The 71,518-nt window shown below is 38.2% G+C and overlaps 1 protein-coding gene across 1 annotated transcript; it reads right to left on the reverse strand.

Annotated features, from left to right (window-relative positions):
* Positions 1–4,202: 4,202 nt before the first annotated feature.
* LOC127813238 (uncharacterized) lies at positions 4,203–40,136 on the reverse strand. Its single transcript, XM_052354113.1, has 4 exons — positions 39,778–40,136; positions 25,673–25,774; positions 22,769–22,920; positions 4,203–4,386 (listed from the first exon to the last, which is right to left on the reverse strand). Exons 1-4 carry the CDS (start codon positions 39,961–39,963, stop codon positions 4,380–4,382), a joined length of 447 nt encoding a protein of 148 aa, XP_052210073.1. The 5' UTR covers positions 39,964–40,136; the 3' UTR covers positions 4,203–4,379.
* Positions 40,137–71,518: the final 31,382 nt, after the last annotated feature.

The following is a 71,518-nucleotide window of genomic DNA, read 5'->3' on the forward strand; positions in this document are numbered from 1 at the left end:
AAAAAAAAAATAGAGGATTGCAGTAAGCAGGCAGCAACCGCGCGTGCAGCCCCAGGCGCCCCAGTAGGCCCCGCCAGCCAAATTTTTTCAAAAATTTAGAATTTTTTGGGTATTTGGGGCATTGCCTAATTAATTTTGGGCCCCGGAGGAATTTTCAAAATAAAGGGATTTTTTGGGCATTTTTTGATATAAATGCCGAATTTTGAAAAAATGTAATTTTTGAGTTTTCCTCAAAATATTTGAGAAATCAATGGGTTAATTGAAATTGTGAATTTTATGGAGCCTAGTGAAATTCTTGGATGGAAGAAGAATTAAATATAAATATGAGAATGGTGATTGGGCATCATAATGAGATTTCTTTTTAGCCAAGTGCAATGTGGTTATGCCCAATTTTGCTAGTGAATCCTAGGGTTGAGGGAAGGGAAGGACGAGCCTAGTTCCCACCTAAGGCATTTCGTCTTGAAACATGGTCTGCCCTTCACCAAAAGCCGGGCAGGTGGATAATTCAAGTAATTGTTCACGAGTGGCACCCGTAAGTAGGAACGGGGCATCACACAAATCGGAGTTAAAACGAGAAAGTTATGGCCAAAATACCAAAAGAATGCGAAGTTGGGATTTTCTGAAGGGTGGCGCGTCAGCCACCTTCTAGAGGTGAGTAAGGGCACGTCCAGCCTTTATTTGACCTGAAAGTTTCACCATTATTTTCCTATTTTAAGTATCTACAACCTCATATAATAATATTTGAGGTTTGGTTCATTTGAATGCATGATTTCTGAAGAAACAGCCCCTAGTACTCGAAATCGTGTTGTAAACAGTGCTATCAAAGGGAAAGCAATCAAGATGAGTGATTCCTACATGTTTTTTGACACTTTGAGCATTTTTGCTTCACTTGTGTGTGGATGTTGGCTTACATATCATGCCTTCGTGGCTTACATGTAATATTTTCCCTAGTTTATGCATATTCCTTCTGCTTTGTCATATATCATGTTTGTGTTGGCGACTGTGGCTAGTTGTTGGGCCATCGTGGAAGAACTCGTGCTCTTACGGTGAGCTAGGGGTGACTATGATAACCGCGGGGGTGACTGCTGTTGGAAATGTATGCCCTAAAGACACGTTTTGTTTAATTTATGGTAATGATGTTTCTTTTATTCAGTTTATGGCACATATATTATTTGCATTTAATTGTTGGAAAAGTGTCTATGCTATTAAGTAAGTGATTCATGTGATGGGTCGTTCTTCACAGTTAGGCATGAATCATGGGTACTTAATAAGCAAGAAAAATATTACTCTTGATCTTTTGATAGAACTAGGCATTCTATTATGATAAGATCATTGTGCAATAGATCCTAATGGAGGATGGCTTACCTTAGCCAGTAAACAGTCTGTTTACTCTAATTGTACAAGCGCATTTGGAATGCGTAGAGTGGACCTGTGATAGAAGCTAATGACAAAGTACTAATTATCATGGAGCTAGTCTATCACTGCTACTACGTGGACGAGTACTCTAATACTTGAGTATTAGTTGGTGGTCTAGTGAACCTAGAGCTATATTCTTAGATTCACTGTAGGTGAGGTCTATCAAAGATCAATATCCTTTTGAGTTGGGAGTATGGTTTCTAATTAGCTAAGACAGACTAATACAAGATAGTTTCTGTGATTACCCTTGTGATTGTCCAAGAATAATCAAATAATCCAGGGCCCTGGGAACGTGACTTAAGAGTGTGTGCTTCTAGGTAGCTCCCAGTGATAAGCAAGTACATTCGAGTAGTCACGGATTATTGGACTAGTGATCTAAGGATGGTAGAAATCATTTAGAGAGGTGTTAGTACATTATTCCTTTCTAAATGATGGGTGTTACACAGAGGGGTATTTTCGTCATTACACTAGTAGGTCAAAGACATGGCATATGCAAAATTATTCGTGGGGTCAGTGTTACCATATGGTGATAGTTGGAACACTTAGAATGACAAAATATAGCTACTAGGTAGCAGGGATATTTTGGTCATTTTAGTAGCCGTGAATAATTTGTCTTTTGGTCCCCGGGGTAGCTCGATATAACTCATGTATTATTTAATACATTTGGCTTGTTTGATGAATTGCATTGAGAGAGAATTATTTTATTCAGAATGGTCCATAATTAATTGGGCTAGAATAAAATAATAGTTCATTAGTTTTTAATTAATTAATTGGGCTAACCCAATTAAAAAATTAATTAAATGGACTTGGCCCATTAGGGTTTGGCCCACTAGGGTTTTAACCCTAGGGTTCTCCCTATATATACCTCTCTTTGGTTGTTTTTCATCTAAGGTCGTTTTTACTCTTCTTCACCGAAAGAGAGGCCACGAGTTCGAGTCATACTTCGGAAGATCGGAAAAGAGCCTTCAAGTTCTGATGCGAAGGAGCCGAAGGATTGCAGGACAGACGTCGTCTCCACCACGCGAAGAAGCTCCCACGCATCCTGCTCCCATCGCTCCATTCCGTCCGATAATCCGCCGAAAAAGTAAGTCTCTTAGATTCTAATCAATACGAGGAACGTTTTTTTATTAAAATGCTTCCGTTGCATGCTATGAATCCTCGTTAATGATCCTTCAACTGCAACACCCTGGCATTGCTACCACGGAGGTGGATTTCATAATGGCATTATTGCATTTGCACGCACATACCTTTCCTTTTTGGATTCACTCGCCTAAATGTAATATCTAACTTGGATTAATGTCCCTGGAACGTTCCACGTTCCAGGTATATCAGAAATATCAGGTGTTTCAGGTTCCAGTTCAAACGTGGGCAAGGAGGTGGAGCTCTGCTAGCTTTGAGTTTTTAACTTATTATGTACCCGTGTAATTATAGAACAATGATGTATTGTAATAGCAGCTAGGGTACTCAAGTTTGTAATAAAAGGGTGCCCTACAATTGTACTACAGTAATAAGTTGTGTCTTTCTGGAGTATTGAGAGTCTTTTACATTTCTTGCACTTGTAAAGAAAATATAGTGGAAACCCCCTTTATTTAGCTTTGGTTAAGCTTTCAGGTTTGATCTAATGCTTCCGTTGGTAAAGGTTTCCATAACTTCCGTAGGTGATATCTTCATATATTTCATGTTGTTTTGTATTTGGAAAAGTGGGGCATTACAGCTTATTTGTAGATTTTTTGGCGAATCAAAATTTGCCACATGTCCTCAAGATTTGTGCATAATCATGACTTTCTCCTCCTCTTGCCACTTGTGCCTAGAGATTTGAGCCTAATCATTACCTCCCCAATGACCCGTTTGTCCAATTTGGTTACTTTAATTACCCGTTTGTCCATGTATTTACTCTTTGCCCCTTACCCTCTAAGTCCTTGGACCTACGGGAATTGCTCTTTTATCCTTGAAGAAACGATTTCCTACATTAAATCCCAAAGTTTGGAGACATTACGCTTGCCCCCCTAACTTTCAAAAATTGCACTTATGCTCAAGACCCTTAATTCATGAAACGTTGAATTTTCTTTAAAACCATTGATTACAAGAATTTTGGGTATTGCACATAATGTGTTGGCCTTCTCTCTGACTTTAACAGGGCACGCCCGAACTTGGTTCAACAGTTTACCTGAGGCCTCTATCTCTTCATTTGGGTAGCTTAGAGAAAAATTCATTAAGGCCTTTGTAATTAACAGTCAAAGGAAGAAGGACGTTACATACTTACTCAATATTATGTAAGGGAATAAAGAAACTCTACATCAGTAAATGGATAGATCCCATAACGCGACTCTTGAGATCCGTGATTTACCACTTGAAATGGCAGTGTCTACTATGTTACAGGGAACACGGCTAACTTCCTTACAAGAATCATTATCTTTGGACCCACCAACATCCCTAGCATATTTGTTTGCTAAAGCAAATAAATGCATCATACAGAAGTTATGAGAGCTATAGGAGGGAATTAGGATAGAGAGTGGAAAAGGAAGGAATTCGATGTTGAAGAAGACTCCAGTTGGGTTAGGGGATCGGATGTGCCTCGGCCCCAGTTCCACCATTACACCAAACTCATCCAAACTCGGTTGGCCATACTAGCAACCATCGAGGGGTCAGGTGTAACACCCCCTCTCCTAGATCTGCCCGAGAAGAGGTGCTACGGGAAAAAATAAAATAAACTGGCTGATAAACTGAAATCTGATACCATAACTGAACATCTCAATCAACTGGAATAAAAACTCTGAGTCAATATAGACTGAAAGCCATAAACTCTGTCTGAGGGACAATCCCTCAACTGAAATATAAAATAGATTTAAATTGAGAAAACACTATAAAACTCAACAGACTCCCAGACATCTTTTATCTTGAGCGGCTCCACGTACACACACAATAAACCACTACTGCTAGGCCCCACATCTGGTACTCCCCTGCTAGAACCTGGAAGGGGGAAGAGTACAAGGTGAGCTACAAAAGCTCAGCAAAGTAATAAGCTGGAAAGAATACTGAAGCTGAATCAAAGAATATCGATACTGATAAATAACTGACTGAACTTGTACTGGATAATCACTGTCTGATTGCATTCATAAAAATGTAAGGCACATAAACTGTAAACGAAATGCAGGTATGCAACTTTGGCTCATAGGCCCACATAATCTGATAATACATACATGTCTGATCTGAAACCTGCATACATAAAAAACTGTAAGCACATACTGTGGGCAAAGCCCCTAGCCCCCTGGTTGCCACCAGGCGAGCAACTCATAAACTGAGCTGAAACTGAAACTGATGGGATCCCCGCGGACAAGCCGCCTGGCGCGCATAATGCAATGCAATGCTCACATAAATGCTAGCACACAATATGTAGTGCTCCATATAAAGTCATGCTCAATGCTCATACCAAAATGTATGCACATAATCTCACAAAATAATGCTGATCATGTTATGATAATGCTGAATATGATATGATTTTCATCTATATATTAGAATACAAAGATTCAATGAACTATGATTTAAGGTATGGGTATGATTAACTTGTCATGTTCTGCCTTATGAATTTAATGTTGGAAGGTATTGAATACATTAATTGAATTAAACTTGAATTAGGACTCACTGAAAGCTAAATTGGATTTCTGGAAAAGTCATCCAGATATCAGGAAGGATATCCGGATATGATGAAAGACATCCGGATATGAAGAAGGCTCATCCGAATACACTGACATTCAAAGCAGAAGCTATTCGAATATGCTGGGATGTATTCAGATATGAACTAGGACATCCGGATATGATTCTGGTCATTCGGATATCTCACTGATGCATACGGATATAACTGGGGACTATTCGAATGAAAAATTCAACTTTTGAGGGAGGCATCCGGATATTAGGCGAGACATCAGGATATTATCTTGACCTTTCCGGATGTATAAACAAACCATCCGGATATCATACTCGAAGAACTCTAGATACATCTGGATACGATACAAGATATCCAGATATTAGAACTTAGAGTAATAGAACTTGCAATCCAAAATGAATAAGGATTAATAGAACTTACAATCCAAAATGGATGAGGATTAATAGAACTTGCAATCCAAAATGGATGAGGATTAATAGAACTTGCAATCCAAAATGGATGAGAATTAATAGAACTTGCAATCCAAAATGGATGAGAATTAATAGAACTTGAAATCCAAAATGGATAAGGATTACTGGAACTTGCAATCCAAAATGGATAAGGATTACTGGAACTTGCAATCCAAAATGGATAAGGATTACTGGAACTTACAATCCAAAATGGATGAGGATTAATAGAACTTATAATCCAAAATGGATGAGGATTAATAGAACTTATAATCCAAAATGGATAAGGATTAATAGAACTTGCTCATAACTTCACTGTTATACGCATATATATATATATATACGTCTCTACTTACCGATATAAAATCTGAGAACTCAATGAAGAACTGGAATAATATGAAAAACTTATATGAACCTGCAATGGAAGGGATTACAGGAAGAATACTTGCCTGATAGAACTCTTTGATCGAACCCTGGAGCGATCCTAAAGACTCTAGCAAGTCTCTGCTATCTCTTGGCCTTTATGTTCTTCACACGGCGTGAAGAAAAGCTAAGCTAATGGGCTCTATATATAGACATAAAATCCTAGATCTCTTTCCTTTTATAACTTAGAATCCCTCTCCCAATTGAACTTGGAGACTCTCAAAACTTTCTCCTATTGGGACTAGGAGACTCTTAATCCAATTCCATCTTATACATGGATTCTCATTCTTCTTTAAATACATAGTCCCACTTAATTAATAATAATACAAAAATTATTATTAAAACTCTCAAATAATAATAAAACTTCAAAATTACCTTCATGCCCTTGCATTTAATCCACAAAATAAATGCCATTTAAATGCTATTTAAATACTATTATCTCAATTAAAAATCACTAATTTGTCACCTTGGCAAATTCTTTAACTCCAAAATTAAAAAGAAATAAATGCTATTCTTTTTCTTCAAAATCTCTAAATTGCCACATTAAATAATTAATTGGCAAAATCACTTAATCAAATACTTCAACAATTAATTAAATCATTCTTGAATAAATACTGGGCCCTCTAATGGGTCGTTACATCAGGTTTCATTAGACTCCCGAAAAAGGTTAACCATCCCATAAGGAAGAATATTGTAGATATCATAGGATTCGTGGTCATTCCACTAACTGTAATACCCCGTATTACATGGTATTGAAAAATAAATAAATTCTGATTATTTTAAAAGGACCTCGGGTGGTCCGAGAAGCCCAAGGGTATATTTTGAGAATTTAATTAATAAAAATTATCAAATCAACGGCAAGGAATGCCCCAGGACTTGGATGTCTAGGGTAGGACATATGGTCCGAGGACCCTAGCGATTGGGTCGAGGCGTTGAGGCTTGCAATGGTTTGAATGGTATGTTTGAATATTCCTATTCCAGGAATAGGAGAATACCATGGGTTGTGATGATATACCCGTAAGAGGTATACAGGTCGAGCAAAGAAGAACCAAAAACCCAAGTATGGGTGTTGGGGTCAATAAAACCCGAATATGGGATTTCAGGGGATATGAAGTGTTTTAAGGATGGGACCTTCTTGAGGTTAAAGTGTTGAGGCTTGTGTGGGGACACAAAGCTAAGTCATGACATGTAATACCCTAAGAGTCTAGAGAAGGGTAGTATATATTGAGGATAAGTAAGAAAGTAAAAAAACATCAGCTGGATACCTTTTGGACTGAATGTAGGCAAAGAACTCCCGGGTTAAGCGTGCTAGGGAAGCTCAAGGATGGGTGACCCCCTGGGAAGTTCGCGTAGGCCCATCAAGGTAAGTTGTTCTGGTCCTTCCTATCGCTCGATGCGAGATGTTACAAGTGATATCAGAGCCAACCCGAGCCGTGTGTTGGGAACCTGTACTAGCCAAAGGCTGGGGGTACTGGACTGGGACCGCGTACTAGCCCAAGGCTGGGGGTACTGGACCAGGGACACTAAACGGGGGAGAGCTAGGACTAGTTGTAAGGTCGCATGAAGAGGATGTCATGTGCTTAAGGGGGGGAGAATGTAATACCCCAAAAGCCAGAGAAGGGTAGTATATATCGAGAATAAGTAACAAAGGAAACAACACTGGCTGGATACGTTTTGAGCTGAATGTAAGCAAAGAACTCTCGGGTTAAGCGTGCTTGAGCTGGGAAAACTCAAGGATGGGTGACCCCCTGGAAAGTTCGCGTAAACCCATCAAGGTAAGTTGTTTCGATTCTTCCTATCACTCGATGCGAGATGTTACGTGACAAGAGTCATGATGGGGCAAAAAGAGCCTGAGGCATAACTAAATCTAGGAGGGGATTAGTGGAGCATCCCTATGTTAGGGAATTAGCTAAGCATGTTCGAGAGAATAGAGTTGTTCCCTTGGAAGTGGTGCAGTAAGGCTTGTGCCCTTGAGGTAGAGTGAGCTAAAATGGGAGTTAGCTCAAGACTCAAGGAAGTGAGTCATGTGTAATGTATGCATGTTCTATATATATATATATATATATATGGTACGAGGTGATCTTATTGTTATGGCATCCCCGGAGGGAATGTGCCTAGGGTAGGAGTGGACCCTAGTTGGTTTTGATATGAAACGAGATCTATCCTAAGGAAGGATAGGTGTGTGGCAAATGGACCTTAGCGTGCATTTGTATGAGATGGAAAATCCCTAGTGGGTCGAGCTGGGATTCAGGGGAATCTAAATTGGGAATGAAGGAGTTGGGCAAGTGTTGATATGCTTGTGAGATCCATAGGATTAGTAGTCCATGTTGTGAAGGGCCAAGAAACCGTTCATGTGATTAATGGATGAGGGGCCAATTAAACTCTCATGGTGATGCTTGGGGACAGGCGAGATGCCTAAGGTCGGGAGATGAGAGGTGAATAAACCCTCATTGTGATGCTTGGGGTAAGGGATGACGCCTAAGGTCATGAGATTGTTGTTAGGGAGACGAGGAGGCCACCCAGTGAGGGGTATGAACAGGTATGTGGGCCGACAACAATGAGGTCATCCATGGGCTATGCGCGCACAGGAAATGCCACCTCCAAATGCCCGAGTGGGCAGGGGCATGGCGAGTGATGCAAAGGCCCTGGGTTGTAATTCCCAAAGCCTGGGGAGCCTAAGTGAGGCATGTTAGAAAGCCTAGCTGGGCATAGCGATTGAATGTATACGAGGGTATGTAAGGGGAGACGTGAGATCTCAATGCACCTAGAGGGTGATAGTATGTGCTCCGGACCATGGGTGCCGGAATTTGAGCTAGACTCAACATGATGGACCTGGATCCATTGATGTGGAAAGATAGATCTTTCGGATTGTGGTTGAAAAGCTGTGAGGTTTGACCTCATGGGGTAAGATCATGAGGCTGTAAGAGTTGAATTGTTTGAGATGCTCTTAGGTTGTAAAAGATGTGAAGTCTTGAGGAATGAGGCTCATGGAGTGAACTTAAGGTTATCAAGGCAAGGACAACCTAATGAGGTTGCTTTTGTGAGATAGTGGTGGAACCATCATAGCTAGTGGAGGCTTCAACATAGCGTTAATGCTGTAACACCCCAAATTTTCAAAATCAAAAATGAGGTAATACGTGAGATTGTTAGGTTCTAATACTTGAGGAAATAGGTTCTTTCAAGGGATTATAGAAGCCTTGAGGCAAAGGTTCAATTTCTGAACCAGTGGTAAAATCGTAAATACTGAAGTTCAGGAAAAAGTGTAATTTATCTAAAATCTTGGGGTGTTAAGTGTAATTTATCCATTTTTTAGGGACTAAAAAGTGCAATTAAAAATGGCCCGGGGACCAAGTTACAAGGGTCTAAGTGCAAATTATCCGAAAAGTTTGGGCCAAGGTATAGTTCTTGAAACCTTAAAAATATCTCTTCAAGGTATCATGGATTTCAAATTCAAATCAAATAGAGCTTTGGATTCCAAACTCTATTAAATTCAATTAAGAGACGAGTGGTGCATTTGGGTTGGATGCACATAGAGAAATGATGAAGCCTTATCTTCAATGACACATGGCAATCAACCATTGGCCACTTAGAAGATAAGATAAGGTCACATGATGGCTCATAATGACCCTTTGAGGTGGCATTGCATGATTGGCTAAGGAAAAGCTTACTTAGCTTCCAAGTTTGCAAAAAAGTCTCCAAACCTTATCCCTAAGGACATGTGGCAAGCATTCATTGGCCACTTGGAGATAGGATTTGACGTGTAATGATGCGAAATGTGGAAAATGCAAGTAATCGTGTGGGATTTAGTTGTTAATTAAAGGTGTAATGATGGGAAATGTAGAAAATGAATTAACCATGTGGGATGTAATGATGGGGAATCTTGAAAATCAAATTAAACATGTGATGGCTCATATCTCAAGGGAGACTTGTCGTAAGGGCATGAAAATGCACAAATCTTTAGGGACACATGGCATATTTTAATTGGATGCTCATGGATGGAATGATGACAACATGTGGCGCGATTTGGTTCGCTGATAGAATTTTCAAGTCTTTCTCGAAGTTCGTGCCAAGCAGTAAGAAAAACTACGAGAAAACCCATTCCACTCGTTGTAAACCGTGCTTCCTAAGGTAACCGATCAAGGTGAGTGATTCTTGCATATTTTGTGACATTTTGAGCATTTGTTGCTTCACTTGTGTGTAGATGTTGGCTTACATATCATGCCTTTGTGGCTTACATGTCATATTTTTCCTTGGCTATGCATATTCCTTCTACTTTGTCATATATCATGTTTGTGTTGGTGACTGTGGCTAGTTGTTGGGCCATCATGGAAGAACTCGTGCTCTTACAGTGAGCCAAGGATGACTATGATGACCGCGAGGGTGATTGCTACCACAGGGGTGGATTTCATAATGGCATTATTGCATTTGCACGCATGTACTTTCTTTTTCTGAGTCACTCACTTAGATGTCAATATCTAACTTGGGTTGATGCCCCTGGGACATTTAATGTCCTAGGTATATTAGCATGCTAGGTACCCCGAAGACAAGCAGGAGAAAAGGCTACAATGAGACTGATGTTTAGTGTAACCCCATGTTGTTCATGTGCTATGGATCTTATGTAACATTTGGTTTTATTTGAGCATTATATACTACAGTTGTATAAACAAGGGTTATGTAAGGGTTGGTTTTACCTTTTATGCTGTTGAGGGTGTAAGTCGGGGTTACTATGTAATATGAACATGGTAAGAGTTGTTTGTTGGATTTAGGAAGTTTTCAAATGATGCATTGTGAATAGCAGCTATGATTACTCAAGGTTGTAAGAAGTGTGTGTGAGTGTCCAATTGTACCTACAGTGATGTGCTGTCATTTGGAGAATTGGAGGTCGTGAGCATTTATTGTACTTATAAAGGATATATAGTGGAAACCCCTTTTATTTAGCTTTGATTAAGCTTTTAGGTTCAATCCAACGTTTCCATTAGCAAGGGTTTCCATAACGCTCGAGGTGATGTTGGCTTATATTTTACATCATTGTGTGTTTTGAAAAGTGGGGCGTTACAAATGCTACAGGTCCAAGGCTCGCAGTGACGGATCTGATGTTATGGACCATGTGGCATAGGACTAATGAGTTAGCTCGTGGTAAGGGCAAGTGGCCCATTGACTGGAGCAACATAGTGAACTGTAGGTAACGATCAGATGCCGAAGATCTGGAGCAGCCAATAATCTTCCGTGAAGGTCAAGGTGACGGAGGGACTAAGATAGCACGGTAAGCGATAATGTCTCGTGTATCATGGTGATTAGTCGCTTAGTGTCTAAAGGCGAGCTTAATTGAGTAGCTGAGAGTTGAGAGTCGAGTAAGTGCATGGAGGCCAAGTTGGGCAAAGTGCACAAAGGCCCAAGTGGGGGTTAAGTCCTTTGAAGTAGTGAAGCGATGATGGAATGGTTTGCTAAATGTTGAGACCATGTGGTGTCTCAAGATGTCCAAAGAGACTGGAACCTAAGAAACGAGGAATGGCTCTAGCATGGAATAATGCTATAGGTGATGCCTACCAGTGAAAGGTCTAATGCTAAGGACCACTGAATACAGATGGCAGATGGCCATTGGGTTATCTCATGGCGAGGGATCGCGGCCCTCTATGTGGGGTAACCAGTCTACTGTGAAATCGATTAGACGCTGAAGACCTGGAGCGAACTATAGATTATGTCCAGGCTAAGCCTAAGTTTCATGGGGACTGAAGTGTCGTGGTAGTGTCGCTAGTTTGTCATGGCGGTTTGGGAGTTTGTGTAGCGGTTGAGTGATATCTTGTAATATGATGACAAGATGCGTGATGATGCTCCTTGTTAAAGGATCCTAGCGCATTTATGGCTAGAGTTGATCGTGTTCGATTTGGTAAATTGGGGGATGGACCCAATGTGACCCTATGCGATGAGGAAATATAGGGTTGACAGGAAGAGTTGGCAAGTGACCTCAAGTGGTCATGTGAAGTAAGTGTCGTGGAGAGCGAGATTTATGAGATGAAAGCCAACCATGAGATGGGAATACTGAAGCATGTAGGGTTTCAGGTACAGGGATCTATGTGACATGAGTTGTGTTAGGCTGAACATGTGGCTATGGCATAGTGGCAGAATTTGTGAAGGGTCACAATGGCACAGTCGAGTGTTAATCTTGAATGTGTCGATGTGATACTGAGGAGGCATCCTCATGTAGCACTAGATGGGATTCCAGTTGATGACACAAGATCGATTTCCAAGTGATGGCACCTATAATGGCAATGTTGGGAATGTGAGGCTCGAGGACTGTGAATGTAAGTCCTTGTTGATTGTCGTGTATGCCACTCATATGAGGGTTCGGCGAGATCTGGTGGTCAGATCGGTCGGTTTGAGAAAGAGATCCGAAGTCTAGAAGGTGGTTGGTCGAAGCAGGGATGAGCTCGATTGAGTGTTGCTTAGAAGAGATGGAATCTTCTGATATTTGAAGCCGCAGCGCGGCCTTTAGCTATGGTAGCCAAACCAGGAGCAGCTTGCCCGAGAGCACTGCAGAACAAAGAATCTGTTCTTTGTTAGGGTAACAAAGAGCAAGAAAAGAGAAGAGGTAATCAAACTAGAAGTAAGTTGTTTTCAACTCACAATCCACTGAAGATGACATTAATTATTGTAGTGAAGGCTTTGCCACCATTAGTGTCATGATGCCGAACAAGTATCCCTGCATACCAGATGAGTAATGCCCAGGCACAGAACAACAATGCATAGGTAAAGCCAACACAAACTCCTTTAGCAAAACCACTCTTCTTTCCCATATTAAGTGCGGAGTGACCTTGAGTATGTTTCGATCGCCCGGTCCTCTCCCACAAATGAGTAAACGGTACGAATCTGTGAAATAACCTAGTCAAAACAAAAGAAAATTAGCAGTTTGCATGGACATCTCGTTACCATTTTAGATGTATGTTCTTGGTTTATCTCTCACTTCAGACTGTTATATGCATTCTGTTAGTGAATACATAATTCAATTTAGTGCTACACAGTCTCAGTGAAAAACTATTTTTTTGAATTCATGTTGCTGAGACCACGCAGTGTTATGAAGGCTTGTGATTATTGTTGTAGAAGCAACAAAATCCCTTAATCCTATAGGCAAAAACAAATAGAAATACAGTAATTAACTGCAACTGAGAGTATGCAACTGGAATGGTACAAGAAGAAACTTTCCCTGTTATCAGAATTAATTTCAAGTTTATAGGATGGGTATGAAAGAAATGGGTATCAAATCTCAACTCTTTAAATTTATAGAAGCTGCTGAACCAAGGTGAAAGGCATGTATTTTTACCTCTTCTGCGACCTTCCCCGCTTCAGCATAAGCAACCTTACCTTTTTCTGATAAACTAGACATGATAACAGTATAAGTGCCTCCTGCAACAGCTATCAATGGAACAACAACCAAGGTGAAAAGTGTAAGCTGCCATACCGAAGAAAATCCTACTGCAAACCCAACAACAAATTGGGAGAGATAACGCAAACCGTGGCCTATCTGGATCAACATAGAGGTCCAAAAAGCAATGAAGAGTATGCTATAAGTACTCTTGTTAAAATAGTAACAATGAAATATCAGGCATAGCTTCCTTGCATTTTTTCTAATATACCTTCTCACTAATGGCATCCTGAACCAATATTGCATCACTTGATATGTGAAAGATCAAATTTTTGTCCCTGGCATCTGTATTAAAGAAACTAATATCCTTTTTTAGTACTGATTGCAGGTACTTCAATCTCAAGCGGGCAGTTTGCCTTTCCCCAGTCTGCATCCAGAATGCAACACCTGAATGTGCAATGGCACCAAAACGTGGTAATAGTTAAATCACCAAGAAATATAGATCAAATGGTCATTCTTAAGGTATGGCAGCCTAATGATTGTGAAGCGCATTTGCTTACCCATCCATGCTGATACAAACACAACAAGTCCAAGATAAACCAAGTAGAGAGCATGCTACAAAAGGGCACAAAGAAGTAATTTTCATTAGCTTTGATGAAAATGCAATGGTACTGAATAGTAATGGGCAAGATGGTAAGAACAACGGGGCAAATCTGAAAGAATGCACCTTAGAGACTTCTTAGGACAACCTCTGAGGGAAACTCCAAGAGCTTCCCTTGGAGCTTCCCTCAGAGGCTACTGTTTGAGTTTGAACAATCCAGGATTTGTGATTGAAGCTACTGTTTGAAGGATTGCCTTGGTTGAGGAAGCTCCAAGAGCTTAGTATAGTCAAATTAACCAAAACTTTGGTCTTTCTTTTCGCTTGTAAATTCAATTACTGTAGTGGATATGATTTCAGGAAAATGCAAAATTGAGGCAGCCTTTTATGTTAGGCATGGAAATATTGAGAATGCTATTTTTGTTGCATTTTAGGTTGATGATTTGTCGACCACATGAAAGTAAAAATTGGTTGAAGAACTCAAGAAAGACATGATGCAAATATGTGAGATGGAATATGATGAGGGATGAGGGCTGGGCTACGGATGAAGTTGAAACAGCGTTGGCGTATCTAAAAATGTTTGATTATGCATTTTCAAATAAACGGGCATAGAATTTGCGTACAGATTCCAATTTCAGCCCATAATATATGCTTTTGGGGTAACTCGACGAGATGGATGCAACAAGTTGCTTTACGACTACTGATCATGTTTTTTTGCCATTTGAATTTTCCTTTTATACTAAAATGCAATTTTTTAGTTATTCTATTGTCTTTTATTTCATGTTGGGCCTCGAATGTAAGTGCCCAGTCTTCTAATGCCCATATATTATTACTAGCCAAAATAGTGCCATATACCCCCTTTTGAAGGATCATGCTAATTTGAGACGGATGCAACTAGTAGAAACCATGGTAAACAAATCAACCATTGGCTAATGTCTTAAGAGGACATTATACCATTACAACCTTTCATTTTATCTTAACCAACTAATTAGCAATAGTTAATATAAACAAAGACAGCCTATAAAAAATGTGTAGCAAGTGAGAGCAATTTTAATTCAAGGCAACAATTGATGGAAGAATTTTCAGTGTTCAGCATAATCTCAATATATATCAGATGGCTAAAGAATTTTCAATGTTCAGCCCGTAGAAAATGTGTAGCAACTGAGAGCAATTCTCTATGTGTTTTCTTTGAGATCTTTATTCTAACATGTTTAAGACAATTCTTATTTGGCTAGAGTTTTAACTTGCAGAGATTTAACCTACAAACCATCAAAAAATAAATTGTATTCAGATTTCAGAAACTTAAATCTAAAATCAGAATACAGATTTATAATACAGAAACTTAAAGGTTTCAAAAACTTACAGCAATTGATTTTAGATTTTAATCGACACACTTACAAAAACTCATAGAAACCGATCGAGATCGATAGATGATAGAAACTTACAGAAACTACCTAGATATAAACTTATAGAAACTTATAGAAACATAGAAACTTACAGAAATCGATAGAGTTTTAGACGACGATAGAGAAACTTACAAAAACTGAGATCGTGGACTTCGACACAGGCAACGGCGATATGCAGGTCTTCGGACTTGGATTGACGGGAAGAAGAGTTCACAACAACGACGGGAAGCAGAGGCAAACTTGGATTCACGGGAGAGGTGATTTTGGATTGACGGGAGAGGCGCCTTCGGATTTGGATTTGGTAGCTAGGGATTTGGAATTGATCATAGGAAGAGGCGGGGATTGGGATACAGGGAGAGGTGGGAAATATTTATGTTGTTTTCTCCTAACCTAATGAAGATTATGAAAATATAATATTAAGTGTAAAAAAAATTAATAAAAAAAAAATATTACCTAATTAGAATTATAGATATATATTTGGAGGAAAATATTTTTGTTGATTTTCTAAACTCAATAACGACAGGATTTTTAATTAATAGTGAGAAATGCATAAACCCGTCGTTAAAAAACAAATTTTACACCACATTTAGCTAAGAGTATAAATAATTCCTCGTTATAATCATGAAAATTGTACTTTTAACGACGGGGTATTTGTCCTCTCACTAATTTTCCCTCGTTAAAAGCCTTTTTTTTTTTTTGTAGTGCACTTCTCATCCCTCGGATGCATCATCACGGTCATGAAACTCTCGAGATGGGCTACGAGACTCTCGGGATGGCCACCATGTGTCCCCTCTCTCCCTTCCCTATAAATAGGAGACCTTACCCCCTACCTCAGGTACGCTTTCCTTAGCACTTTGAATACACTCTTGCACTCTGCTCTCAAGAACTGAATTAAGCATCGGAGGATTTGTGCGGGGACACACACTCACTGTAACACCCAGGATTTTTATAGGAGTGATCTCTTTTAAAGAAGATAAGATGAATTCAGGATTCAAGAAGAAACAGGTAGATTTCGGGCAAAATATAGTATGTTTTAAGAGATTTCGGGCAAAAGTGTAATTTTTCAAAAATAATTGGAGGCCATTTCAGAGTCAAGAATAGTACCTAAAAGTGTAGGAGGATTGTGAGAATTCTTAGAAATGGAGGAATAGCATTTCAAGGGCCAAAATGAGATTTCCAAAAGTTATGAAGCGTAAAAGTGCAATTTATGGAAACTTTGAGGGACCAAATTGTAATAACCACAAAAATAACAAAATATCAACCCAAAATATCAGCCATGGGCTAATCATGAATGGCCAAGTGTCCCCCCTAGGTGTCACAATTGGATTGGTTGGAAAGTTGTAATGATGAAAGGTGTAATGATGAGCATAAATCTCCATGTGAACGCTCAAATCTCTATGGATACGTGGCTTAATCTTAGGAGTGTAATGATGAGGGGTGTAATGATGAAGCACAAATTTCCATGTGAATGCACAAATCTCTATGTATACGTGGCTTAACATTGCAAATCTCATGATAAGTTCTTATCCAACGTGACACGTGGCGCGATTGGATTTGTCAAAATTGCCTATTAATATAAGGCTTTGGGGGAATGATTTTGGGGCTCCAAATGAGAGAGAAATGAGGAGATTTTGAGAGAAGAAAACTTTTCCAAAGAATGAGGAAAACTCTGCCAAAAAATGAAGGAGTTACGAGCCTCGACGAGAAATTTGTGTGTCACCAGAGTCTGGGCCCGAATCGCTGGAAAACAATGAGGTAAGTTTCGTTTTATTTTATAATCCTATAAAGGGAAGAAAGATGGAGGTGTAGGAATAAACGGGGGTTAAATCAAAGTTAAAATGAAGAAGAAAAGCCCAAAAAATTGAGCCGCTACGAAACATTCGACACGGCGCGTGTAATACACACGTGGCTGCTGGCCGTGAGTGGGGGCATGTGGGGTCCCTTCTAGGGGCGCATGAGAGTGCGTGAGGGCTCCTTTTGATCTGAAATTTTTCCCAGCTATTCCTATATTTATTCCCTACAAGTCTATGTAAAAATATTTAACTTTGGTATTACGAAATCTTGTGTTTTATGCAGAACAGCCTAACTGACCATCGTGAATAGTACTGGGTTAGGTCACTTTGGTGGGTGACTCCTTCTTTTTGAACTCTTACATCTCTTACATGTTGTACTTTCATTCGGGTGGTTTGCATATCATTTAATACCATTGGTTCGCATTTTTATACACTTGGGCATACATCACTACATTCATGGCTAGTGGCATTGAGATGGGTTGCATCATGTACGTGGTCTTGGACCACACCCTCCCAAGTCAGGGATGGCTATGGCTTTTAATAACATGATGGCCCGTGGGGGTGATTGCAACGCCCTGGTGTCACTACCATCAGGTTACTTCACGACATACTACATAATGCATTTGCACGCACCTCCAATATTGAGTTATCCACTTAGATATTACTATCTAACTTGGGTGTTTCATACCCCTGGAACATTCCACGTTCCAAGTGCAACAAGTGTTTCAGGTACTCGGGAGCAAGCAAAGGCAATGAGGAAATGGCTACCTAATATTTCTCTTATTTTGTTACGTTTAAATAAATCAAGTTGTTATAATCAAACTACTAAATGACCATTTAAATCTACTACCAATTTTTATTCGAATGTCTTGTGAAATCAACTATTTATATGGAGATACTAAGAATTGAAGCGTGGTAAGCTTTCAAGCAAATTCGGGGGTATATCTATGTTCTTGTTCCAAAGAAAAACAATATACACAGAATCATTTGTATTAACTACCATTTTGTCCTTAATTTTGGAAGTTCATATTTATGATAATATCATATACCTATTACCTCATTTATTCAAGTCCTTTAAAGAATATCCTTGAAATCACCACCTATGAAAGACTCATGATTCATAAGGGTATACGTGGGACACTTACATGTCAACCACCTAATAAATAAACATGTTCTCTCAGAAAGTAAAACCCTTCTTCGCGGTGTCATTCTGACTACTTGAATATGTAAAACATGGAGTTACAAGAAAGACCAAGCCACAGGCTACGACGTTTTCTTTTTGAAGGTTGCTAGTTTATATCTCATATTTATCTAATACCCTCCTAACATGTTTCTCCAGACTTGGAATTTAAAAACATTTAAATACCATAAGGAAGTGGGAAAAACGTTAATGAGTTAATTAACACCTCCTATATTTAAATTTTGAAACTAATGCGTTAAAATCGATCCTAGAATTTATGGGACGTTACACCCGCGCCCCTAACTGTGCGTTCGTCTTATAGGTTTCTCGGTCATCAAGACTCTCTCAGCTATCAAGGGTCACTCAATCATTAGAAAGCCTCCCGTCAGATCCAAATGAGTCTCTCGTTCATTTGATCCTAAGAGTCTCTCGTCACGTAGCATGCACGAGACTCACAAGACTCTCAAGGCACTTGGTGATGAGACTTTCAAGACATTTGGTGACAAGACTCTCAAGGCACTTGGTGACGAGACTCTCAAGACAGTTGGTGCCAAGACTCTTAAGACTCTCAGGACCCACGAGACTCCTAAGACTCTACACTCCAGAGGCTCTTGTGATCAACCGCACACAAATTGTATTCTCCCATGATTAAAAATCGATTGTTGTATTTTGGCAACAATAACCGAAAATTCGGTTGAAGCTATCAAAAAATGGCCGAGAAAGGTTGGTTTGGGCTTATATTCAAGTAAATGAGAGAGAAAGAGAGAGAGGGGGGAAGAGGAAGGTATAGAAACAAACGAGGAGTGAAACAGAGCTAAAATGGAGAAATAGCCAAAAAACTAAAGGCCTATCGAGATCACATCATCGTCACAAAAGAAGACAACCAGCGCGTGTGATACACGCGCCATATTAGGCTGTGCATAAAAGCGCGTGAAGCACCTTCCAGAGGCATGTGCGGGTGCATGGTAAGTCCAAAAATTCTGGGAAAAACACAGAAAAATAAAAAAAAAAGGATTTATGGAAAAAAATAGGGTACTTGCTATATAAAAATTCTCGTTTATTGCAAAAAAACAAGCCTCGATAAGCATGAACAGTACTGTACAGGTAAACCAACAAGATGAGTGGTTACTGCTGTAACGCCCCGTTTTTCGAGCACATTAAAACTCAGGACAATTATGTGATAATATTTTTTTTTTAAATACTACTAAAACTAAACCATATCATTACTCTTAACCATCCCAAAATTTCCATACATCTATCTCGAAAGAGAATTACATAAACATCAAATGCGGAAGCTAGAATTGAACCTAATATCATAACATTAATCATAAATTAGTTTTTACATCACGAGAACATAAATTTCTCAGCATGACTCAATACATAACATAAGTTCTCAACTAACATTAACCCTAAATATGGTTCTACATCATCATTCCTCAAAACATTTCAGAATTCGAAGTAACAGAACTTAAATACATGAGCTACATAACATACATTCAACTGTTCATACCACTCATCATACACTTTGCTAAGTGCCATTACATGCCTCATTCATCCTCGTTTCTGCTACAATCTTCATCTAAAACGTTTGAATATTTCAAGGGCAAAGCTCAAGTTAGATGATGAATCATCTAAGTAAGGGAACAAAACATTTAATGCGCATGTATGTATGCAATGCACATAACATCATAACTCTCATGTTTGGGTCGACTGCACCTTAAGATTACCCTCCATTTTTCCAGTCTCCCTGTCAGACCGAGGTGTATGGGTGCATCCTTGAAAAAGTAACGGAACCAGTACCTAATCCCAAACCCATGCAATGTATGACCGTGAATCGCATCATGCTCATATGCATATTTCATAAATCAATACATGTAAATGCAATCTACATGACATACTCACATCAAGGCATAAAAACATGATAAAATCATTTACTTAAAATTAGATTTTGGTGTCGAACAACTTACAAACCAAGTATTTTCATAAAACTAAATCCAGTTAGGAAGTACCACTTACCTTGCAAAAAGACAATTGTGCCCCTAACATAATTTTGCCTCAAAATTCGCTTCGAATTTCCAATCATACTCAATTATGAATCTTGACGTATCCTAGGCATCATAATTACTTAAGAAAATAAAATTTATAATTTTCTCTAATTTCTCCCATTTTCTCCTATTATTTCCTCCAGATTATGAAATAAATAGCTTCTCATAAAATTTTCTCAATTTCTCTTCACAATAATTCCTAAAACAATTTTCATAAGCCCCATAAATTTTTTCATAATTTTCAAAATCCATATTCTATTTATTTCTCATTTTCTCTTTGATTTTCAAGCATCTATTGCCTCAAAAATTCATAATAAATACCAATCATTCATTTCTTTTCCAATTTCGTCATCAAAAATTCTAAAATATCATTCTCATATTTTTGAAATTTTTCAAAAAAAATTTGAAGATAACTCACCTTCCCGCGGAGCGATTCGGTATTCTTTTATATTGCGATAAAATCTCGATTTGCGCATCCAACAATGCCTTCTACCACAAATTTTCACACAAACTACTAAACCCAGCCTATAGGATTTTTCTAGAAATTTTTTGGTATCTCTCTCTCTCTCTCTCTCTCTCTCTCTCTCTCTCTCTCTATTTTTTTTTCTTTCTCTTTTTCAAATCTCTTTCTCACTCTCAAATCTTTCTTTCAACCTTTCTCTTTCTAATTTAAGTACTCAAACCTTTCAAGTTTCCTCTATTTATAAGAGGTTGAATTAAGCTTAACATAATTGTAGTGACCCACTATCTTTAATTATTTTGTCACCTTTCTTAATTATTTTTCACTAAATCTCACTAAAAATCTTTAATTATTTATCCACACCTTACTTTGTCTCCCACATTTCTCAATTATTTCACTCATTATCTTTGATTATTTGTCCACACCTTATTTTGTCTCCCACATTTCTCAATTATTTCACTCATCATCTTTAATTATTTTGTCATCTTTTTTAATTATTTTTTACTAAATCTCACTCGTGATCTTTAATTATTTGTCCACACCCTACTTTGTCTCCAACATTTCTCAATTATTTCACTCATTATCTTTGATTATTTGTCCACACCGTAATTTGTCTCCCACATTGCTCAATTATTTCACTCATATCTTTAATTATTTTGTCATATTTCTTAATTATTTTCTACTAAATCTCACTCATAATCTTTAATTATTTGTCCACACCCTACTTTGTCTCCAACATTTCTCAATTATTTCACTTATTATCTTTGATTATTTATCCACACCTTAATTTGTCTCCCACATTTCTCAATTATTTCATCCATCATCTTTAATTATTTTTCACTAAATCTCACTCATAATCTTTAATTATTTATCCACACTATACTTTGTCTCCCACATTTCTCAATTATTTCACCTATTATCTTTAATTATTTTGTAACCTTAATTATTTTTCACAAAATCTTCTTATAAATAGATTATTCTTTTATTTAATTCATTAATTTTAAACCTACTTTCTTAGCCTACTAATTAGCCCATTTACTTAACCTTTTATTTTTTTTCAACTTAGCCCACTAACTCTAAGCCCATTTACTTAGCTTTTATTTTTCCAATTTAGCCCACTAACTCTAAGTCCATTTACTTAGTCTTTATTTTTCCAACTTAGCCTACTAACTCTAAACCCATTAATTTTTTTTTTTTTTCAATTATAATCTCTAATTGATGTTAAAAATAAAATAAAAAATTAATTATTATTGTTCTCAAAATACTAGGATATTACAACTACATATAACTTGCTTCATCCTGGCCATTTGTAGTTTCATTCCATGTGGTTTATGACTTGCATATCATGTGTTTCCTTGGCAGAACATGTTATTTCCATTTATCATGCACCACAGTGCTTGTGACTAGTTGATGTAGGTCATTATGTGTGATCGGGGAGCGATCACGTGCCCGTGCGGTGGGACTAAGGAGTTTGGACATGATGACCAACGGGGATGATTGCAACATCCTAGCATGACTACCCAAGGGGGAGATTTCATACTGCATGTTGCATTTGCATGCACGAAATTTTATTCTAAACCCTCACTAAGATATTTCATATCTTACATTAGCATATTCAAACGTGTCAGGTACTCTAGAGATAAGTAAAGGAAAAGACAAAGAGATGGCTGAAGTTTAGTTGGATTTCTCTAATATTTGTTGCGTATATATCTCAAGCCTTGTATACATACATCTTAAGCATTGTACTACCAATGTTGTATAAACAAGAGCTACTATAAAGCTTGAATCTATCTTTATTTCCTTAATTTTTGAGAGTTGTGTTTCATACTTGTACTTGTACTAAAATATTTAGTGGAAATCCAAGCTATTTAGTTTTTCAAGTTCGATCATTTACTTCTATTGATAAGGATTTTCATAACACTCATGTAATATTAGTAAGTATTAGCAACATTGTAATATTTAGAAACAGGGAGTTACACTCTAATTGTCTTCTGTCTTGCAGATCCTCTAACTCCTATGATGCTTCGCCCTTCAGCTCTCTTAGCCAGCGGGTCAAGTCCCCTATTGCTAGTCTCCTTTGGTGGTTCCCGACTGTCGCCTTCTTGCCTGGACTCTGCTTTAATTGTTCCCTAAAATAAATAAATTTAATTGGTGTAGTAAGGAAACAACATCAATCCCCTTAAAACAACATCAATCTTATCTTAATAATTATCCAAAATTTTCTCCTTAAAATTTAATTTATTTTATTATTTTAATATTATCCACATATTTAATATTATATATATATTGTTAACGCCATGGAGAAGAGAAGGGCAATTCCCCAAATTGAGAGTTTTAACTTTTCACTATTCTATCGAGTGAATTTGGAACAAAAACCAAGATGCTATGTTATCATGTTATATGATATATATTTGAATTTTAACATTTTTAATTTTTGGGCACCAGATTGGTCTAGACCAAAGACTGATTTTTCAAATTATTTGGACCAGAAATCAAAAGAGTGAATTGAAAATTTTGGTCTAATCAAGTTCAAACCAAAGTTTAAACATCTCTACTTAAAATACAATAACTTATTTCACTCTTATTACAGTATGATTGCCAAATAAAGTCAAATTACAGTGGCACATTCAATACTTCATCCTAAAATGTGGGTGGTTTGGCTTCCAATATTCCATGGAAGCCGATCCCAGTTAAAAAGCCAAAAAAAAAAAAGAAAAAGAAAAAGACAGAGTCCATCCCCATTTTGCAAGGATCCATGGAAAGTTAATTTTAGTGTGGAAAAAGTAGGAATTTTATTCTGAAAAAGGATCAGTAGGTGCCATTATAACTCCAGAATAATCCCTTCTTAGAAGCAAGCATATGTAGAAAATACAAATTACATATATCCTAGCAAGAAACAATGCAACAACAAAGAAGCAGAAGCACATCTCTCTATCTCACTCTCTATTATGCAAGTCAATGCGGAGATGAAAGCTGGGACTTTGACTACCCCATTCCAGGTGCTCTTTTTCTTCTCTCTCTCTCTCTGATGTGAATCATAAGGGAGTTAAGGCAAAGGCTGACCAAGGACATGAAATTACAAGTGATGGGCCAATTACACGTTCAAAGGCTAAGCAATTACAAAAGGAATTTGAGTTATTCATTGGAAAGAGTCCAGCCCACTTGGAGGAATTAAAGCCCAAATTAATCACTTTGCTTACTTGCTTGGAAGATCAGCCACGAAATTGATCAGAAAGAAATCTTGGAAAACTCACGATCTTAGTAGCAATTTCTTGTATTCATGAACGCAATTCCGAAATTCCAGCTATGATTTATGGCCGATTTAAGTTTGCTTGGCAGAACATTATGAAGAAGCGGGAATTCAAATTTATAGGGAATCAAAGCGCATTTATGGCTTTGTCTCCCACTTTGGCTTTAATCTCTTCTATTTCCTAAGCTTCAGATTTATGGAGAATTGAAGCATTTAAAGGCTTTGTTTATTATGTCTCCCACTTAGTTTTTAATGTTTCTGTTTCCCATGCTTGGAGGGATGTTCCAAGAGTTATTTTTTGTATGTTTCCCATGCTTGGAGGGATATTCCAATACTAGTATTTATATGGTTCCTCTTATGTACGTTTTTTGTTAATGAACATTTTTCATCTGAATGCAAAAAGTATTTTTATAAATTCTTATCTAAGCTTTCTTTTGCTTAGTGGCGAATTTCCTTGGATTCTTATCACTCTTCCTTCTTCTTTCTAAGAGTGTGGCGAATCAACCCTAATGTTTTCTTGTTGTGGCGAGTTTTTCTTATCAACAGGAAGGTGCTGGGTTTTCTCTTTTTCTCTTTGGCATTTTGGGCACATCACTCTCTCAGGGAAGAGTTGCCGTTGCTGGTGAGTTTTCAAACCCTGTGATGCTCACTATCCGTATTCGCGTAATTGGCTGCAAAATTAAAATTTAGCCCAATATATGTGATGAGCCCGCATTAGAAAGCAGAACAAGTTGGATGTTTCTCCAACTAATTATACAAAATATATGTAATCCATGATAACTAAAATGCTCTAGCATATTATCTATCTACAGCCTGATACAGAACTCCGAGACAGACCATGCAAACGTGGTAGGAGTCAAATAATGACGAAATTAATTATTCAAAAGGGCAAGGGCAAAATTATATTAATGGGAGATAAACCTATTCACAATTCTAGGCTGTGCTACCCTAACTAATTAGTGAGTTTCATATGACAGATGGCAAATATTATTATATCCTATAAAGTGGCATGCTCTGCCTAAAATAAATACAAGGAGAACAGTCAAAACCCAAAAGAAGCAATCACATGAGAGGTTGCAACTAGTCTGTACATGGCATGGCTTCTAAGCTTTCATTAGCAACATGAAGATGACATAACAGGAGGAGTGAACAAGAATAACATGGGGGGGGGGTCGTAGAGAGGAAGGGTGAGAGAGGGTTATAAAAGCAAGAGCACATTAATTGGGACACTACCATACTTTCCTTCTACAATCCTCCAAACTTTCAAAATGGGAGGATACGTTCTATAAAGAAAGTCCTATGCAGTTCAAGATTCCAGCCACCGGTGTTTCCTCATTCTATACGTTACCTCTCAGAATCCAGTACCCCATGTCACAAAGATCACTTGAAATGTGACATATATTTCAGTTTAATCACTAAGTAAATGTGATGCCCTCCATTTATGGAATAAATTTGTCTATGCAAATGAAGAACTTGAAAATACCTGTCAATGACCAATGTTTCTTCTATATCCCTTCTTCTTGTACTTAAAGACAATGACTTTTTTATCCAATGCCTAAATTGAAAGGAAAAATGTCATGAATGAGGCTGTAAATCTTTCAATAAAAGAAAACATTGATAACATGAAATACCTGCTCCTCAACTACAGCATGTACAGCTGCATTTGGCACCACTGGCTGTCCAATATAAGTACTTGTTTTAGTACCTACCAACAAAACCTTGTTCAGAGTAACCTGCAGGCAAAAATGTAAATACTCACAATCAGAGCAATGACAATGAAATACTTGGGCCATACAAAATGATGTTTTGCTGATTCTTGAAAATTTTTCTTCTTATTAAAGATCTACTCTTGAACAATTGTAACATGAGTCTTCTTCATGCAGCTAAGTAAACTCATGCAGAACTTAAAGAACTTGTATAACAGTAGAGAAATGGGGAGAATGTAGAAACATATTAATATCCCAAATAATTTTTTAGGTGTTTCAGATGTTTTGGAAAGATAGTGTCATTAGAATGCAAAATCCCTGTTGATTTTATGGCATCTGTTGGAGAATGAACCCGGGTAAAGAGTCCTAGATAAGAAGGTCTTGGTGTTTGAATAGAAGAAGGATAAGCAGCCGATTATCCAGAAAGTTATCAGATTATCAAGGAGCCGAATAACTAGGAGATAAGAAGATATATGCTACTTAAAGATAAATTTTTTTGTATCCTATCTATCTGTAACCAATTTTAATTAGAAGTTGTATCATATATTTGTAGGATTAGGAGTAGAAAAACGTAGCTTTGCAGCTGCATTTATATGTCACCCATTCAATACAAACAGTGAATTTGATTGATTTCATCTTGCTTCACACCTAAGGTTATTCTACTTAGGTTATTTTGGTTTTGTTCAGCATCTATCCATTTTGTGGCCAAACTTAAAAGAAACATCTTTCCCCCGACACCAAGAACCATTCCCAACGGTTCAACCCAAATTCATTTAATATTGGACAGGCCAGGCAGGGTGAATCAGTCCGTGTGATACTTTGGGTGTGTTGCCACCCCTGTAGAATACCACTGAGCTTTGAGCTCAACCTTAGTTCGTCTCTCTTCTTTCAGACGTTGGAGATAGACACCCAGAGAAATACTCAACTATGACATTTTCCTGAAAGTTGCCAATGTCAGACAAAATGAAGACCCTCAAACTGGGGGTAGGCAAGTGGTTATGATCCTATATGTATCCTCAAAGAGGGTGGATGGGCAATCCATCCTCTGCGATGCTCAGATTTACAGAGGAGATAACTCCAAAGGAGAATGTCAACTTTGGATCCATCAATGAGGTCACTTAGATTATGTCAAAGACAGGAGAAGGATATTGACTGCTATGTGGAAATTGATTGTAGCTCCAACATGCTGAGTTTTCTAAGAGGATATCATTTGTGGCCAGAGTGGGAGGGAAATCAAGCTGCTCTCTCACAGGTTGACAAGATCAGTGGCCAATCAATCTATGGGGGTTTTGCCAGGAGTTCAGGCTATTGCTATCCATAATTCATTGCTCCTGCTTGATGTTTAACTCATCATAATGCAGAAGTTTTGACCCTTGGAAGGTTAAAGGTCTGTCTAGACCCTTTCAAGCAGTTAAACCATTGTAAAAATTTAAATAAATCCAAACTATTCATATTGTTTGATAAAAATATTAAAAAAAAAAAAAACTAAGCGTATTTCTGAAGCACGCTTATTTTTGCATTTTGGACCTCGGGTAAAAGCACAACTTAAGTGTGCTCTAATTGCAATCACCTAAAGTCGCTCAACTTCACACAAAAGAAGCCCCAAGCATGCTGCGCTTCATACTTTGAGCTTAAAGCCCACTTAAGTGCACTTTTTTAAACACTGTTTAGGCCTTCTGGAGGTTGTTTAGACTATTTTTGATCTTTGTAGCAACTTGATTGAGAGTGATAATGATAATAGTTGGCAGGAGATTTTGCAATGGTCCAGGCTGACAGTTAAGACCCCAGGAAATGTCCCAATGTTCAATCTCCAATGTCCTTGTACCTCCACAATGGAATTAAAAGGTCTAACTATTTAGGACTTTGAGAGGATGGCTAGAGGAAATGGATGATACATGATTGTCACAAGGAAGATGTGTGTGTGTTAGGGTACACTTTGACTAAGAGGCGTCATACAACATGCTCATTCATATGACAATGCCATCACAAGATGTCCCCTCACATGCTGGATCACCAACCATATGTTTGGTCTAGTGATACTGGGTTGTAGGCCCCCTCACCGAAATCACAGCATACCTGATAGACTGATCTTGATATGTAGAAGGAAAATTCTAAGGTGAAAAATAAAAAACAACCTAAAGGTAGGGTATAAAATTGGCACCATGGCAAAATAAAAAATCACTGTGTTCTTTCCTCATTCTATTTACTTATTATTGGCACTATCTTTTGAGAAATGTGTGTATATGTAAACGGTGTTGTTGTAGCCAGAAAACTACGATAATAGAAATTTATAAAGAGGGAAAGCTGGAGCCAAGGCAGAGCGAGGTTGACAACTGACAGGAGTCAGACAGTGGAGATAGGCGTCGGGTAGTTTCGGTCCTCGATGTCTTGACCGGAGTCATAGACGAACCTATGAGGGAACCTTCGATACCGCTCAGGATTGACCTCCCGAGTGCTTGAGGCATATCTGCGCTCACAAGAATCAATTAGAAGGCACGCGGGGATTCCTCACCCGCATATGCCCTCCGATGCTTAAGTCAGTACCAGTAAGAAAGCAATGCGATACATAAATAGACAACGATATCATTGAACATAAGATAGTACCTTACCCGGTCAGAGAGGGTTGACCACGGTACTGTTACGAGGAATAGTGGATAAACCTGCACATTAGTAGCATGCGGACGAACTTAAGAGGAATCCCTCTCGGAGAGCCGAACAGCTTAGGGGGCTCTCTGAGAGAAGGTGGGCCTCACGGCGAGCTGCCGAAGTAGGGTCTCAGCCCCTAAGGGACTTACTTGGGCGTAGCTCTGGGCTTGGTGAGAGAGGTCTCGAGGTGGCTCTTACTTGATCACTGCTTTCCTAAGAGATATATTGCAATACGCAGATGCCGGCATATAACATTACATTCTATAAACATACCACTTGTGGCATAATATGAACACTATGTTATATATATTATGTTGTGTCTCATTAAGCCATGTCTTTTCCAAAATCGTATGCCCATATACACACATACATATATATATTCATGCACACAGGGAAAGAGAGACCGAGAGAGACGGAGAAAGAAAGCTCTCTTAGGAAGGCCTCTTCCCGAGAGGTAGGCCCAAGGCCTTTCCGAGAGGAACCTCTCGGAAAGAGGCCTTTCCAAGAGGAGAAACCCGAGAGGAAGCCTACGGAGAGGCTTCGAGCCTCTTCGAGAGAACACCGCCGCTGCCATTGCTGAGGGCCACCGAAGGAGCTGCGAAGGGAAGATGATGCGGCTCTCTCCGAGAGAAAAACAAGGCTCCCCGAGAGAGCTTGGGATCGCCAAGAGGCTGCGGAGAGGCCTTGACCGAGGTGCTTACTGAGGGCTCCATGGCGAGAGCTTCCTGCGGGGCTGCGCCGAGAGAAGCCATTGCAGGCGCTTGCTGCGAGGCTAGGGTTGTGGAGAGAGAGATCCGCCATGTCCACTTCCGGGAGCTGGCTGCTCCTTCTCTGAGAGAAAACACCGATAGGTGGGGAGTCTTTCCGAGAGGACCACTTTGCTGCCGAGAGAGATTGCCAAGAGAGAGATCCTCTCCGAGAGATAAAAATCTCTCTCGGAGAGAGATCGACAGAAAGAGAGAGCGCACAAGGGAGAGAGGAAGAAGACCATGAACAGTGGCTTTCTTCTCTTTTTATACCCCTTGGACTTCTTCCTTATTACACATTCACCCTCCCCTAAGTTTGGGTCATTTACACTATGGCCCTCATATTGATTCTTTAGTTATTTAACTGCAGTTTCTTCAAAATGCATCCCGGCTTGGACCACTTTTGGGATCGCTCTCCTAGGAGAGATTCTATTTGCAACCATAAATTTTGTTTTTCGTAACCATTACACATAAAATATTAAATTTTACTATTCGTAACCATATTTATTACTTTGTCCAACCATTTATATACCAAATATACCCTCTAAACACTCATCCCTCAAAAAACACACCCCACGCGCATCCAAATTATTCTTCTTCACATCAAACCATGGTCTTCTTCCTGTTCTCCTTCTTCGCGCATCAAACCATGTTCTTCTTCTTCTTCTTCTTTAGACACTCTCACAGACCACTGTCGACCTTTCGTCGTCGCCCACTTCGTTTGCCTCACCCACATTTTTTATTGGAGTTCCCCGAAATCTCAGAACTAGGTAATGCCCTTCCTTCGGGGGTTAAGGATTCCCTGAACCATAAGGTTCGGGGAACCCCTCACCCCTCGAATCTCGCTATTCGGGGGGTGAGGGCTTCCCCAAAAGGCGAGATTCGGGGAACCCCATATCTCCTGAATCTCGTTGTTCGGGGGGTTAGGGGTTTCCCGAACAGTAAGGTTCGGGAAACCCCTCACTCTTAGAATCCCGTTATTCGGGAGGTGAGGGCTTTCCCGAAGGGTAAGATTCGGGGAACCCCATACCCCCCGAATCTCATTGTTCGGGGGTTAGGGGTTCCCCGAACCCTGCAGTTCGGGGAACCCCTAACCCGACAACGAGATTCGGGGGGTATGGGGTTCCCCGAATCTCGCCCTTCGGGGCTAAGGAGTTTCTTTAAAAATATGAAAATAATGATACCAATGATATAAAATATGAAAGTAAATGATATACAAAATTGAAATCGAACTGAATTTTGCACAGTGAAATTTGGATCAGATTAGGTTGATTTATTGGTATCAAAAATTAAAATTAACTCAAAAACAAAATTAAGATTAAAGCAACATTAATTTAAAAAAAATATATAATATTAATCCAAAGATTTGGAAGACAATGATTCGAAGTAATTTATACACAAAATTATTATATATATATGTATGTATATAATTATAATATATATAGTTATAATATATATAATAATATAATATACATATAATATATATATATAATAGTATCCATTCTCCCGAACCCATGAGTTCGGGAGAATGGGTACAATTGCATTCTATATATTTATAATAGTATAATATTATATAATAAATTATATAATTGAATTAGGGAGAATTGTATTCTCCCGAATCCATAGATTCGGGAGAATGCAATTCTCCCGAATTTATGATTTCGGGAAAAATAGTTTTTCCCGAACTCATGAGTTCGGGAGAATTGATTTTTCTCGAACGTTGGGTTCGGGCGGTTAAGGGTTCCCCGAACCTTGGGGTTCGGGAAATCCCAAATCGCCCGAATTTCGGGATTCGGGGCATCCCCTCGCCTCCAAAGCAGTGTATTTTTTATTTTTTAATTCATTTGTCGTGTATGTATATATAAATTATGTGATTAAACTAGTGATAGATGTTATAAATTGTGTTTTTTCTCACCGAAACATGAATACTCATTATCTTCTTTGTCAAACTCTGCGTAAACATTTACAGATAATAATCATCCATCGCTGATAATAATGGCTATGGCGATGAGAACTCGGCTGAGCAATGTTTGATGTTCAATAATAGTGGCTGCTGCTCGGTGTTGAATAATAATAGTTGCGCGATATTTAGTTGTGCGTGAGAAAGTGGCTGTGGCGATGGTGGTCGAGAAAGTGAGTGCACGCGCTTGAAGAGTAATGATGGGTGGTTGAGTGTTAAATATTTAAATAAAGGGCAAATATGAGTTTTCATCTCAGGGTATTTTAGGAATATTAAAAGTGGGTTACAGAGAGCAAAACTTATAGTTGCAAATAGAATTTCTCCTCTCCTAAGCCTAATGATCAAAATACCCCTGGACACCTAATAACCGAAATACCCCTAAACTTCTAATGAATGAAATACCCCTAGGTAGATGCTCGGGGATACCACAGGTGTGCTTCCATTGTTGTTAAAATCCCGATTTTATGCGTACGATTTTACGATTTTACGATTCGAAAACCCTCAAACGATTCAAATCCCATGTAAAATCCAATTTGGGATAAAATCCTATAAAATCTCGATTTTACATGTACGATTTTACGATTTTACGCTTCAGAGATCCCCAAACGATTTTACGATTCAAATACCTCCATTGATTTAAGTTGTAATTTAGAGAATGCTTCCAACGTCTCAATGTCACATAGCATCTGACATTGGAACTTATGCAATGAATTGTTATATTTTGCCTCTAAATTGGAACTTGATTTAACATTGATTGCATAAGTTCCAATGTCACATAGCATCTAACATTAATTGTATAAGTTCCAATTTACTTGATTTAAATTATAATTTTTACTTGATTTAACATTGATTGCATAAGTAAATCAAGACAAACAAGTAATTAATTAATGGACCACCCAACTCCAAATCGGGATATTACTTGATTTAATCAATGTTAAATCAAGAAAAAATTGCAATCTAAATCTAATGGAAGACGTTGGAAGCATCCTCTAAAGAATTTTAAACTATATTTTACCTCTAAATTACTTATATTTTGCCTTTAAATTGCCTATACCAACCTGCTAGTTTTTGAGCTATATTTTGGAAATATCATCTTTTGAATTATAATAAGGAATAATTAGGTTATTAAATGATATTAATTCATTTTCTACAAAATTATGTTATTATAAACATATATTTACAAAAATTAAAGGGTATTTGTAATTATCTCTAAAATCTTACGATTTTACGATTCGATTTTACGATACGATTTTATGAACCTTTTGTCGATCCCACTTAAAATCCCGATTTTAACAACCTTGTGTGCTTCAAATTGAATTGTGCCCCATGGGAACCAACAACCTGAACACAATCTCCTACTCGTAACCCAATTTGATGCACCCAATCAGCATTTTTTTAGCTGGTCAAAACATGCTGACCCAATTGTTTACCCAATTATCACAGCACAGCAACTCACCATTGGTAGCCCAAATCCTCTAGCCATCCTTTCTAGGCCAGAAGAGTCGAATTACGTACTAGAGCCCTGTGTCAAAGCCTTAAACAATTGGCCCACAACCACACTCATTAGTAGGTCCATTTTTCTATGAACAGGTTGTATTCTTCTGTTTTTTGGTTTAATCTTTTTACTAATTTAGTGTTAGTTTATTCTTGTGTGCTTAGATTTTCATAGACTTATTTTCACTTTTTAACAAGATTTACCCCGATTCTATTTTATTTTTCTAATTCCATTAACCATATTCAGTTCATTATCACATATATTCCATACACATGAATACATATTGTCATTACCCATGTTATCCATACATTGTCCTCATTAGATTTTGGGCTTCCCTAGTTAGTTGTTAACAGTGTCTTAACATTTGGTCTCACTAGTTATTTAAAAGAAATCAGACTATTTCTTGCATTTCTGAATTTGTTGAATTAGAAAAGAATAAAAAAAACTATTTCCTGCATTTTGGATTTGTTAAAAAGAAAAATTAAAAATCTAATTAATAAAATAATAATAATAATTGCCTTGACTCTCAATTGATCTCAACATAGTTGATTGGAGTGTATCATATGCACTTGCAGAGTGGTCATGTTACCTAAACCAGCATACCTATTAATGCAATGGAATCTAACCCATCAGAATCTTCTTCCTAACAAATGATCTAGACACTACATGCAGTTCAGTGCACAAAAGCCAAGTTGAACCAAATGAATGCCCGAGTTGTGGCCTTAACCACTAGAGTTGGATCACTCATTTGAAGCTTATGAGGGTGGTGATGCATCCTCCTATTATATAAATCACCACACTAGGAGAGAAGTCACGATACCTCATAGGGGTCATAATAGGCCTAGGGATTTAGATAGAGAACAGGGGAACTAATATTCAAACACTAGTGATTTACCAACCTATCGAGATGACTGACTCCTAAAATGTGTTGAGCTAGAAGTCCCTACCCTAGATGGGCACCTCAATTCTTGGGTTCTCACCTGATAACTTAATGATGATATGGACCATTTCTTCAAGAGGAAAAATTTGCTAAAATATAAAAAAGGTAAATCTAAAACTGACAGGGAATGCTAGAATTTATTGGAAAAGTGTAGAAGACCTCATAGCAAGATGGCATGAGTGAATCAAAATTTGGCAAAGTGAATTCCTAATTAAGTGGGGGAATATGGTTGTCCAACATTCCATCAAATTCCCCATGGGTCAAATTGTTAAAAGAGCCAAGAAACCAAAATAGCTTCAAATACAGTAACAACAAAATATAAAGGAACCAATAAAGAAATTCTGCACTGTCCTACTTAAATCACAAAAAAAAAATAGCAATTAGACTAGAAAAGAACTTCGATTTAGTGAATTCAAGGTCATTTTAGTATTATAAAATATATATATATATATCTTGGAATTTTCATGTGAACTTACTGATATGTTTTTCTATAATTGGGTGTTTTTTTCCATTATTTTTAATATATTAAATCATACTTTTACTGAGAGATAACTTATGATTTAGTGTTTTAGGATTAAAAATCATTAGTTGAGCATAAGTTAGAGATTCTTTACCACGACTAGTGTGACTCTAATTATAAAAATCCAAAGAGCTTAATGCATATTCAAATAATTAAACTCACATGGAGATATGATGAGTTATTAGGTGGAGATATTTTCAGTGCATTTTGAGAAAAGGATTTGAATAATTAAGGAATTTTTGTCAACAACTTGGAAGATTAGAATTTTCATTATTTGGAATTTTAAATTATGTGAGAGTAGTTAGGTGAAATCAAAAGCCCTAAATCTATTTTTACTATTTTTCATGTCAAATATCAGATTTTTTGTTCTTTTTATTTAGTTTAATTTTATCGTACATTTGATTAAAATCAATGACTAAGATCTTTTTAATTTTTAGTTCTCTAAATAATAAATAATTTGATGAATTTCGATATTCAATAACATAATCAATCTTGATGAATTTGAGATTTTTTCCTTTAAACTTTATTACTTCCTAGGACTACTAACATCACTTAAATCCCCCTTTTAATTAATTAATTAATAAGCACTTAAGCACTGCTCGCTCCCTTCCCCAACTATTTTCCTTTCTTTATTTATACATCATTTCCCTCTGTTACCCGCCATGCCAACAGACTCTCTCTCTCTCTCTCTCTCTCTCCATCATTTACCTCTCTGTGCAGTGTGTGTCCCTAATTGCGAGGAGAAGAAGCAACCGGCGATGCACAAGCTAGGGCTTGAGGATCAGCGTCGACACTCCAGAGCTCGAGATCTAAGCCTTGACTCTGGCATCTTCACCGTCAAATCTAGTGTTAGCCTCTTCTACTCCACTTTCACCAGCGTCAATCGCTACTTTTTTGCCTCCGATGTTCACGACAGCGACTCTCTCGTCTCTAAAGTTTCTCAGGTCCGTTTTCTTCACTTCATTTTGTATTTTGGTTCCTTGGATACTAGCATTGCTTGCATATGTGTATCGATTTTGAGTTTTTCGATGGATTTGTTTCTGGAACTGAATTTATAAGTGTCTGCATTTTTTGATTGATTATGTTATTCACTCTGTTATGCTTCGCGCGAACATCACTATCACATGGCTACACATTTATGAGGATTTTCATGTACTCCAATAGTGTTTTATTGAAGAACGAAGCAATTTGAGTAGGAAAGAAGCGATATATATGTAAAGATAATTGTTATTCCTAAAATGATTTATTGACATACGGCGATGAATTAAATTTCAATGCTGGGATTGGTATATGTCATTGTTTTCGATTTTTTTCTTCTTTGCTACGAAAATAGCAAATCTAGTCTTTGAATGAAATTCACCTGTTTGAAGAGTTAGTTAACAATCTTGGACACAAACCAACATTTGGCAGGACGTGGAGACTTCAAGTGGTCCAGATTCAGATCCAAGCAGGTCCTCAGTACAAATACAATCGCCATGCCAGAAAAATAAAAAACGCAAAAAGGTACCCTATGTGGAACGCTCAGATAATTTGGCTTTCTATACGCAAGAAACAACACCTTTTTTAATTTTTATTTTTTGTAAAATTTCAAATTTATGTAGTTCTCTCTCTCTTTTTCTTACAACTCATCGTTGTCCTTCAATTATGTATATATAGTTTAGAAAAAAGAGGTCAATGTAGAGATAGATGACGCCACTGAATCCCTAGATTTAGCTAGGAACTCCTCCTCTCAAACTCTTAAAGGTAGTGCCAAGACCGTATAATCTCAAATTTCAAGTTGTAAGTTTATCTTTGTCTTTGACACTATTCTGGTATTCTTGAATCAAAATGTCAAGATTGGAGATCTAGATCTGAAGCTCTACTAAAAAAGGCTAACAGGCGAAGATCTGTTTCGCTAGATCTGAACAATCATATAATCAATGCTACAAATTCCTCACCATGATTTGGAGTAAAAAAAAAGAACTGTGTTGTAAGTCGGCCAATAGGGACGATTCTGAGTCCTGAAACACCTAATAATCGGCACATTAATGTTGGAATCCACGAAGGCTGGAGCTTTGAACATCTACCAACACATAACAATATGCACCAGAGGCACATTGGTTTTGCAATGTTGCCTTTCAACAATGGAAGGACACTTCCTTCCAAGTGGGAAGGTGCTGAGAGATGGATTTTCAATCTAGTTTCTAGTGAAGGTATTGTCAAACCTTCATCTCAACAACTGCACAAATATACAAATTCAGAGAGTGGACCTCTTGGGCCTCCTGGAATTGCATATTACTCATTACATTCACTAGCAACACCCATGTTTGAAGGTGGCACTATTGAAAATTTAGTGGCAGGATCTCCATTTTCAGTTAGAGTAATAGCAGTAGGTCATTTATCAATGTGTTCTGGCGCAGGCAACAATAGAGTTAAGTGAATAATCTAACTAAAATATGATCTTGTGCCAGAACACATTGACAAATGACTCGCTGCTATTACTCCAACTGAAAATGGAGATCCTGCCATGGTTGTTAAACTCCCGATTTTACGGGTACGATTTTACGATTTTTTGTATGAAAAACCCTTACGATTTTACATGTTGAAGACCCTCTTACGATTTTACGATTTTAACAACCTTATCCTGCTACTAAATTTTCAACGGTGCCACCTTCAAATATGGGTGTTGCTGGTGAATATAATGAGTAATATACAATTCCAGGAGGCCAAAGAGGTCCACTCTCTGAATTTGGGGACCTTTGTGCAGTTGTTGAGATGAAGGTTTGACAACACCTTCACCAAAAACTGGACTGAAAATCCACCTCTCAGCACCTTCCCACTTGGAAGAAAGTGTCCTTCCATTGTTGAAATGCAACATTACAGAACCAATGCGCCTCTAGTGCATATTGTTATGTGTTGGCACATGTTTAGAGCTCCAACCTTTGTGGATTCCAACACTAATGTGCCGATTTTTAGCTGTTTCAAGACTCAGAATCGTCCCTGTTGGCCGACTTACAGCAGAGTTCTTTTTTATTACTCCAAACCGTGGTGAGGAATTTGCAGCATTGATTATATGATTGTTCAGATCTAGCGAAACAGATCTTCGCCTGTTAGCCCTTTTTAGTAGAGCTTCAGATCTAGATCTCCAATCTTGACATTTTGATTCAAGAATACCAAAATAGCGTCAACGACAGAGATAAACTTACAACTTGAAATTTGAGATTATACGGTCTTGGCACTACCTTTAAGAGCTTGAGAGAAGGAGTTCCCAGCTGAATCTAGGGATTCAGTGGCGTCATCTATCTCTACATTGACCTCTTTTTCCTGAGCTACATATACATAATTGAAAGACAATGATGAGTTGTAAGAAAAAGGGAGAGAGAACCACATAAATTTGAAATTTTACCAAAAAAACAAAAATAAAAAAGGTGTTGTTTCCCATATAGAAAACCAAATGATCTGAGCGTTCAACGTAAGGTACCTTTTGCGTTTTCTATTTTTCTAGCATGGCAACTGTATCTATGTATTGAGGACTTGCTTGGATCTGAATCTGGACCACTTGAAGTCTCCACATCCTGCCAAATGCTGGTTTGTGTCGAAGATTGTTAACTAACTCTTTGAAACAAACAAATTTCATTCAAGGACTAGATTTGCTATTTTCACAGCAAAGAAGAAAGAAAACGAAAATAAAAAAACAATGACGTATACCAATCCCAGCGTTGAAACTTAATTCATCTCTGTATGACAATAGATCATTTCAAGAGTACCAATTATCTTTACATATATACCACTTCTTTTCCACTCAAATTGCTTCGTTCTTCAATAAAACACTATTGGAGTACATAAAAATCCTCATACACGTGTAGCCACGCGCAAGGTCGGCTCAAGAGTTGGTGAGGCCCTAGGCCACAATTAACTTAGCGGCCTTCTAAAAAATAATAAAAATTATTAAAAATTTATTTTTCTTGCTTTTTGAAATGTAAAATCATTAATTAAATTTTTATATTCTAGTTTAGAAAGTAAAAAATCTTTTTCAATTAATAATATAACCAAATTACTTAATTTTTCTTGTGTAATAGTTGAACTTAAATAAGATTTTATTAATTTTAATTTTAAAAAAATCCTTTTGCTAAACTACAGTAACAAGAATGGTTTATAATATTTTATAGATTTATAATATTTTATAAGCTATCCATGTATTTAGAAAAAAAAATTATCTTTTTTTATAAAATTTAGTATCTCAAGTAAAGGAACAGAGAAATTATTATTACTAACCATCACTCCGAGAGCTAAAAGCATGAGTAGGATACCTTCTTCATGAAACACATCCTCCCAAAAACTATTCAATCTTACACTCCCCGCAAGGACATAGAGAGCCTTACTTCATTACAGGCAACAAGGAAATTAAATAGAATCTCTCACTATTGTGATCAACACAACCAAGACATGATAGGATATTGACATCATTTGAGTAATGACAAAAATTATCACACTTGCTGAGAGTTTCCAGTGTTTTTTCTTTAAAAACAAAGCAGAAGATAACTAAAAGGAATAGGAAAACAGCTCATAAAAACAATAAACGAGATAAAGGAAGAATAAGTGAGAAATAAAGTAGTAATAGGGCTATTCCAAAAGCATGAAAAAGCCAAGCATTATGGAAGGACAACACAATGCATGAAGTAACCAAATCAGAGTCTTCCTTCCTGAGCACAGCTGAGAGCCTCCCGAGGACATTCATATACTTTGAGACCTGAAAGCACTAACCACAAGAACTATATGACCTGTGCAGAGGCTTAGTTCTTGACTCAAGAATGGAACCTTCCCAAAATAAGAACATCTCTTCATTATGGTTACAAGACTTTTTATAAATCATTCCTCCATTGCAAGAAGCAAGCTCCAAGATAAAGTCATAAACCTAAATAATACCATGGTAAATTAATTTTAAAAAACAGAAAATTCCTATTTTTAAAAGCATGGAACAGCTAATCATGCCTTCCCTTGTCATTGCAAAAGAGGGCTTAATTATTAGCTCCAAGTCAAATCAAGAATTTAGGAATTATCAGCCTGCTAATAGGAATCTTCCCCCATTGCTGAACAGAGCATATAAGCCTTGAAGAATTCTAAGAGAAGCTTTTAGGGGCAAGACAACCTAAGCACCCAGTCATAAGAAGTTGCCCTTATGAAAAGGAGTGAAACAACCAAATTACAAGAAAATAAGAGAGGTCTAAGATATACACTGAAGCCACAAACTCCCCTTTTCTTAGCAATGCAATTGTGGCAAAGGTATATAGTATGTTTCACAAATATAATCGTTCGTGGCACAGGCAATTCTATACTACAACTGTCTGTGCCCCACTAGCAGTCATGCATTTACCAACAAGACTTGCAGACCCATCGCCTTCACAATTAAAAGATGGCATTCATCAACTTGAGCTTAAACCCTTTAACTTAGACAAGCACCCAGGGGCACCCACCAGCAACTGTACCATGACTTCTCTTCCTTGAGTTCTGGGTGGTCGGTTTTGGGCCCCCCTTTTTTGGGGGCCCTAGGCATAGCCGGCCCATGCGATAGTGATGTTCGCGCGAAGCGTAACAGAGCGAATAACATAATCAATCAAAAAATGTAGACACTTACAAATTCAGTTCCAGAAACAAATCCATCAAAAAACGCAAATCGATACACATATGCAAGCAATGCTAGTATCCACGGAACCAAAATATAAAATGAAGTGAAGAAAATGGACCTGAGAAACTTCAGAGACGAGAGAGTCGCTGTCGTGAACATCGGAGGCGAAAGAGCAGCGATCGACGCTGGCGGAAGCGGAGGAGAAGAGGCTAACACTGGATTCGACGGTGAAGATGCCAGAGTCGGGGCTTAGATCTCGAGCTCCAGAGTGCCGACTCTGATCCTCAAGCCCTAGCTCGCGCATCGTCGGTTGCTTCTTCTCCTCGCAATCAGAGACACACGCTGCACAGAGAGGGAAATGATGGAGAGTCACAGAGAGAGAGAGAGAGAGAGAGAGAGAGAGAGAGTCCGTTGGCGTGGCGGGTAACAGAGGGAGAGAGAGAGAGAGAGAGAGAGAGAGAGAGAGAGAGAGAGTCCGTTGGCGTGGCGGGTAACAGAGGGAAATGATGTATAAATAAAGGAAGGAAAATGGCTGGGGAAGGGAGCGAGCACTGCTTATTAATTAATTAAAAGGGAAATGAAAGTGAAGTTAGTAGTCCCAGAAAGTAATAAAGTTTAAAGGAAAAAAATCTCAAATTCATCAAGATTATGTTATTGAATATCGAAATTCATTAAATTATTTATTATTTAGAGAATTAAAGATTGAAAATATCTTAATCATTGATTTTAATTAAATGTACGATAAAATTAAATTAAATAAAAAAAGCCTTCTATTTGATATAGAAAATAGTAAAAAAATAAATTTAAGACTTTTAATTTCACCTAATTACTCTCACATAATTTAAAATTTCAAATAATGAAAATTCTAATCTTTTAAGTTGTTGACAAAAATTCCTTAATTATTTAAGGTCTTTTCTCAAAAATATCTTCACCTAATAACTCATCATATCTTCATGTGAATTTAATTATTTGAATATGCATTAAGCTCTTTGAATTTTTATAATTAGTCACACTATTCGAGATAAATAGTCTCTAACTTTTGCTCAATTAATAGTTTTTAATCCTAAAATTCTAAATCATAAGTTACTTCTTAATAAAAATATGATTTAATATATTAAAAAAAAAACACCCAATTATAGAAAAACATATCAGTAAGTTCACATGAAAATTCCAATTGTGTTCTTAAAGTTAGGTTACATCAAAGCCCTAAAAAATAAAATTAGTTCTTGATAATTCTAAGATCAGACTTCAACTTATCGGAAAATAAGAGATCAAATAGAATAGTAGAAGGAAGAAAAAGAAGAAGGGGGTTCCCTTGCTGCGTTGCCACAGCTGCTTTAACAGACCTGCTTCAGCTCGCCACTTGTCCGCATCCCTGCTGCTCACAACGCCTTGCCTTGCTAATGTGAGGGCGAGGGCCAAGCCTTGCGGCTTGCTGCTTGTGGGTACGTGCGGCCTTGCGTGCGTTACTGCTTCTGCCTCCAAATCCAATTTATTCTCGTGTATGTATATACAGATATCTACGCACGCACGAGGACATTTATGGATTGCTCGCTGCTTCTTTGATTTTCGGCTCTCCAACGTCCAACCGTTCTGCAGGTAAACAATATACTTTGATTTTAGTTGTAAATATATATATATATATTGATTTAAATTGTTAGTTATTTTTATTTACGTTATATCTCCTTTTCATATATATATTAGTTATTGTTTATATATATATATTAGTTATTTTTATTTATGTTATATCTGATTTAAATTTTTATTTATGTTATATCTGATTTAAATTGTTAGTTATTTTTATTTATGTTATGTCTCCTTTTCATATATATATATATATATTTATATCAATTCATGTTGATTTGATTGGTTGCGTAACAACCCGCATCCCACTATCGGGTGTCACCAGTGAATAATCGATCAGATTACTTACACATCAAACCAACAACTAAAGGGTTGGACTATGTTTTAACGAGAAACACCTTTGGTGAGCACTAGGATTCGTCCTTCCCTTCGCTCCACTCAAGAAATCGGTCCCAAACACAAACAAAAAACACAGCGAAACAAGATCCGAAACTCGAGTGAGCTTCACCTTTCTCCAGCTCACCTCACTCAAGCCAAATGTGACATAGGCATAAAGCTAGCATAACAAACACTTCGCTGAGTATTGGGGATTTATGGGAACATACCTTCTCATCTTTACCTGATCCGAGACTCAATTCCACCAACTAGAGCCATATACATCAGGCAACCTCACAAACCACCTATCACACTATGGCTATTACATCAACTAGATACATCAAGCACTCAACAACATTTACATTCACACACAAGGGTATATATACATACCACCACATAAATACATACAAGATATAATAAAATACTCAACTCGAGTAACACCGCTAGTTGCCACAACAGTCTCCCCACACCATCTCTGCTTGCATCTGGACTTGTGTCATCTACAACATGAGGTAAAACCTCATGAGTTATAAAGACTCAATAAAGGTACAATGCATAAGTAAATGAAGCATGAAAGAGCATGTAATGCAAAATGCAATGCAAATGGGTAGTCTCTCATGCCCTCATAACCTCTATAGGTTAAGACATCGACCCACCCTTCCCACCTCTAGTCCTCCATATAGCCATAGGTACACTAGAATACATATCATGCAAATATTTACAACTACATGCAACTCATAGACAAGTAATTACAAATGCAAGCAAGACCCCCACACTTGGGTCATCCTTTACCTGGCTCGAAACCTCATTTCTACCTCGGCGAGAACGCCAGTCAGAACTCCGAGCTCTTTTAAGATCACCGCCTCCCTGGTCGAACTTACATACAAGTCACACAAAACCCCACAATATCAGACATTAACGAATGCCTTCATTTCCACCAAACACCACAAAACCCCCCATCAACAAATTTCCAAACAACCATGACCTAGAGTTAAATTCAACTATCACTTCACAATTTATTATCTCCCATAACAAAAATAACTTAAGAAAAAATTAAATAAATTTACCTCAGCCAATTTGGAGAAGAAATTCGACCAACTGTCTATACTAGTGTTGCCTCTTTGGCTGTCATTTCACATCCAAAATCCTATTTTTGAGCCTTTAGCACACTCTTTGAAGCCCAAATCAATTTCTAGAACTTTCCTCGATTTTTTTAAAAATTTCTAGCATGTTTTCCTATTTTTCTCCATTTTTCATATTTTCTTTATTTTTCTTTTCTTTTTCTTTTTATTATTTTTTTTCTCTTTCTTCTCTTCCCCCTCTTCTTCTTCCCCGCGCGCGGCTCCTGTTCACCATCTTTTTCCTCATGCGGCCACACTCACGCACCAACCCAGCCATCGTCTGCCTGGCCTTGCCATCGACAGCCACCCAGCTTCGCCGTGCACAATGGCCTCCAACGCAGCCACCACGGCAGCCTCCTGCGCCTCCAGCCATCACTGCCCCCCCACACGCGCAGAGCCGTCACTGCGCGCGGCCGTTTCTAGCCGCTAGCTTTGCACTTGGTCGCCGCGACCTTAGCCATTGGCCGTTCCCGCATGCTTCGTTACGCGCCACCGTTGGTCCACCACTGCTTCAGGCCACAATCATTGTTTCCATTTCCATTGATCATGGCTGCTTCAGCTGCATCAGCCATTACCGCCTTCAATCGACCATATTCCAGCCGTCGGCCATCACCGCATCTCTCTCTCGCGATCACTTTCTCCCTTGCTCGGTCTCGGTGATTGCTCCCTGCCTCCCGAGCTCTCTCTACCTTTCTCTCTCTCTTATTTTGAATTTGAGAGAAAACATGCATAGGAAGCTTCCAGGAAGCTCACGTACGCGCGCGCACATATATATATATATATAAATTACACAAATTAATCCCTCAATTTCTCCATAATTCTATTTAGAAATTTATAATTACACTTGAGGATTTTGATAATAGCACTTGGACCCACCCAAAGCTTTAATTTAATTACCCTCAAGCCACTTAGATTCTTGATTTTTCCAAAATTAATAACCGACCTCTACTCGAGAATTTTGATTTCGTCCCTATGCCTCCACGGGACCTCTATTCCACCCGAAAACACTTTAGGGTTACCTTACTCGCAAAACTGGACCACCATTAGGGTCCCCTCAGCTTCCTAGAGGTCCCCTATGACCATTCAGTACTGGCACCAATTCGGGATCATACAAAATTTATTCCGAAAATTATTCCTGATTGAACTGCTTCTAGTGTCATATACCTCACCTCGAGATGTTTACCAATATCATGCCCTCTTCCTCAGACATCTAAGTCTCGGGGCATTTTCTGTCGTCAAATCGATAATTTTATTAATTAATTACTCGAAATTGACCCTTGGACTTTTCGGACCACCTGAGACCCTTTCAAAATCACTGAAAATTATTATTTTCCAATACCATGTAATATGGGGTATTACAGGTTGGTTGACAGCCCACCAAAGCTTTCGAGCGAAAGAGTTGAATTATTTTTTTTTAACTTTGCCCCACCTCTTGGATGCTCGATGGTGGCGTTTATTTGAATGATTTGATTCTACTTCTTGTCTTTTTGTTTCTATTGCTTAGAACTTGTCCTTAATTGTTATTAGTATCATTGTGTTCTTTGTGAATGGATCTCATAATATGTAATATTTTTGATTAAATTTTTAGCAACAAATTACTATATTTGATTATTTATATGAACTCCTAAATGTTATCACATCAGAAGCACAGAGAAACACATACATTAAATAACATGCATTACAAAGATTTTGACAATTATCCAATGATTTAGCCTTGTTATCTCATATATATATTTATATTTTTACAACTAAACATGCCCTTGTTGTTTTTATTTTTTTTTTAATTTTTGTGCAATTAAAAAAAATATAAATTAAACATATATTTTCATGTTATATTAATATTATTATATGTCTTAGTTTGTTTTTTCTCTTTTCTTTGCTATTTACATCAAAAGGCAATTAGAAAGGACATTCTATGACGATAAAAACAACTATTTGGTAGAGAGAGTCATTACTGGACTATATGAGTGATTAGCTCTCTTTATTCAAATTATTAATAAATCTCTCACATTGAAACAAATTATACTAATAATTTGTCTAATCTTTCGTTTACTTTTGTTTTTCAAGTGTTTAACATGCATAAGTAATAGAGGAAGAAAGACATTTGGAGTAAATTTTCATATTGTGTTAATTTTTAGCCATTTTCAATTTAGGATTTAGTGTTGTTACATATATTGATATTATGTACTAGTCACATTCAAAAGAGTTGGAGATTGTGGTTGACATTAGTTTTATTTTATGTGATTAATTAAAAGTTTTTGAAGTCATCTATTGTGTTTTAAATTTCATCTAGATTGTGTGGGTTGGTGTAAGTTTAGAGAAAAATATTATTCCCAAATAAAGGTTTTTTTTTTTACTACGAAATTGAATTTAGTGACATCGTAGTGGTATATTGTATATAGAATTCACTATGAAAATTTAACTATTAATTACAAAAAAAATGTTAGAGAAAATGAATTTGCTACGAAAATTGATATGATTAGCTACGAATTGATGTTGTGAAAAACAAGTGTTTTCTCTACAATTTGGCATTCATAGTGAAAATATGTATTATCTGCTACGAAAATTGGTATTACCACCTACGAAAATCGACATAATTAGCTACAATATGTGTCATAATAGAAAACCAATGCTTTTTCTACATTTCTCTTATCGTAGTGAAAAGTGTGTTATTTCTACGAATCATTAAATTGTAGCTAAATACTATTAATTATGAGGTTTCGATAACGATTCATGCTACAAATAAATTTTCGTAGTTGATTGATTTTTGCTATGAAACTTAAATTTTTAACTACAAAACATTTCGTAGAGAAAATCAAATTTTGTTGTAGTGCCTCAAGTGGAATCTTTGCAATTCCAGCCCTATGGGTCTCGGCCATAACTTGGTCAATGTCACTAACTTGAAAACAAAAACAAGAGTGTACTTCTAAAGGAAAATCTATGGATTTAAAAACATCAAACATCACTTGCTCATCACCAACCCTCAAAATAAGCTTCCATTGTTGGACATCAATCGAAGTTCTCCCCGTAGCTAGAAAAGGTTGCCCCAAAATCAAAGGAATTTTCTCATCTTCCTGCATGTCAAGCACTATAAAATCAACTAGGAGTATAAACTTGTCTACCTTTACCAAAACATCTTCAATGACCCCTCTTAGATATTTGATAAACCTGTCTGCCAATTGTAAAGAAACCGTAGTAAGCTTTACTTCTCCAAGACTGAGTTTCCTAAAAACTGAAAAAAACATAAGGTTAATACTCGCTCCTAAATCACACAAAGCTTTTTCAAAATAAGAATTTTTAATAGTGCAAGGAATGGTAAAACTCCCTAGATCTTTCAACTTATGAGGCAACTTCTTTTGTAAAATTGCACAACTTTCTTCAGTTAGCATCACTATCTCATGCTTCTCCAACTTCCACTTGTTTGATAAAATATCCTTTAAGAACTTATCATATTTAGGCATTTGTTCTAAAGCTTCAATAAGACGAATATTAATATGCAATTTCTTAAAAATACTAAGAAACTTGGAAAATTAACTATCAAGCTTATTCTTTTTCATTGTATGTTGGTCTTTCTCGGTCTCGGTCTCGGTCTCTCTCTCTCAAATCCTAGATGGATCGATCTCTCTAACTCTCTCAAATACTCAATCTCTCGTCGAATGCTTGGTCTCTCGAAGTCGAAGGCAGAAGGCTCACATCGCATACTCAGTCTCTCGAATGCTCGAAGTAGAACCTGCATAACCAAAAAATGATGTCATTTTATTAGTTCAAAACGACTTTGTTTTACATATCAATCTATTCAGTTAGTTTGGTTATTTCGAACACAAAAACTGAATTGATAACCAATAACCAATTTTTCTAGAAATGCTACAAAAAAAGAAACCAAATAACCAAACCAAACCGACCAGAGACAAGTTTGGTTAGTTCAGTTTGGTCAGTTCAGTCTAATCGAACTTTTGCTCAATCCTACACACAAGGAAGAAGCTTCCCCTACACAAGCATCGGAGGTGTCCCACATAATAGCACCTACTTTTTCAAGGTATTGAAGCTACTTGTTTGAAACCTTAGGTCATATTACACCTTGCAACAGTCCTCTAAAGGTCATCCTTGTAATACCCAAAAATTTTGTAAGCTATTGCCTTTAAATAAATGAAATATCTTTCAAAAATTTAAGGGTCTCGGGATGCATATGTAATTCCTAGAAAAGAAATTTAAGAAAACTAATGATGGCAGCCCAAATCTCTAAGGCCACGTGTCGCAAGGAGGAAAAAGTAATGATTATGGTGCAAATCTCAAGATCAAAGAAGGCTTATTAGGTGATGACAAGTAGCAAGCATGATGATGCCAAATCTCCAAATCTAAGAGAGAATGATTTAAATGACACTTGGCACCATAGGATTGGAACACAAGGAAGGACCATCATAAGGCTCAAATCTTAATCTAAATAGCTTAATCTTGGAGTGAAAAATAGCCCAATCTTGGAGTGACAAGTGCCATAACATGATGAAGTCTAATCTAGCCTAGCCTTAAAGATGACACTTGGACAAATCTCATGGCAAGTGATAAAAGAGTAATAATGAGTAATGATTGAAGCGACACATGGCGAAGCAGGGTTGACTGGGCACTTCTATAAATAGGCTATTGGGGGAAGGATTTGGACATTCCAAAAGGGTGAGGAAGAGGGGTATTTTGAGAGGAAATTCTGGAGTAAAGGGTTGAAGTGTTGTCGAAAATCAAGGGAAGAAGAGCCTTAACGGGTTTTTCGAGCTAGCTTCATAAAGCATTCAAAAGGCCTCCGAAACCTTGAGTTAAGTCCCATTTTTTTTATAATCTTGTAGAGCATTGAAAAATGGAGGTATAGGAAAAAACAGGGGTCGAATCAGAGTTAAAACGACCGAGTTATGGCCGAAACATTGGGAAAATCAGAATCTGGCCGAAGTAGGGGGCGTCGTGTGAGCTTCACACGCCAGAAGGGGTTGCGCGTGGCAGCGTATGAGGCCCCTTCCTGGGGCACGTGAGGGTGCATTCGGCCTCCTTTCTTCTTTGAAATTTTGTAGTAGTTACCCTTATTTCAATCACCACCCCTTCTATGTAAAAATATTTGGCATTTGCCTTACGAAAGCTCATATTTTGACAGCAAACAATTTCGGATTGCGTGAAAATAGTACTTTTCGGTGAACCCAAAGGTGAGTGGTTTCTTAAAATGAATTTCCTGCATGTTGAGCATACCTTTGAGCATGTTAGAGGTGATTGCATGTGCATATCATGTTCTTTCATTTGGTACGCATGTTTATTTCCATATGTTCATGCATCACTACGTGTGGCTTGTGACTAGTTGTGATTATCATGGGTGAAGGGAGTCTTCACTTGGCCGCGTTGTTAGGCCGTGTTACATGATATGGTTGTGTAAGGGTGATTGCAACACCCTAGCGTCACATGCATTTGGAGCATGCATCCTTGCATTTTGCATTTGCATGCATAAAGTTAGTTTTGAACTCTCACTTAGATTTGGCGATCTAACCTAGGTGTTCATACCCCTGGAATATTCTAATGTTTCAGATTTGTCAAACTCGAGCTCGAAAGAAAAAGGCAAGGAGGTTGTAGTTAGTTGTCCTATTTTACTATTTCCTCATAAAGTATGTAATGATGTTGCAAGGGATGTATTTTGACTTTAATGTTATCTTGTTGCGTAAGGATTGAATTTTTAAACTATATTAAACGACTGTGTGTGTGAATGATTATTTGGTTGAAGTCCTAATACATTTCAGGTCTCAATCCTTATTGCATTTTATAGGATTTCCATAATGCCCGTGCAAATATTATATTCATAATGTAATATATGTCTTAGTTTGGGTTGGGAAGTTACAATAATTTTTTCCTCTCACACAATGTTGATCTTCTGATGCTACACCAGTGCTCTAACTTCATAAAGTCCAACTCCATTGGATATAAATTTTAATTGTTATATTTCAAATTTTCAACAACATTTATAGTTTAATTAACATCATTTATGATAAAAAGGGTGTTTGGAAAAAAATAATAAATTATAGGAACTTCTATAGTCATCTTTAAACTATAAGAGTTTTTTTATGAAAAGGATCCAAACCACATAAAATTAAGGGATAATTTATCTTATTTAAAATATAAAAGAATTATGGCCTGACTTTTAAACTGCATGATGGTGATGCATTTTTGGTCTAGATTATATATATTATGTTTTTTGATAAAATTACTAGTAGAAAATGGTTCTTAGATATTATAGATAGGGTAAATTTACTCAATACCTCCTAAACTTTAGTCATTTGACTTGAATAACCCTTGAATTTTAAAATTCACTTAATCAATTAATCCTTAAACTTTTCAAAGTTAGTCGAACACCCCTTAAACTTTGGCTCTAGGGATGTCATGGCTAATTTTCTGAAGTTCCAGGATTGATTAAGCAAATTTCAAAGTTCAAGAGGTGTTTGGGACAAATAGCTAAAGTTTAAGGGATAAATGATCAAATCATGCTTATAAATATCTTAAAATATGATCTCTGGTATAATATTTCATATTCAGGAAGTTTAGTAGTAAAATCAAATTTAAACATAGAGGTTGTAACTTAACTAGTATGAAAAGTATTATTTGCTTAAGATGATTAATGATCAAATTATTGGAATGACTACTCTTACCATTTGAGTCTCATGCAGTCTCTCACCATATGTAATTTAGGTTTAAAGGGTAAAGATACTTATGGTGTTACCACTAAAATTTAATAGGGGATTTGATGAATATTACTCTTAGGAAGGTCTTTACATAATAGATTAAGCAAGAAGGCATTATGGGAATGTGGAAATCTCCCTCCAATAAGGCATTAAGTTAGACTACCACATCTGAGTTAAATATCTTTTAAACTTAGCTACATCATTTTTCACCTAACAAAAAAAGAATCCTATTAGGGATGATTAATTAATTTGAAAGGAAAAAATGAAATTCATCACCCCATTAGAATAAGAGGACAAAAACAATCTTGCATTCACTTAACCCTAAGGTGAAGTGAGGTGAGTGGGTTGAGTTGAGGTACGTTAAGTGATGTGGGATGAGGTGAGGCAAGTGTTGGGATATATTAATCAAATTAAGGTGAGTTTCAATCCATGTGAGTTTAATTATTTGAAGATACATTAAATTCTTTGGATTTTTATAATTAGAGTCACACTAACCACGGTAAAGAATCTCTAACTTTCACTCAACTAATGGTGTTTAATCCTAAAACTCTAAATTATAAGTTACCTATTGGTAAAAGTATGATTTAATATTATTGTTGCCAAAAATACAACAATTAGAATTTCTTAGTGAGGTTGGGAAATCAATAGGCCAGGATTCGAAGGTAGGTTTATGTGTTTGAAATCTGGATCTTTGAAGGGTCTGGTTGGATTCGAAAGGGTTGTTCCCAAAAGGATTTTTGTAACACCCTGCCTTGTTGAGCTTGTCACTATAAGGAATTACCAAGACTTTTTTTTTTTTCCATACTTAAGTTCAACACACTCAGTGTCTCAAAGAATAATCTTCACATGCTCACAAAAATCTTAAAACCCCAATCTTGTCTGCTTATCTAACAAGATTGATGGACTTAAGCTAAGTAGGGCATACTATTACACAACAGAAATAAGTAAGATCGCATAACATAGATTACTGTAATTGTTCATACATGTTGTCTTCCAATCAAAATAAGGATTACATAACTTCGAAAATGTAAATAACGACTATCATGCTCGTACTCCATTAGCCCTAACCGATCATGTCCTCGCACCTGCCATGACCCTCGTCTAAAACTTTTGAATGTTCTAGGGCCATAACCTAGATTAGATGTTGAATCATCTAAGTGACGGCATAAAAATAGTTTATAAAATGTATATATGATCATGAGCATGACATATATAAATAACACAACACGTCAATCTTGAGAAATCTCCCTAGCATACTCAATCTCTTGGGTGCATATCGACGATCACCCATGGAAAATCCATTCCACGTCACATGGTTGAGATTGACCTTATCGTGGCATACTTAATCTCCGGGGTGCACATTGACGTCACCTGAGGAAGACCCCCTTCCTCATCACGGTTCAGGTTAACATTGCCCTATTCTCAAAGAGACCCCATTCCATCCCAATGGACAATTACAACGACATGCATCAAATATATCAATGCCACGAAAACCACTTGCCATGCATTTTCAAAAAAACATATCCAATTAATGCATCATGTGACAAACTCAATATGCACATTATACTTGTAAATCAAAATCACTTAGGCAACATATTCACATGTAACCAACCATCCATAGGTTAAATCATTTGCTTGGAAATTAAATCAAATTTCGGATCAAACCACTCACTTTAACTACGTTTTGATCTCAACCTCGATAAACGTATCACCTCGAACACCGCATAATCTTGAAGTCCGTATGACCAAGTTACCTCATGGTCAATGATTTTTCCACTAAACATCAAAATCCTTAATTTCTTAAGATTTTTCTTCTTTTTTTTTTTTCCTATTTTCCATAATTCTTTTTTCTTCAAAAATTTATATTAAATATGTAACACTTATTTTCACCAAATATTTTTTCACAAATATTCCTAAAATAATTTTCTAGAAATTACAAAATTAATTACGAATTTACCCCAGATCTCACGCACCCTCACGCGCTTGATGCATGTGTTGAGAGTGAAATCTGCACGTGTAATACACTCGTCAATCGTCTTCTCTAGCTCCGGCGATTGAAACTTGCTCTTATGGTTAATTTGATCCCACTTACTTTAAGTACTCCTCAAGGAGAACCCAGGGGTGCCCTTGGATGTCCAAAAACTTCACCGACGGTGACTCGAATGACCGATTTACAGTACGTCTCCGAAGACTCCTTGAATTTTTCGGCAATCCCTCGTATCTCACTTAAACCTAAACGAAACCTTACCAAATTCTCCAGAAATGATCTACAAGCTTCATGGAACAAAATCCCTTTATCCGTGACCCTCGATTCAACCTCTAAACCCTCAAATTTCCACTCGAATTTGCTGAAAACCCTAGTCACGAGTTCAAGCTTCTATATCCAAATTCCACCAATTTTTCAACAAATCCCAACCTTTCTTGGTCCCTCAATCTCATTCCTAGCCCTTAAGTTCCCTAAAATGCATCATATTTGCCTAAAATGTTCGATCCAATCCTAGATGTTTTTAAAATTGTCTAATCGGTTCTCGGCAAAAATCACAACCAACCGACCATCACACACGGCCAATGGTCATCATGGCCTGGAGAGTAGCCTCGCACCCCCCGGGGGCCTCATCGGGGGCTACCACAAACTTGGTCAGCATTTTGTAGGTTTCACACCTTTTTTTTCATAAATTTCACTTTCACCCCGCCCCCCAAGTTTTGATGTTTTACACTTCTGCCCTATCCCTCAAACCTTAGGTTTTCCAATAATTCTATTGTAACGACCCACTCCTACCTACGAGGGCCACCAGTGAATAATCGATCGGATTAGTCACCCAACAAACCACAACTGAAGAGAGGGACTATGTTTCAACAAGAAATGCCCTAGGTGAGGGACTATGCTTCATCCTTCTTTTCACTTTACTCGAGGAATCGATCCCAAAACAAATAAAAGAAGCACAACGAACAAAACCCGAAACCTGACCGGACTTCACCTTTCTTTAGCTCGTTTCACAACAAGCCAAAGGTGACCCAAGCACACAAACAACATATCACAAACCTGCTGAGTACTGGGGATTTACGAGAATTTCTATATTCAAGCTCAACCTTGGCTCAAACACACAAACACCACATACATCTAGAAACTGGCATAATCACACTTACACCACGTTGATTACAACCAAACTAGATACATCTAGTGTTCAACAATATATACATTCAATACACAAGAATATATATACATGAACATATGCAACATATATAGCTCGGGCAACATCGCTAGTCGCCACTTCATTTTCCCGACTTCATCCCTACTTCCATCTGAACTCGTAACATCTACAACATGAGGTAAAACCTCATGAGTCATAAAGATTTAGTAAGGGTGCAAATAAATGTAAACAAAATAATATATGCGATGCAATGACAAGTATGTATGCATGAATGGCGAGACATCACTACCTTCCAAACCCACCTATTCGAGGCATAACCTGCCAAATTACCCCTAGCATGCATCTAGTCTCTCCCATGGCCATAGGACTCCACTAGACCACCTATAGAACATGCACAACACACAACTACACATAACATATATTTATCAATATTACAAACCATTCGCAACGCCGCTACCCTTGGGGTTATCCCTTACCTGACTCGAAGCCTCATCTGCCAAAAGCGAGAACGCCAGCCTACTTCGACCTCTTCTAGGACCACCGCCTCCTCGGCAGAACCTAGATGCCACACAAAAACCCAACAATAACAAAAATTAAACCAAAGCCTATGTTTTTGCCATTCACCACAGAAACCCACTCATCAACAACTTCCAAACAACCCCAATCATGGGCATAATCTAACCATCACTTCATATTACATTATTTCACATAATATAAATAAATAGAAAATAATTAATTATTTTACCTTATCGAATCTATAGGAGAAAACTGGTCAAATACCCATACTAGCGTTGCCTCATGGGATGCCACCTTGCGCTCAAAACCACATTTTCGAGCCTCTAGCATGCTCCTTAAGTCCCAAAATAATTTTTGAAATTTTCTCCTCGGTTGGGATTCTTTGGAAGTGGTTGATGAGTGGGCCTTTGTGGTGAATAGTAAAAACATAGACACTAGTTTAATTTTGTTGTTGGGTTTTGTGATTACATCTAGGCTCGACCGAGGAGGCAGTGATCCTAGAAGAGTTCGAAATTCAGGCTAGCGTTCTTGCCTGCGGCAGAGAAGATGCTTCGAGCCAGGTAAGGGACGGCCCCAAGGATGGTTGCCTTGCGAATGTTTATCAATATGGTTGAATATAGTTTGTTTGAAGTACTGGTTATGCATGTTCTATAGGTGGTCTACTAGAGTTCTATGGTGTAACACCCCAATTTTCTTTAGCGTGTTATAACTTATGATTTCGGGAATATAAAAGTTTTCATATCATAATAGTTGTCACACATCACACAATATCCCCAATAACCCTAATTTTTACCTTCTTAGCTTAACAAACCCAATAATTGAATAGTTAAGACAGGCGTTAAAATTTCAAATGCGGAAGCTAGATCGAACCTGATATGGTTCACAACCATAATGCTTTATCATAAAATTGTTCAAGATATCTACAAAATGTATTACATCATCTCTCGCAAATGATAACTGAACATCTTAAACATATCCAAAATTATATAGGTTCGCACATAAGCAAGAATATGCTAAACATACAACAATAGTAAATTAAGCTTATTCTTCAGCTACCTCATTTCCCTTAGAGCCGCTGGTCGAACCTGGAACGTTTGAATATTCCAAGGACATAGTCCAATTATAAGATGAATCTTCTAGTGAGAAACTCCAAAAAAACAGTTTATATCGATGCATGATCAGGTATAAAATGTATGAGAAGACAAGGAGAACTACTCTGAAGTGCCTCGTGAACATGTCAGCCTCCTCCAACGAGAGTTTTCTCAATGGCACACGCATAACACCTCTCGGGAGGTCCCTAACCATGTCACTTTGGCCCGACTTCATAGCACTCATGCAAACACCACATCCGTTGTTCCTTAGGCTCACGGTCTTCCCCACAAGAGCTTTCTTAATGGCGCACGCATAGCGCCTCTCGAGGGATATTTGACTTTTTCCCTCGGCCAACAACAAATAAGTGCAATAGTATGGCCACATGAATTTTAGAAATGCAACAGTTAAAAAACCAATAGTATATATTTTAAGAAAAATACATTTCATATATGCAACATGATTTCATGTAAGAGAATAACAAGAGTTTACATATAAGAACTTCACGAAACACATCTCATGCAATAGAAGTGTAACATCCTGCATTGAGCGATAGGAAGGTCCGGGACAACTTACCCTAATGGGCCTATGCGAACTTCCCAGGGGGTTACCCATCCTTAGATTACCCTAGGTCAAGCACACTTAATTTGGGAGTTCTTTGCTAACATTCAGCCCAAAAGATATCCAGCTAATGTTGTTTGCTTCTTTACCTATCCTCGATATATACTATTCTCTTATGGGCTCCCGGGGTATTACATTCTCCCCCCTTGAGCACATGACGTCTTCGTCATGCGACCTTACAACTGGTCCCAGATCTTCTCCCCTTGGGGGCGGCCATCCTAGAAACCTGCCAGAAGCCACTCCTTATACAGGCCCTCGAGCCCCAGCGCCACTCCCTGCCTTCATCGAATTGCTTTTGCCAAGGGTCGACTCTAATACCACCTGTAACATCCCGTATCGAGCGATAGGAAAGTCCGAGACAACTTACCCTGATGGGCTTACGCGAACTTCCCACGGGGGTCACCCATCCTTAGATTACCCCAGGTCAAGCACTCTTAATTTGGAAGTTCTTTGCCAACATTCAGCCCAAAAGGTATCCAGCTGGTGTTGTTTCATTCTTTACCTATTCTCGATATATACTATTCTCTTCTGGGCTCCTGGGGTATTACAAGAAGTCTCTCATAAGAGAAATAAAAATAGAATTTGGAGTATAAGAGTATCACCTTGTTGGTTTATCTCTTGGATGGTATAATTTCACAGCAAACGACCTAGGTTTCTATAAAAAACACGCGTTTTGGTAAACCTAACCTCAAATATTTTTATATAGGGTTGAGGGGCATTAAATTAGGGCATAACTGAAAAATTTTAAGGAAAATGGGCCCCTCACGTACCCTAGGAAAGTGGCCACGTGCCCTCACGCGGAGTTATTTTTCGGCACGTGTATCTCACGCGTTGCACAACAGTTTCGGAAGGCTTCGCCTCGGTTTGGTATTTCGGCCATAACTTCCTCATGTTAACTTCGATTCGACCCCCGTTTGAACCTACGCGACTTACCTCACTTTTTTTCTAACTGATTTTGGCGAATTCCGACGAAGGCTCATAACTTTGACAAGGCTCGTTCTCCCTAGCTTCTCATTCGATTTCTTCCCGCCTTCTTGTCGAACTTCCTGCTCTCTCTCTAGAGCAACCTCCTCCTCTTAGAGTGCCTCAACTCTCAAACTTGCTTGGAATGATTTGAGAACAAACCATGGTGCCTTTTTATAGATTTCCTCAACCAATCACATTATGCCACTTATCACAATCTAAGCCATGGACTCCAAAGACTCAAAGATATATTTGAATGGCTTTTGAAATCCAAAACTAGAATGGATTTAACTTTTGAAATCCAAGCTAAAATCCCAAACTTATTCCAAATGACATTTTGGCCCTTATTTCAAGTCCTCAACTTTAATATTTTACCACATAAGCTCTTAATTTTATCCTTATTTCGTTTGGATAATTCTCTAATTACAATTACACCCTCAAACATCAAATTTATAGAGATACTTAAAATCTCAGAATTAATAACTCAAAATTACTCAATATGTACGATTTTCTAAAGCCCCTTACCATCATTCGGCTATTTTAGGCTACAACTTAGTTTAATTGAAAAACCGTCTCTGATTTAATTTCTTTCAGCGTCATAAATCTCGCCTTGAGACGCTCGTAAAAAATATACCTTTTTCCTTAGGTATCTAAGCTCCAGGGCACTCCTTGCGACCGATTCGGCCACTTGTTGCCATTATAAGCATATTTTTTGATATTTTAAACTCATTTAAAATACGTGGCATCTTCACAAAAATATGAGATATTATATTCTCCCCCTTTAAAAGAATTTCGTCCACGAAATTTGAAACATACTCGAAATTATTAAAGGTTAAATAATTATTGCATTCTGGAATACAATTTCTGGAAGAAAATATAAAAATTCCCTACTCTGTTTCCATTTCCCCGAACAGATGAGGATATTTCTTCCTAATTGTTTCCTCAAGTTCCCACGTTGCCTCGTTATCCGAGTGCTTTCCCCACTGAACCTTCACTAACAGGATCTCTTTATTTCGCAACACTTGAGTTCGACGATCTAAAATTGCTCCAAGTGACTCTGGGTAGGTCAAGTCATTCCTTAGCTCAATTGTCTCACCCGAATTTCGAGGGTTGGATCTAGCACATGCTTTCGAAGTTGGGAGACGTGGAACACATTATGAATCCGGGACAAGCTAGGCGAAAGCTGCAATCGATAGGCCAAAGGTCCGACTCTTTCCACAATCGGGTATGGTCCTATATACCTTGGCTTTAGCTTTCCTTTACCGCTTCCACGCGTCACCAAATGCTGGGGTAACACCTTAAGATACACTAGATCCCCTACCTCGAACTCTAGATCCCCTCTTCTTCGACCAGCATAGGATTTTTGTCGGCTTTGCGTAGCTCGAATCATCTCTTGGATTATTTGAATCTTATCGGTAGTCTGTTGTACAAGCTCGGGCCCCAACATCTGTCGTTCCCCTACTTCGGTCCAACAGATAGGTGATCGACACTTTCTCCCATACAAAGCCTCATAAGGAGTCGTCCCGATCGATGCTGCCGTGGTAACTATTGTTGTACGCAGATTCTACCAATGACAGAGCTCCTCCCAATTTCCTCCAAAATCAAGGGCACAGGATCTCAACATATCTTCAAGCGTTTGAATTGTCCTCTCTGATTGCCCGTTAGTTTGCGGATGATAAGCCGTACTCAATTTCAACTGGGTCCCCATGCATTCCTGCAAACTTTCCCAAAACCTCGAGGTGAACCTTGGGTCCCGATCTGAAACTATACTTACCGGCGCACCATGGAGTCGTACTATTTCCTTTACGTACTGCTCTGCAAATTTTCGTACTGGTTGATCCATCCTCGTAGGCAGGAAATGCGTTGACTTTGTCAACCTGTCTACCACCACCCAAATGGCATCATAGCCTCTTCAGCTCTTCGAAAATCCTGTCATGAAATCCATCGTGATATGTTCCCATTTCCACTCAAGAACTTCCAAATGTCTCATCAACCCTACGGGTTTCTGGTGCTCAATCTTTACCCTTTGGCATATATCACATTGTGCCACCTTCCTAGCCACACTGGCTTTCATCCCAAGCCACCAGTAGATTTCCCGAAGATCTCGATACATCTTCGTGGCTCCCGGGTGCACAGTATACTTAGCTTTGTGGGCTTCATCCAAAATTTTCTACTCAACTCCCGAAGGTTTGGCACGTACACTCTACCCCGAAACTTGAGAATGCCATTTCGCATCTCAAAATCTGAACTCTTGGGCTGGCCTTGCTTATCTACCCATGGACGTATACGTCGGTCACTTCCACTAGCCTCACGTATCTCGGTCTTCAGATCAAGCCGAACCGCCAGGCCAGCTACTAGGATAAAAGATCCCTTCGACACTACACTAATCGTCATCAGGCTCAAAGCCTCAATCAGTGCCACTCTTGGGCCATCAACCCAGCCGTAACAGTAGGCACAGTCCTACTCAAAGCATCAGCTACCACATTGGCATGCCCTGGGTGATACAAGATAGTGCAGTCGTAGTCCTTTAGGAACTCCATCCATCGTCGCTACCTCATGTTCAACTCTTTCTGCGAGAACACATACCTTAGACTTTTGTGGTCTGTGAATACATCGAACGTCTCTCCATATGGGTAGTGCCTCCATAGCTTCAGAGCATATACCACCGCTGCCAGCTCCAAGTTATACGTTGGGTAGTTCACTTCCTGTCTCTTCAACTGGCGTGATCCATATGCGATCACCCAACCATGCTGCATTAATACACAGCCCAAACCAACCTTCGAGGCATCGGTGTTTACAATATATCCATCGGGCCCACTAGGCATTGCCAACACAGGTGCCGAGGTTAGTCTATCCTTGAGCTCTTGAAAGCTTTTCTCGCACTTTGTAGTCCATTCGAACTTTATCTCATTCCGTATGAGTTTCGTCATAGGTGCAGCTATTTTCGAAAACCCTTCCACGAATCTTCGATAGTAGCCTGCCAATCCCAAAAAGCTTCGTACTTCGGTTACGCATGTTGGCTGCTTCCATCCTCTAACAGCCTCAATCTTAGCTGGATCCACTGAGATTCCTTCGGCTGAGATCACATGCCCAAGAAACGCCACTTAGGATAGCCAGAACTCGCACTTCGAGAACTTAGCATACAATTGGTGTTTCCTAAGGGTTCCTAGCACTATTCTCAAGTGCTTCTCGTGGTCATTCTCATTCGAAGAATACACCAATATATCATCTATGAAGACGATCACAAACCGATCCAGGTAGGGCTTGAACACCGTATTCATAAGATCCATAAACGCTGCTGGAGCATTAGTTAATCCGAATGGCATTACAAAATACTCAAAATGGCCATACCTCGACTGAAATGCCGTCTTCGGAACATCATCTGGTTTAATTCTCAACTGATAATATTCGGATCTCAAATCAATCTTCGAGAACACCTTCGCTCCTTGTAGTTGATCAAATAACTCGTCTATCCTTGGGAGTGGATACTTGTTCTTTACAGTGGCCTTATTTAGCTGACGGTAGTCAATGCACATCCGTAGACTCTCGTCTTTCTTCTTTACAAATAGCACTGGTTGTAACGCTCCGCTCCCACTTACGGGTGTTACTCGTGAACAATTACCCGATTGTCCACATGCCCGAACTATGTTTCAAGACGAAACGCCTTAGGTGGGAACTATGCTTGTCCTTCCTTTCCCTCAACCCCAGGATTCACTAGCAGAATTGGGTTTCAATCATACCGTATTTGGTTAGAAAGAAAACCACTTTAAGCTGCCCAATTGCCATTTTCTCATTTATCATAATTCTTTTTTTTTTTCCATCCAAGAATTTTACTAGCTTCATAAAATAACCATTTCAACCAATCAATTGATTGATCACCATTTTTGGAGGAGAAACTCATCATTTTCAAATTTTCAAAATTTCGGCATAATTCTCCAAAAATGCCTGAAAAATCCCTTTATTTTGAAAATTCCTCCGGGGCCCAAAATCAATTAAGAAATAGCCCAAAATCCCCAAAAAATCCAAATTTTTTTAAAAAAAATTGGCCGGCGGGGCCCAGAGGAATTTTCTCCTGCTTACTGTTGCCACTTCACTTCTTTTATTTTATTTTTTATTTTTTTTTTCTCTTGGGCCTTGTAATACCCAGTATTACATGGTATTGAAAATAAATAACTTTTGACTATTTTGGCAGGGCCTAGGGTGGTCCGGGAAGGCCAAAAGTCAAATTCGAGTAATTTATTAATGAAATTTGCCGAATTAGCGGCTGGGAGTGCCTCGGGACTTGGATGTCCAGGGAAGAGGGCAAGAGATTGATGAGCGTCTCGAGATGAGATTAATGACGCTAGAAGTGGTCCGACCGGGAATAATTTTTTGAAATAAATTCTGTATAAGCCTGAATGGGTGCCAATACCGAATAGTCGGAGGGGACCTCCTGGAAGCTGAGGAGACCCTAGGGGTGATTCAGTTTTCTGAGTAAGGCAACCCTTAAGTATTTTCGGGTCGAATAAAAGTCCCGTGCAGGCGCAGGGACGAGGTCGGTATTCCCGAGTAGCGGTCGGCTATTAATTTTTGATAAATTGAGATGTGGTGTGGCTTGATGATAATTTAATTAAGCCTTGGAGGGTCAAAGTGTTATTGTTAAAAGTCCCAAGTGTAATTATAAAGATCTTCAAGAGCAATTGTTAATTTCTTAAGTGGAATTAATGAGATATATGGGGGTTAATATGTAATATATATATATATATTTATATATGTGTATATATATATATATATCGTGAGTGAGTGTTGTGAGCATTCAAAATTTGAAATTAAAAACAGAGAGGGAGAAGAGAGATTGCGAGGGAATCGAGAGCCGAGTGCAAGAGAGGGAGAGCATGATGGCCATCGACCATGGCAGCAACCGCCATGACCAGCGGCGAAAAAGCTCGGCCAGCAGGGAAGGCTGCCATGGCCGACAAATTTCAGAGGAGAAATCTCGGGAGGATGGCCAACAGATCGCAGAGGGAGAGCGAGCAAATGAGTGAGAGATTTGCGAGAAGCAGAGAGAGAGTGATCGAGAGAGATAGAGAGAAGGTCGAGCAGTGGCCAGCCGAAGACGCTGGACCAGCAACCAGCGGGCCGAGGCAATGGCCATGGCCCATGGCCGAGCAGCACCAGCGGCCGAGCAATGGCACTGAGCTAACCAACAGTAGCGAGCGCTCGATGGTGGCTACAGCAGCTGGTGGCGCATGGTGGAGGTCGGAGTCGGCAGTGGCTGGGTACAGCGATTGCAGGGGCGGCAGTTGGTGGCGCGAGAGGGCTGGCCGTGGCAGCTCGCGATGGAGGCGGCAGTGGAAGCTGTTCGGGGCGCTGCTGGAGGCAACCGACGAGTGTGGCGCCGGCAACAGTAACGGCTCGGATGGTGGCGGCCGATGGGCAGCGCGCAGGTGCGCTGTGCACAAGCAGGAGGTAGGAGATGATGAACAGTGGGAGGAGAAAGAAATAAAGGAAAAAGAAAATTAAAAAAATAAAGAAATAAAGAAATTCTAGAAAAATGGGAAAAAATAGGAGAAAATCCCAAAAAATTCTAGAAAAAATGGGGAAAGTTCTGGAAATTAAATTGGGGCTTAAAGAGCATGTCAGAAGCTCGAAAATGAGATTTTGTGCACAAATGGCAGCTCGAGAGGCAACGTCGGTGTGGACATTTTTCAAATTTCTCTCCAGATGAGTCGAGGTAAATTAATATTTCTTCCCCAAATTATTTGCATTAAGAGAGTTAATGTAGAATAATTAATTGTTGGATTAAACCCTATCTCGGGGTTGTTTGGAAAGTTGTTGATGTCTGGTTTATAACGTGGTTGGTATTGTTTGTTGAGTTCTGATGGTGTGTGTGTGGTGAAGTTGAGGGCATTGGTTAAATGCCAGATGTTAATAGAGTTGGGGTTTTGTGTATTTGCCTTTAGGTTCGACCGGGAAGGCAATGATCTTAGAGGAACTTGAGGTGCAGGCTGGAGGTGGCCTTGCAAGTTGGTAAATGTGTTTGATAATGTTTTTATGTTGCATTGGCATGTAGTGCTTATATCTTGTGTGATGCAAGAACTAGTGGACCTGTGGCCATATGGAGGACTAGTGTGGTGGGGGCTGATAGGTTGATGCCTCAAACCTTAGTGGGTTGTGAGGATGAGTGGACCTAGCCTCATTTGCATGCATTTGGCATACATAAACATGATTATATTCATATTTACATGCATTGCACCCTTACTGAGTCTTTATGACTCATGAGGTTTTACCTCATGTGTAGATGATGCAAGTCCAGATGCGAGCAGGGATGGTGCTGGGAGGTTGTTGTGGCAACTAGCTGTGTGCTCGAGTTTTGTATTTTATTACCTCTTGTACGTAGCCATGTGGTGTGATGTATGTATACCCTTGTGAGTAAATGTATAATTGTTGAGAGTTAATTGTATCAAATTGCTGTAATCATCGTAGTGTGATAAATGATTGTGAAATTGTTCATTATATATGTGGCTTGGGTTGTTGAAGCCAAGTTCGGATTGAGTAAAGATCAGCGAGGTATGTTCTCATAAATCCCCAATACTCAGTGAAGTGTTTGTTATGCTAGCTTTGTGCCTGGGTCACCTCTGACTTACTAAGACGAGTTGAAGAGAGGTGAAGCTCACTCGGGTTTCGGGTCTCGGTCCGCTGAGTTTTTCTTGTTTGAGTTGAGACTGATTCCTGAGTGGAGCGAAGGGAATGACGAAGCATAGTTCCCACCTAGGGCGTTTCCTGTTGAAACATAGTCCAACCCTTCAGTTGTGGTTCGTTGGGTGAGTAATCCGGTCGATTATTTACTGGTGGCGCTCGTAAGTGGGAGCAGGTCGTTACAGGCCTTTAAACCCATATTTTTCCAAAAAATTACACACCTCTAAATGCATTTAAAAGATCCACTTCTCACATTCCAAAGCCTCTTTTTCTTCCTAATTAAGGTTTAAGCAACACCTTTGATGCTTCCACAACAACTCATACCAAAAGTGAGATTTAACCTAGGCTTCAACATGCCATAAACCTCAATCTCATTTCAATTTAAAATCAACACTTCAAAAGAAAATACACTCATAACTTTGGCTTTAAAAAGCCATTATCAATCAAATAAGTTTACATTTCTTAAATCAACACCACAACCTAAGCTTCCATAAGCCATAAATTTACAACAAAAAGTATAATACACCACGAGCTTCAACCAGAAGCTTATAATTTTTCCTTTTCTCCTTTAACATAAGAACAACCTACAAGGGGAGGATAAAACCTCATGAGCTCAAAAGCTTAGTAAGGGCGCATATGCAAAGTAAATACAAGCATAACAAGTTTATTTAATGGCCAATGCATGCAAGCATGGTTAGGTTATTCCATTCTCACAACCCAACATGGTTTGAGGCATCAACCTACCACTTCTTTCCCACCCCCATGGCCATAGGTCTCATGTACAAGTAAAGCATGCAAAGAGATACATAAAAATTTATGCAACATACTTACAATGCAATGCAAGGCCTCTACCACATGGGGCCATCCCTTACCTCATTCTTGAACCTTCCAATCTTCATTTCAAGAGAGCTTCCAACATCATTTTCTCCCATCTAAAATGGCATTTTAACAAGCCACTTAATTTTTGCATACAAGCATACCAAAAAAATAAAGAGAAGAAAGTATAACTTGCCTTGATTTCTTCTTCTTCTTCTTCTTCACTTTTCCCTCCATGGAAGACTTCTTTCTCTCTCTTTCTTTCCTTCCTTCCTTCTTCATTTCTTTCTCCAAATGGCCAAAGGAAGAGAAGACTTCCTTACTTGCGATTTTATACTAGTTTTCCATATTTCAAGAATGCATCCTAGCCATTCACTAAAGGCACAATCCATGTGCTTAAGGGAAAACTAAATCTCAACCATCCATTTTAATAAACAAGACTTCTCTCTTGGAGAAAACACAAGAAGCACAATCCATGAGCTCCCTTTTTTTAAAATCCAAGCCTTTGAATTTTTAAGAATCATCCACTACCATTGGATCAAGTCCCATAAATAGATTTTTTTTCTATTTATTTAATTGGACTAATTTCAAGACAAGGCTTGAAAGACATAATTACATTATTTTTCATTTAAATAAATCCCACATTTTTCCAAAGCATTAATGGGTGACCATTTTCCCATTTTCTTTTTGCATTTATTTAAATCTCATATTTTTCAAGGCATTAATGGTGACCATTTACCATTTTCTTTTGGATTTACTTTAATCCACATAATCACACCTCTCATTAAATGCTTGAAAGACCAAAATTATTTCTTTTTGCATTTAATTAAATTCTTCTCCAACTCATAAATCCACATATATATATGCTCCCACATTTCTAATATATATTTTTCTCTCAAATTTCCAAGATTATGCCAAGTGTCACTCTAAGACACAAACTTGGCTTCCAATTCTTTATCTTGGTTCTCCATGTGGCATTACCACATTAATTCACCATTTTAGGGAAAAATTAATTATTTTCTCAAATAATTCAATATCCATTTTCCCTATTTTTCATAATTAAATTCCTTTATGGAAATAAATTCCAAAATTTCCAAAATATCCTTTGAAAATTTATTAATCCCATATATCTCCATATAAATACCAAATTGGGATTTAATTCACTGACATCCCTAACTCCTCATAGGAGTTATTTTTAATTTATCAAAATACCCTTTATTGGACTTCACTATCCAAATTACCAAAATACCCCTCTCATAGGGTACCTTTAATCTCAAAATCTTTCATATTCTCAAGGGCATTTTTGGAATTTTCTTACTTCCATTCTCATTCTCATAACACCGGTAACACCAGGTGTTACACTGGTGCACCCCATGACGACGTGCTTGGCCTAATGAACCCCTTATCAATCAACTCCTGTAACTAACTCTTCAATTCTTTCATCTCCGTCGGAGCCATTTGGTATGGCAGAATTGATATCGGCTGGGTTCCTGGCACTAACTCAATTGAGAACTTGATTTCCCGAGGTAGAGGTAGTCCTGGTAATTCTTCCGGAAACACGTCCTCATATTCTCGTACCACTCGCACCTCATTGAGCTTTGGTACCTCTCTTTCTTCTAACTAAGCATAAGCTATGAATCCATGACCTCCTCGGCTTAGCAACTTCGTTGCTTTTATTGCTGAAATCATCTTTATGACCTCAGGGTTGCCTTGTCCCCGAAATTTAACCCACCCTCCCTCGGGTATTCTTATGGTCATTATCTTCCAACGACAATCTATATCGGCGTCGTATTTGGACAAGAAATCCATCCCTAAGATTACGTCGAAGTCATATACTTCTAACAAAATCAGATCAGCCTGGAATCGAACATTCCTCAGGCTAATTTCGCATCCCCTCACCATTTCTGAGGACTTCATACTTTTACCCATAGGTGTCGAAATCACCATAAGACACCTATAGACTCGGTTTCTACTCTCAAACTCCCAACTAAAGCATGCGATATAAAAGAATGAGTAGACCCTGGATCTATCAATGCATGCACATGAGTATCCAAAATGAAGAGAGTACATTGGATAATTGCAGGATTCGCCTCTACTTCCTCATTGGTTAAGTTATAGACTTGCCCTTGTTTGGTCCATTTCCCTCTTCAATCCTTAGCGGCTACTCTTTCTTCTTTGGGCAATTCCTCGAGATGTGCCCGTGCTGGTTGTAATTGTAGCAAATCACATTCACTGGTGCTGCTGCTATGGCCTTACCTTCTGGGACCATTCCCTTCGAGCAATTTTTGGAAGTATGCCCGGGCTGTCCATAGGTGTAACAAACAATGCTTTGGCCATCACACATCTTGCCCAGGTGCCTCTTCTTGCATTTAAAGCACGCCTTGCCCTTTATCATGATCTTCCCATCCCGAGGTCCCATAGTCGAGTGGGATTTCTCTGATTGTCCTCCAGTTTGAACAATTGTGGCCTTTAATTTTGCCACTCGCATCATATCCTCCTTGGCCGTCATAGCTCTGAAAACTATATTCGCGTAAGACTCCACGTGGACTAAGCTCATCAGTTGTTGAAATTCAATTCGCAAGCCTTGTAAGAATTTTCGTCCCTTCTCGACATCATCCATCTCGTACAATGGCATATACTTGATTAACCGCAAAAATTCAGCCTCAAATTGGGCCACAAACATATTTGGCTCTTGGCGTAAGTTCATAAACTTTCGAGCTCTAGCCAACTTCCAGCAAGTGGGAAAGAATTTCCCGTTGAATAGTTCCTTAGAACGTTCCCATGATATATGGGGTGCCTCCCCCAATTTTACATCTGTTGCTGACCCTTGAGATCCTGTCCAGTTAGGTATTGCTCCCTGCATAGACCTCCACCATTGGGCAGCTTCTTCTTCCAGCATATAGGTCGCACACTCAACCTTGTCCTCATTCAAGATTCTCAATCTTTGTAGGATCTTCTCAGTCTGGTCCAACCAGTATTCACTGATTGTGGGGTCATCTGCCTGTTTTCCTCAAAACATTGGCGGGTTTTATCGTAGATACCTCTCCAAAGCATCTACTCTTCTTTGCTCGGGTTGTAACTCCAAAATTCATCTAGCCATGCCTTCTAGGATTCTCTCGATCCTATCAATCCGGCCTTCACCAACGTCAGCTCGTGCATCTCTTTAACCTCCCATACCACCTCCTGGGTGTGGGTTGGTGTTGCTTTCCTCGCCATTGCCTCTCTCGTGTATGTTCCTTCTTGTATTCACCATCTAGCAAGAAGACAGGGCGATCTATTAAATCATCATGGCATGGCACAATTCAATTTGAATAAGCAACAAGAGTATGCCACTAAATATTTCAAAAAATCCTAACCTAATTCCCAAAACTTACGATGGCTTTACTCATCTAGCCACATGCGAACTTTTCCTTAGGTTGGCTCTGATTCCAACTGTAACACCCTAATTTTCTTGGGGTGTTATAATTTAGGATTTCGGGAATATAAAAGTTTTCATATCACAATAGGTGTTACACATCACACAATATCCCCAATAACCCTAATTTTTACCTTCTCAGCTTAACAAACCCAATAATTGAATAACTAAGACAGACGTTAAAATTTCAAATGCGGAAGCTAGATCGAACCTGATATGGTTCACAACCATAATGCTTTATCATAAAATTATTCAAGACGTCTACAAAATGTATTACATCATCTCTCGCAAATGATAACTGAACATCTTAAACATATCCAAAATTACATAGGTTCGCACATAAGTAAGAATATGCTAAACATACAACAATAGTAAATTGAGCTTATTCTTCAGCTACCTCCTTTCCTTTAGAGCCGCTGGTCGAACTTGGAATGTTTGAATATTTCAGGGACATAGTCCAATTAGAAGATGAATCTTCTAGTGACAAACTCCAAAAAAATAGTTTATATCGATGCATGATTAGGTATAAAATGTATGAGAAGATAAGGAGAACTACTCCGAAATGCCTCGTGAACATGTCAGCCTCCTCCAACGAGAGCTTTCTCAATGGCACACGCATAGCGCCTCTCGGGAGGTCCCTAACCATGTCACTTTGGCCTGACTTCATAGCACTCATACAAGCACCACATCCGTTGTTCCTTAGGCTCACGGTCTTCCCCACGAGAGCTTTCTTGATGGGGCACGCATAGCGCCTCTCGGGGGATATTCGACTTTTGCCCTCGGCTAACAACAAATAAGTGCAATAGTATAGCCACACAAATTTTATAAATGTAATAGTTAAAAAGCCAATAGCATATATTTTAAGAAAAATACATTTCATATATGCAACATGATTTCACGTAAGAGAATAAGAAGAGTTTACATATAAGAACTTCACGAAACACATCTCATGCAATAAAAGTCTCTCATAAGAGAAATAAAAATAGGATTTGGAGTATAGGAATCTCACCTTGTTGGTTTATCTCTTGGACGGTATAATTTCACAGCAAACGGCCTAGGTTTCTATAGAAAACACGCGTTTTGGTAAACCTAACGTCAAATATTTTTATATAGGGTTGAGGGGCATTAAATTAGGGTATACCTGGAAAATTTTAAGGAAAATGGGCCCCTCACATGCCCTAGAAAAGTGGGCCATGCGCCCTCACGCACAGTTATTTTTCGGCGCGTGTATCTCACGCGTTGCACAGCAGTTTCGGACTGCTCCGCCTCAGTTTGGTATTTCGGCCATAACTTCCTCATTTTAATTCCGATTCGACCTCCGTTTGAACGTACGCGACCCTATCTTCCCCCTCTATAGGATTATCAGAAAAAAGGAATTACCTTGCTTTTTTTCTGACTGATTTTGGTGAATTCTGGCGAAGGCTCGCAACTCCGATGAGGCTCGTTCTTCTCGGCTTCTCATTCGATTTGTTCCAGCCTTCTTGCCGAACTTCCTCCTCTCTCTCTAGAGCAAGCTCCTCCTCTTAGAGTGCCTCAACTCTCAAACTTGAGTGGAATGATTTGAGAACAACCCATGGTACCTTTTTATAGATTTCTTCAACCAATCACATTATGCCACTTGTCACAATCTAAGCCATGGACTCCAAAGACTCAAAGATATATATTTGAATGGCTTTTGAAATCCAAAACTAAAATGAATTTAACTTTTGAAATCCAAGCTAAAATCCCAAACTTATTCCAAATGACATTTTGGCCCTTATTTCAAGTCCTCAACTTTAATATTTTACCACATAAGCTCTTAATTTTATCCTTATTTCGTTTGGATAATTCTCTAATTACAATTACACCCTCAAACATCAAATTTATCGAGATACTTAAAATCTCAGAATTAATAACTCAAAATTACTCGATATGTACGATTTTCCAAAGCCCCTTACCATCATTCGGCTATTTTAGGCTACAACTTAGCTTAATCGAAAAATCATCTGTGATTTAATTTCTTTCAGCGTCATAAATCTCGCCTTGAGACGCTCGTCAAAAATATACCTTTGTCCTTAGGTATCTAAGCTCCAGGGCACTCCCTACGACCGATTCGGCCACTTGTTGCCATTACAAGCATATTTTTCGGTATTTTAAACTCATTTAAAATATGTGGCATCTTCACAAAAATATAGGGTATTATATATGGTCATAGGATAGACTAGATGCATGCTAGGGGTAATACGGAAGCTATGTACCTTGAACAAATGAGTTCAGAGGGCAGTGATGCCTCGTCATTCATGCATATTTACTTGTCATTGCATCGCATATATTATCTTGTTTATATTCATTTGCACCCTTATTGAGTCTTTATGACTCATGAGGTTTTATCTCGTGTTATAGATGTTGCGAGTCTAGATGCAAGCAGGGATGCTGTCGAGAGGTTGAAGTGGCGGCTAGCGTTGTTGCCCGTATTGTGAATTGTATTATCTCCTGTATGTATTCATGTGGTGGTATGTATATATATCCTTGTGGGTGAATGTGTATGTTGTTGGGCACTAGATGATATCCATTTTGTTGTAATCAGTATAATGTAGTATATGATTATGTAGACTTCTGGTTGTTAGTGGATTGTTTGGTGGAGCCAAGTTTTAAGATCAGGTAAAGGATCAAAGATGTACTTTCCATAAATCCCCAGTACTTAGTAGATATTTGGTGTGCTAGTTTTGTTCTTGGGTCACCTTTGGCTTGTGATGAGACAAGCTGAAGAAAGGTGAAGCTCATTCGGGTTTTCGGTTCCGTTCCACTGTTGTTTTTTAATTGTTTTGGGACCGACTCCTCGAGTGGAGCGAAGGGAAGGACAAAGCCTAGTCCCCACCTAGGACGTTTCCCGATGAAACATAGTCCATCTCTTCATTAGTTTGGTGTTGTGTGTGAGTAATTCGGACGATTATTCATCGGTAGCGCTCGTAGGTGGGAGCGGGTCGTTACACTTTGTCACATATTCTTAACACTTAAGAATAAGATCATTAACAGGAAATCTAAGGGCTCATTCATATACGATGACTGGAGAGGTATGAATGAAGATATAACCTTAAAATATGAAAATATATTTTATTATATTTGCAAGATTTATATCATTAGCCCCCTAATTGTCACTGCTAGATGTCATCTAAATCTAGCATTAGGGCACTAACACTAACAATTTTCGGCTAGCTTCTGACGGTTGTTCGATAAGAGTTGTCAGTGGTGGATTTACAGTTACAGCCCCTTTTGTTATATCCTACTTCAAGTCCATGAGATGGACAATCCGTTAGAAGAACGATCCTAGCTCATTTTCATCTTCGCTGAGATGGTCTTAGTACGGGTCCAATGAAGGGTTCTAGGGCAGCTTACGAGTGGATTGACTTGGTCCCCTATGTTTGTGAGGGTGGCTTGGTTAGCCAAGGACATGTATCGGAGCTAGTTCAAGAAGTTGGTTTGTGATAGGATCATGGGAGCTCAACAGGAGCACCAAAATGTTTAGGTCAGATGCATAACAAAAGCAACCGTCATACTCTTTGAGCCTGAGGTAAAAGTTATCATTTATTTCATTTCTATAATGTATGATTTTGTTATATGCATATGGCTGCTTTCACCGTGTCTTGTAAAAAATGATTCGTTTTCGTTATTTATTTATTTGATTTTTGAAAAAGTTTTACAAATCAGTTATGTATTTTTGCATCTATCACTAAGTGTTAGCACACACAATTGTTGTCTTTCACCCCCTAGGAAAATGGTTCCCTAAAGGAAGAAGGCCCAAAGAAAGGCATGCCAAATTGTGTGGAACAATGTGGGGTAAAGTAATGAGGGAGACGTACCTCTTTAAAGACTTGTTTCGGAAGACAACTCGACTGGGTAATGCATGTAGAATAGCCTATCGAGGGGCTAGCCTTGAAGACATCTTTTGAGAGAAGGTCTTCTCTCGAGATTGATCGTCTCCCTACTTGAAGACTCTCTCCGAAAACTTTTTTAGAGGAATTGTCTCAATGAGTAGGATACAACATCTCTCATTTCAGCCCTTTCTTTTATTCTTTCGTGTCAATCTAGGATGAACCTAGATTTGATTTGAGTTCAAAGTATCTACCCAAGTTTAGACTAACCCAACCTTGAATTTGGGTTTTTCAAACCTCAATCTAGGTTGGAAATTGGACTTATATTTTTGGTTCAAATTTAAAACCCACTGATGGTTGGCAATAGTCACCAGCGACACTATCAACAACCAACTATAATTTTTATTTATTTATTTATTTTACTTTTACAAAGACATTAGGGAACGAGATTTTAGAAATTTAGGAAAATTGAATGGGTGTTTATAAATATTAAGGGGTAAGAAATTGATATTTATAAAACTGAAGAGAGGTGGTGCGTGCTATTTTCTTGAAAAAAAAGTAAAGAGTGGTTTGTACAAAATTTATTTAAGAAAAAATAACTGAATAAGAATTAAAATTTAATAATTATAATAGTAAAAATAAGATATAATAACTAATAATTTTATTAGGATACAATGGCCCCGTTTGTTGCAGTTTAATTAAAGAAATTATAGCTTCTAACTTATTAGATTATAGCTTTTAAAACTTAGAATAAGTTGTGAACTTATTTGTTACCGATTCTCAGAAGTTGTAGTTAAATAGTTGTGGTGTTTGATACAATAAGTTGTAAAATAACTTATTTTTGTATAATTGTCCATAATACCCTTAATAGTTATAGAATGATAATTTAAAAATTAATTAGTGTATATGTATAAGTTTCAAGTGTTATAAAAAAATTAATTAGTGTATAGAAAGAAAGGGAGATGGCGAGAGAGAAG

This window comes from Diospyros lotus, chromosome 1 (assembly GCF_014633365.1).
Source record: "Diospyros lotus cultivar Yz01 chromosome 1, ASM1463336v1, whole genome shotgun sequence".
NCBI classification, from domain to species: domain Eukaryota; kingdom Viridiplantae; phylum Streptophyta; class Magnoliopsida; order Ericales; family Ebenaceae; genus Diospyros; species Diospyros lotus.

What these genes read in the sequence shown, in the direction of transcription:
- LOC127813238 (XM_052354113.1), bottom strand. Translation starts at nt 39,963, where the DNA reads ATGCGCGAGCTAGGGCTTGAGGATCAGAGTCGGCACTCTGGAGCTCGA. An exon ending in TCGTCTCTGAAGTTTCTCAG is followed by an intron (nt 25,775 to 39,777) that starts GTCCATTTTCTT and finishes TTTTGCCTGCAG; the next exon opens with GTTACTCTGAACAAGGTTTT. An exon ending in ATGCTGTAGTTGAGGAGCAG is followed by an intron (nt 22,921 to 25,672) that starts GTATTTCATGTT and finishes TATTTATTTTAG; the next exon opens with GGAACAATTAAAGCAGAGTC.